The 54,714-nt window shown below is 32.8% G+C and overlaps 1 protein-coding gene across 2 annotated transcripts; it reads right to left on the bottom strand.

The window, feature by feature from the left end:
- Window positions 1-18,351: 18,351 nt before the first annotated feature.
- LOC143252063 (calcineurin subunit B type 2-like) lies at window positions 18,352-42,294 on the bottom strand. Of its 2 annotated transcripts, XM_076503657.1 has the most exons (6): window positions 42,080-42,294; window positions 39,435-39,474; window positions 29,011-29,187; window positions 28,133-28,192; window positions 22,319-22,503; window positions 18,352-21,875 (listed from the first exon to the last, which is right to left on the bottom strand). In XM_076503657.1, the coding sequence occupies exons 1-6, from the start codon at window positions 42,080-42,082 to the stop codon at window positions 21,828-21,830; spliced, it is 513 nt and encodes a 170-aa protein (XP_076359772.1). In that variant the 5' UTR covers window positions 42,083-42,294; the 3' UTR covers window positions 18,352-21,827. The 2 variants fall into 2 exon arrangements, with proteins under 2 accessions (XP_076359772.1, XP_076359783.1); XM_076503668.1 differs by lacking the exon at window positions 28,133-28,192 and having other exon boundaries at window positions 42,080-42,270.
- Between the last annotated feature and the right edge of the window lie 12,420 nt (window positions 42,295-54,714).

Below are 54,714 nucleotides of genomic sequence, written 5' to 3' on the forward strand. Positions count from 1 at the left end.
ACAAGTGTCCGATTTATTATGTTACATACGTTACAATATACTATTTCAAATAACCAAAAATCTGAATTTGAATTTAGGAGTTAATTAAGTATTAATATGTATTAAATTTATGATATTTGCTAACAAGAGTGATACACACAATTGTCTTTCTTAACACAAATATATATTTAATGTACGAACAACAATACAACTTATAATAACAATTATTACAAATAATTATCTGTATACAAAAATTTTACAAACTCACAAACAATATTCAGTCTTCTATCTCGACTGAAACTTAATATTTTATCAACGGTCCAGGTCCACGAGACATAAATTACTTTTAAGTTAATACACAGATGCATGTCATCTGACGAGTATGATAGCTAGCTCTTTTCATCACACGTGATGGCTAAACTTGAATGATTTTCCCGTAATTTTTGAAATCTATAAACTTTTATGATTAAATATCTGTAATTTTCCGATTAATAAATGTTAATCAGAATTATAGCTTCCAACACTTATAGCTAACTAACTACAGTGATCAAATAATACTGTCTCTCGGCAAGTCGATTTATATATTTTAAGTCGAGATTCTCAAAAGTTTAACAATATTTGAGATACGCTATTGTTTTCGTAAAACATTTATTGTTGATTCTTAATCTCGAGTATCATCTACAAACTAGAAGACCAGGCGGGACTTTGGCAATGCACACTCAACAACATACGTCACATGCATCAAACTGAAAGAAAAAAACACGCAGATATTAAAAAAAATGTATAAAACTAAATCCATTACAAAAGCTAGCTAGATCCCCTTTTAAGTAAATTATGGCTACATCGACTCGAAATTAACTCACTCATCGTGAACCCTCGATAAGACATCAAGGAAATTCCAAACCAGAAGAAGACTGAATACTGTTTGTAAAAGTTTTGTTTACAGATCATTATTTGTAGGAACTATTATTGTAAATTCTATTATTGTTTGTATATTAAAATGCATTTGTATTAAAAAAAAACTGAGTTCATCAATCTTACTGGCAAGTATCATAAAAGCCGAAAAAGAATATACTCGCATTGAAGCCGAAAAGAAATTACACTAAAAGATATGGAAATTTGACTCAACTTGGATTTAACAAGACAAAACGATAACTTTGAACTTAATCGAAATGTTAAAATACCACAGTTCAATAAAAGTAAAGTTCATAAATATTTCCAACACTTTGAAATTATATGGAACTTGCCCGCGAAAAAGATCGATAGTGTAGTTCTTTGCATATTGGCAGCAGTGTCGACAAACTAAGATAATTATGTCTAATTGAGGATTTTAAGCATTGTGCACGTGATGACCTTAAAACTTACTTGGATGAAAAGAAAAATGAAACGATCACATGCTCTTTACGATTATTACACCTTAACACATAACACCACTTTTCATAAAAAGAAATTCCTGCTACCTCAGCAAAAACCTATACTTGTTCAATTCACTAAAGCTGAGGATTCTTTTAAAAATCCAGTTCTTCTAGTTCGATGTCTTCAAACAGTCAAGATAAAACTTCATCAAAATCATTAAGACCTGTCTGTCATTTTTCTAAAAAAATCTGGTCATGTTGAAGCTTAATAAAAAAATAAAGGATACAACATTCAGTGCGTTTGTGTCCACATATGGATGTGGTTTTACCAGATCATTCGATATTGTTTATTTGGCCACTGATAAAAGATACTGATTTAATTAGGGAGGAATTTAGGCCTCTTATATCTTTGACAAATGACATTACTAATCTCATACCCATACATAGTTTGCGTGATATTGGGGAGGCTCAATCATTATGATTCGAGTTCTGCCCCTGGTAAGTCTGTTATTGTTCAGAGTATTGAGGATGGTTTTATTAATGTTCCTCTTCATAAAATTTACTTGACAGCAGCACTAGTTTCGGGATCGCTTATGATTCGAGTAAGACCTACTCTGCCAATTCATGGCATATCATTATTGTTGGAAAGCGATACGGTTGGGGGAAAAGCTGTTGCTGAACCCAAAATGTGAGAATAAGGAGAATCCAGAATTGTTTCTCTCGCGTACTGTGGCTCAAGCTCAGACTGAGAAATTAAGCTAAAAAGAAATGATAGATACATGTTCAGAAGAAATTATACAATTGTCACAGACATTTTTGGGTCCGACAAAGATCTTGTGCATGATCGTCCTACTGACAATTCTTTGGTGAGAGATAATGTTGGACATGAGGTATCTAGTTGAACTGGTGAAGTTCCGTTTGCTATAAATAAACTGATCTATGAGCAAGAAAAATATCTACTGATTTCTTTATTATTTAACTATGCACTCCCCAAAGATCAACTGTAAAATGTTCTATGTGGTTACATTTTCAAAAATAGTGTGCTCGTAAGAAAATGGAGACCACCAAATGTACCATCTTCAAGGAACTGGGCTATAGTTTATCAAATCCTTGATCCAAAATCGTATTGTTTTGATACATTGAAAGTGACTGATGAACTACTCATTGAAATTTGTTTAAGAGTCAACAAGATGTGTGACAAAGTTATGAGACATTTCTTTTGGCCAAAAATTATGCAAGATGTTTCTCACTTTTGTAAAACTTGTGATACATGTCAATTGGCTGGAGAACCTAATAAGAAAATTTATTTTACTCCTTTACAAACTATCCTAACCTTCGAAGAAAACCTCAGTCCTATGATTATTGATTGCGTTAAAAACACCGCATTTGTGTTTAAGCACTTTCACGTGCTATGTCATTTTATTATCATTAAATTATTTGCATAATGTTATATATTGTCATGATTATTGAAGTTGTATAATTATTTGGCAATGTATTGTATTTAATATATTATTTTATCAATGAATATATGCTTATGTGTGATTTTGTGTGTGTGTAATATTTTAGTTCAAACTATCTACTGCCAATTCTTAAAGGGGGATGTGTAAAGGATTTACCGTTATATGTTTATTTTCATACCTACGCTTGTTTCAATACAGTTTTCGTTTTTGCATAAGACGTATATTGTTGGCTATGTATTGTACAAGTCTCGCCTGTTATCGAAATTTGTAGAAGATTCTTGAGAGTAAGAATCAACAATATTTGTTTTACGAATACGCGCCAGATGTTTTCGAACATTGTTGAAATTTTGATAACCTCGCGTCATTCGTATAAAAGTAGCTTGCCGAGAGGCAGAAGAAAAATATTTATCAGCTACAGTGTTCTATAGGCCTCGTAAGCTATAATTGTGATTCAAGCCTACTAATCAGAAAAATACAGAATAGGACCAGGAACATTTGTAGATTTCGAACATCGCAAACCGCTTAACTTCAGTGAATTAACTTTGGACGTTATTATTTCTACGAGGACATTAAATAACATCATCGGTAAAACATCACCGGTGTGAGGCCAGTCAAGCTAGCTAGCTTCAGCGAGATGTGCCAATATCAACTCAGAATTAATTTGCTCATCGTGACCCTGAATTGTCGCTAAAATATTCAGTTCTATACCGGATATAAAACTCAGTATAGTTTATAAATTTGTAAAACCGTTGTATATAAACCATTATTTGTAATATCCGTTTTATAAATTCTATTGTTTTTGTTGTTTGTGTATTAAAATTAAAATATATTTGCGTTAAAAAATAAAATTGTGTGTATCAATCTTATTCGCAAATATCATAAGGTTGATACATATTCACATTTAATCAGGCCCGGCATGGCCAGGTGGGTTAAGGCGTTCGACTTGTAATCTGAGGATAGCTTTGCGCGAAATTCAAAACAAACAAATACGTAACGTACGTAACATTATAAATTGGAGACGCGTCAGAGATAAATTAAAATACGTAACATAACGCGAACAAATTAAGTTAAATACAGTTTTAACATGCTGACTTTAAGTAAACTGGGTACTTAACTTTCCTATAGGTAAACAGTAAAAGAGTCGGACGTGGACTGAAAGTTGAAAATACCGAATGGTAAACATTACATTTGTGCTATTAAGTCTATTTTATATTACTTATTCTATAGAGGGAATAGATTTTACACAATTTTCGAAGATTTCCAATAGAACAGGGTTTAAATATTTGGTGATAAATCCAGTAAAGAAAGACCATTCATCACATACATATGAAGATAGTTTGTTTTTCTATATTTTTTCTTGAACGACCTACTTAAATGAAAAGAAAATGTTTATTACTTGTGTCACGCCTTCCTTTTCTTGTTAAATTATTTTTATATGTAAATCAACGCTTTAATGACACGCTCCGAATACTCACTCGTAGTAATTTAAAATTATTGAACTTTATAGAATATTTTAACCCACGAACTTTTATGTAGAATAAGGCATATCTTTTATTACTGTTAACTGGCGCCAATCACGTTCTGGCGAATATCAAACTATATACTCTTACTTGTGTTTTAGGCAAATCATCTTATATAATAATACTTTATAGCAACGTTTCTAAAACCAGTGATCGTGACCAAAAATTCAATCATCAAGATGGGTAAGTCGTGATCATATTAGAAAATATATAATAGTTTATTTATTTTATTTCGTAAGTCCTTAGTGAGCTAATTCTTTGTTGCTTGTTGGGTTTTTTTCACTAAAAATGTTTACTAAGGTTGAGAACTGCTGTTTTATAGAAATATGTTTTTAAGGAAATCCCCATGGAGAGTCAAGAAACAAATTAGCCTTTTCTGGATTAGTTGTCTTCTTTTTCGTCCATCAACTGAAAATTAGAGATATTTGTAAGAATACCTTAACTAAATCAGAAAAGGCTAATTTGAATATCCCAAGCGTTGGAGATATTCTAATCACACAATGAGATTTGACAGCCACTCTTATAATGCATCCTTGTCCCCAAAATTAAAAGGGTGTGGTTTGGGGTTTTCTGTGCAGTAGGACGCAAGCCACAGACTCTCAGATTCACAGTACTACTATAGGCAACGATCCGGCATGGCCAGGTGGCTAGGGCGCTAGCCCTCTCAGCAATGGGGACGTTATAATGTACGGTCAATCTCACTATTCGTTGATAAAAGAGTAGCCCAACAGTTGGCGGTGGATGGGATGACTAGCTGCTTCCTCTCTAGCCTTACTTTGCTAAATTAGGGACGGTTAGTGTAGATAGTCCTCGTGTAGCTATGCGTGAAATTGAAAAAAACAACAACAAGTAAACATATAGGCCACACGAGTTGGATTATTATTAAGGAAACTAACAGCCTCATAATTTGTCGTCGTTCAACTGACTCAGTGGTGTCCCCTCCTACCCACTATAAGTGTCTGAAATTAAATAGGAAAAAAGCCTATTCTAGACTAGTTTCACGTGTTTAACCTAGTTCGCGAAATTTTAGTAATAAATTAATTCTGTTCAAATTTCAACACTTTCTGAATATTGCTTTAAAGGTAACCATATTAGTATATGTCCTGCCATCTAGTGACAACTTAAATACCTATCTAACAAACTAAATAATAATATTTCTAAAGTCAAAGTGCACGTGCAGTATAAGTAAGATAACGCTCTAGATTATTCACAGTGTTAGCTTTTATACATATTTATGTGGTTATTAAATATTAAATATGATAATATAATGATACTAAATTTAAATTTACCATTTTAGTATTACAGTTGGTTTAATAAGGTAATGTTTCCAATAATGTCTTTATTTTCATTTCCGATATCTGAGATTTGTCATACTTTCCTTCTTTTACCACTAAACATAAAACATATCAAAAACAGCTGATGCTACAAAACACTGGTCGATTCAGCGCAGTGCACAAGATTCATTCCAAAGAAAGACGGGTTATGCCACTATGAAATATCTTACTATTTAGGTCAGTCTCCAGTGGCTGAGCGGAAAGTCTCGGGATTACGGTACTAAAAAATTGAATTTAATACTTGCAATGATCAAAGCTCAACTAGCCCATTATGTAGTTTTGTACTTTAAAAAATACTTGGCTAGTCAGGGCCGAAAACAAACTTCATGGCATTGGGTCAACAAAGTGAGCGCCATCTTAGAAGTGTCACTAAACTGTTGGTTAAGTTTTTAAAAAATCACATTATCCATAGATTTTTTGTCGTATTTCGCAAAAAAAATCTCTCAAGGGCTCTCTTTGTTTACCATCCCTAACTTCTAAATAAATACGGGTCGAGTGCTCTAACCACCAGGCCATACCAGGACCGTCATTTATACTGTTCTTCAAAATTAGTGCATCACGTCTAATATTTAAATACAATGAAAAGTGGGAAAGATCAGAACGGTCATGCACACATGATCGGTAGAAATTGACTTATAATGGACAGCCTGCTGGAAGGTTTATTTGCTGGAGTGTGTTTATGTTTTCTTATAGCAAAGTCACATCGGGTTATCTGTAGAGTCTACCGAGGAAATCGAACCCCTGATTTTAGCGTTGTAAATCGTAGACTTACCGCTGTACCAGAGGGAGACTTATTTGTTGGAGATGATGTTTCGAGACACTTTCGACGTTCATTATAAATCCATTTTACCAAATAAAACACTTGCTAGCTATAACCTTCAAAGATGTGTCCATGAACAATTGTGCATGATACAAATTCTGCATTGTGAAGAAAGGATAGAAAAAGTTGCAAATACTTAACATATTTACATGGTAAAAAATACTGAAGATAAATACGCATGATAAGCATTAATTAATAATAATTACTAAATCAGTCTATATATTCTTCTGACTGTTCATCTCTCAAACTTTTGAGCTCAAGTGGTAATATAGTTAGAAAAAACAACACCTTTACACCTCTGATAATTAAAGGATAACATTAATTTCAACTAACGTTTTGTAATTTTGAGTGCAATGTTTTAACTTCTAGAAACTTTTCATGAACTTTAACAGTTTAGGGAAACATATGCTTGAAAGTTTTGTTGCTAAGAAACAGTTGATGTTTTAAAATCACTTTGGGCATCACAAACTTTTTTTTGTTCTCATTTAGAAGTAGTTAGTAATTTTACATTTTCTAAGTATGGATGATGGGGTCGGTAATGTATCTACTGAATGGTATAAGTTGATCTCCTATAAACTTCCGTCAAAACTGTGTTCATAACGTTGTATTAAGACGTCTAGAAATGACTTCTAACGCTTTAACAAAAGTTAAACAGTAAACTAAGTCGTTTACTTCCGAAATTTCATGCATTGGAGAATTTCATCAATGATGGTGTGGCCTAAGGCCGAAGGTATTATTCGCATAGGGTTTTCATGATGATGGTTTCAGTTTTGCTGATTATACAGATTATGATTCAAATTCAGACATGAATAACTTGTTGATAATAAGCGAATGAGAGAAGAAAGTTCATGACAAGACAGCTAATCTGTTCATGAAGCCAGTTCTTAAGTAAGAGCCACTGAGGCAGTGGAAAATGAGCACTATCTTGGAATCAACAGTAAGGTTGATTTACAGATTTTAGCGATGTTCCCACCAAAGTTTGTCTGATTTGTGAATTGATATTTCAGAAAACATGTTGATAACATCAAAAACGAAAATATATCTTTTGGTAGGGTAGAAATAGCTAATATCTAAGACGAAAGTCATGAAGCTAGTCTCTTAAAAACTGACGTTTCTTCTTAGAGAATAAGTAAAGGAAGAAGGAAATGGGAAAGTTAGCTGGTGACATAGTGGATCTACTGTAAAAATAACTGGTCTAAGTGAAACACCTGCCTTATTTACCTTAGATAAGCAATATAGTTGTGAAATTCTGTTTCCACTAACGTTTGGAGATCGAAGTTAATATATCTAAATGTTTTTCAGAAACCTAATAGTTTTCAAGTTTAGTACTGTGATTTTGACTTTTGTGGCATTTCTCAGGTGCAGTTTTTTCATAATAGCCATTCTGATTTAATATGACAATTTAATTGTCTTTGTCAGCTAGTACGATAATGAATTTGGGGTGTTGACACAATAATGTCACCAGTGACGTTATAATTCCACGAATTGAAGGGCGCATTCATATACGATGCAAGTCAATGTAATATTATACTAACAAATTTTTAAAACTAATAAATTAATGTAATTTAATAATTACGTACTTATAGTTTTGTTTCATAAGTGAATCATTAAATACAACTCACAAAGGCTGACAGTCTCATAAGATTGTATACAGGTCCCAACTTATGTTTTTCTTTTCATTTATATATGAATTTGTCTTACACGTGGTTTACAAAAGTGTACAACAATATTAACAATTGTATACAGATTTCGACTTCCATTGAACTGCATTTGTTCCTCAAAGATGTTTCTATACTTCCATAGCATGTCTCACCTTATTTTTGAGTTAGCCATCCTACTACTATTATTTTGAAAACTTACCATTCAGATTCAAAAATTATGTCCCCCGCTAGTATGGCGGTAAGTCTACGGATTTACAGCGCTATAATCAGGGGTTCGATTCCCCTCGGTGGACTTAGCAGATAGCCCAGCGTGGCTTTGCTATAAGAATGCACACACACACACACACACACATATTATTATTCTGGATCCATAAAATGTACACTTCTAGTCCCAAGGAAACACTTTCATCCAGTTTCACCATTGATAAAGTAATGTTAAGCTAACTTTTTCTTTATCTGTATCACCATCACCTACTGTGATGACTGGAAAGTTTTCATCAGTATCAGTGTCACCGAAGAAGTGAAAATAGCAGTCAAGTGTGGATACCACGTAATACAAATATATGATATTTATAATTTTACTGTTAAACCTAGAAACCTTTTGAAGAACTATATTGATATGTTTCTTAAATTAGAGCAATAAAGTTCTAGTTTGTTTTCTTGTTGTTAGCATCAGAAGCAAAAGAAGGTTACGTTATCTAGTATAATGAAAAGAAAGGAGTCCAACTGAACCCAGAAAACAAAGTATTTAATCCCGGATAAAGGTCAGTATATCTGAGGGCAAACAACAACTTACCCGTGTGACATCTGTTAAACAGTATCGTTTATTAATGAATAATAAAACATGTTAATAACACTGTTTAATAAAAAAGAAATAGCTCTTCGTTAGAAACATAAACATGATTATCTTACCTGGAAAGATCAAATCTTTTCAATGGTTTTTCACAACAGCATACGCTCACCTCAAATTATATCATACACTAGAGAAATTAGAATTGTCTGTTTTGTATTATGATAAAAGTAGTGTTGTTTACATTTCAGACGAATCAAATGATTTACCTCTGATTATCTTGGCAAAGTTACAGACGAGTTCAATAGACACAATATAACATTCGAGGGTCAGTGGTGGTCCACAAAAGTACGAATACTTACGCGACGACGAAAAATTATGCTATAAGATTAGATGGTTTGCCCTGAATTTTATCAACAGCGAAAAATTAAACTTTCGTTGAAATGTATGATAACAGTTATATATTTGGTCGTTTTTTGCCTTCCATAACTAATCATAAGAATATCTATACAGATTTAAAATTTAATACATAGATATTATAGAACAAGGATTTTTAAAGTTAACCACACAGCTACACAATGATCTATCTGTGCTCTGCCCACCACGGATATCGAAACCAGGTTTCTAGCGTTGGAATTCCGTAAACATACTACTGTGCCACTGGAGTCACAATAAGGAAGAAAAGAACAAATATTGTCCAGTTTACACCAAACAGCACATCCTTCCAGGCTTTAACACCCTTCAGTATGAATGTTTTTTTCCTACAAAGGAATTAACTCATGTGCAGGGCCTTAAAGGTATATCCCAAGTGCCCTCGCACATGGTCTATATAATTTGAATCTAGTTTAATTTATTTATCATTAGAGTTTGAGAGATATAAACGTGTAGAACACTCTTTTACGTGTTTTGGGTCAGGTCCGAAGTTATCTAATCTATTCCTGAATGTCCCCCTAGTAGCACAGCGGATTCACATTGCTAAAAACCGGGTTTCGATGCTTGTGATGGGCAGAGCACAGATAGCCCATTGTGTAGCGTTGTGCTTAATTCCAAACGAGCAAACCTGTTCCTGAAAATATGGCATGGTTTTATGGTGAAATTTAACCTCTGTATACGTAATAAATGTGAAATATTCCAAATATTCAATTTCTCGTAGCATTACACTTTAGGTCTGAAGAAAAGACAAAAATGTCTGAAAAACGGGCATTTTAAATCAAAATTCCGAAATCTAGAAAGTTATTACAGTTTCTTCCTAAATTTAGTTACGCTTAAGTTTGTTTTTAATATGGATGAGAGACATTTATTTTTAAAGTTTTTGAAGTGATATATTAGTTTTCATTCAAGTACTAACGTTCTAGGCTCAGTTTTTTTTAAAAAATAAACCAAGTTGGATATTGCACATTTAACTTTGCATTTAAATGCATACTTTTTTGTGTTTCAAAAATAGTTTTTATTAAAATTACCAAAGCTCTACCCTTTGTATTTTAGTAACTTTTCGGGAAAAAGTGTTTTTCATGATATTATAGAAGAAAGATGCTCTTGATGAACGCTTTTCAAAATGGAACTCTTTCCATCAAAGCTTAAGCCTAGATTTGTCATGAATATTCCGGCTGGCACAAGTTTTATTTTACGTCTGAAGAAGAAACAAATGATAAAAAAACGAAGAAAAACGTGAATTTAAATCAAAATCTCCAGATTTAGAAAGTTATTACAGCTTCTCTCTAAACTAGTCCTTCTTTAAGTTAGTTTTTTAATATGCATGAGAGACATTTCTCTTCAAAGCTTTGGAAGCAATATACTATTTTTCATTGAAGTTTTAATGTTCGAGTCTTGATCTTTCTCATAGAAATAAACCCATTCGGATATTTCACACTAAACAATGCATTAAAATATGAACTTTTTATGTACGTATAAAAAAAAAAGTATTAAAATTACCAAGACTATAATATCCTTGATATTTCATTAAAATTTAAAAAAAAGTTATTTTTCAGCGTATTCTAGGAGAAAGATAATTTGAGGTACGCTTTCAATCGTAATCCATAAATCTTGTAAGTCCATGCAAATTCCATTTAAATTTGTTTTTAATATTGCTACAAGACATTTGTTTTAAAGTTTTAGAAATAATATATTATTTTTGATAAAGTCCTAATGTTCAAGTCTTACCGTTTTTCACAGAAATAAACCAAGTCGGATACTTTAAATTTAACTTTCAATTAACATTTTCATCAAAATAACCACTTAATATTTTAGTAAATTTTCGCAAAAAAAAAATCATTTTTCATGTTAAGCTACCAGAAAGATGCTCTTGACGAACTGTTTTCAACATAGAACTCTTTTCATCAGAACTCCAAAATTTAAGCTCAGATATGGTTAAACCAGCTAACGTCGGTTTTACTTTACACATGACGAAAAGAAAAATGATAGAAAGAATAAAATAAATTAGAAATTTTAAAATGAAATCTGCAAGTCTAGAAATTCATTACAGCTTCTTTCCTAATTTAATCTGCCTTTAACTTTGATTTTAGTTTGGATGAGAGACTTTTTTTAAATTTTGAAAACAATACGCTATTCTTCATTAAAGACCTAACGTTCGTGTCTAACAGTTTTTCAGAGAAATAAACCCAGTCAGTTATTTCTCATTTAACTTTGCTTTGAAATAAGCACTTTTTGTGTGTTTCGTAAAAAGTATTTCTTTCAAAAATACAAAGGTATTTTATTAAAATGTCTTGAAAAATTGTTGTTCATGATATCATAATTAAAAAATGCTGTTGATGAACGCTTTTTATAATGGAATTCGTTTAATCAAAACTCCGAAAGTTAAGCCTGGATTTGCCACGAATATTCCGGCTAGTGTCGGCTTTATTTTATGTCTAAAGAAAAGATAAATGATACAGACGTTACGACAAAAAATAATCTTAAATCAAAATTCCCCAGTAAAGAAAGTTGTTACAGCTTCTTTCCAAATTTAGTACACTTTTGAGTTTGTTTTTAATTTTTTTGTTACGAACATCAATATATAGACAAAGATAAACTAGTGAAAGTGCATGATATTTAAATAAGTGTGTTTTGAAGGGTAATAATTGTGACAAATATTCTTAAATACAAAATCTAACACTATAATCAGTATGTTAAATCAAAATCGCATGAAACAATAAAAGTAAATATCTGGTCAATAACTTAGTTTTTTGAATAGCTTAAAGATAAACTAATCAAACAGATTGTCATAAGTTTGCATGTTAAATAAGTGTCCTTTTCAGGACGATAGTGATTTACATATTAAAAGTCAGGAGGTGTAAATGTATGTTTAAATATAGAAACTAAAAACTATAATCACTAAATAAGTCCCCCGCTGGTCTAAGGATTTACAACGCTAAAACTAGAGGTTTGATTCCCCTTGGTAGACTCAGCAGATAGCTCACTGTGGCTTTGGTAAAGGAAACCAACGCACTCATTAATAAAATATGTACTAAATCATACTAAAAAGATCAGCTGTCTTATTCAATACTTTAAAAAACATTAAATGTGTTAATAACACTATCGCCCCCCGCTAGTACAGCGATATGTCTTCGGATTTACAACGCTAAAATCAGTGGTTCGATTCCCTTCGGTGGGCTGAGCAGATAGCCCTTTGTGGCTTTGCTATACGAAAAACACACACAAACACATAATAACACTATCATATGAAAACACAAGTAAACAATGAAAAAGAGATGTGTTGACTTCTTCCTGCTGTATTACGATAGTACAGAAACGTCTTTGCTAAACGTATGCAATTAAATGTAAGTTAAAATATGCATAAAACCGTTAGTAACCTTACAAGATTTTATGAAACACATTAAATACAAATAAATATATAAATGAAAACATAAGATAGAACCTATATGCAGCCCTTGAGGACTGTCAACCTCTGTAGGTTGTATCTAATTATTTACTTATAAAGCGAAACTGTAAATATATGGTTATGAAACTAGACTAAATTAATAATTTTGAAACTTTGTTACTATAAAGTTATGTTGGTCAACATGAGTCCTCTGATGCTACTTTGGCACACTTTCTGGACAACTTCTACCTGCCGTGGTGGCCTAACAATATGCCTTTAACAATACTCTCTCTAGACAACTTCCATGTCGTGTTCGTTTGTCATGCACCATCTGGCGACACTTTGTGAAACTATGACATCATTATCTCCATCCTTTTTACCTATTGCCCGGCGATCCACCACTAAAGTGACAACTTTTGGGCACATGACAAGCCCCAAACTACTGACATATCTAATTTAGAACTGACAAAGGATAAACAGTCAGAAGCACATGCCACCTACTTAGCTCCTCTTAACCAAATAATGGGATTGGCTGTTATGACTATAATGCACCATAACTGGCACGTTGAACGTGAGCCTTGAATCTTGTGACAAAGGCAGCACACTAGTTTCCAGACTACCTCGGGCACAAATTCAATACATATCACATTTAACGTTTACTTCATGTTCCTCCTTCCTCACCTTAGAATGTGTTTGTAAAGTTTATTTAAGTATACTCCAGTTTTCTTTCAAATAACGTAGTTGTTACATGATCATATTTTACATTTTGTGCACGGTTTTCCATTTTGTTATAATGTTGTTTGCGCAACACAAATAAAACAGGTAAAGTTTTAAAAGAAACACATGCAAGCTGAATCATCACTACTAATCTATGACCTTTACCGACATGGTCAAGTGAATAGGATGTTCGACTCTCAATCTACGCGTTCGAATTACGTAATCAAACATATGTACCTTATCGAGCTTGGTGTCGTTATTACATGACGGTCTATCCAATGTTTCGTTGATGAGGTGTAAAGTACGATCTAACGGTGGGTGGGATTCTTTAACTGCTTTTCCTCTAGTCTATCACTTTTATATCGGGGACGGCTACTGCAAACAGTCATCGAGTAGATTTTTGCTAAGTCACACAAACAATTATTTAACTCAGAGCTATCCATAACTTTGAAATGATAGACAAAAAGGAAAGAAGATAGTTAACAACATCCACCCAAATTATTGGGTTACACCTGATATAATAACAGTGATATGACGTCAATTTTATAGAACGTTCACGACTTCACGTTTTTGCAGCAACGGTCGTGAACAATTATTTCATTCAGCGCTTTGGCATGCTAACCATTAGGCCATGCCTAGCTGTAAAATCAAAAGTAAGTGTTCCTTTGTTGTTCGCTTCAACTAAGTTGTTTTTGTTTTTAAGAAAAGATTACAAAGATAAAGCATCTTCCTATCCTATGATATACGAATGGCCAACCTACCAATTAATAAGAATATTATTCATTTTATTTTTAATAATTATTATAATTATAATATTAAACATACGGTCCCTATATAAAAACAGTGATAACATCGCCAAAATGCAACATTCCCGGGCCATTCTTTGGCAATAAACAAATGTTACATTTTGCATCGTTATAAACTACTAAAGTTATGTACATAAACTACACAACGTGATAAACATAACACCAAATGACTTAAATTTCCAGCTGATTTCTCAAAAAATGTGTTGTAAATATTTTTTTCAGTGCTGTTTATAACATCGTTTAGTTGTAGTGATAAGAAAGGTTTAAATGAATATGTCGGTTGCAGATTAACCACAGAAAGGTATTATAAGGATATTCCTATGCAATTTGGTAATAGTATCGAGATAGAAGACATAATCAGCGTGTTTATGACACGTTTGTGAAGGAAGTTAACTCTTTTAATGAAACGTTTGTCTATAAGCAACTCTCACAGTCTCGTGCTTGTTTTCAGATACATAATAAAAACAAATAATAATACACTTTAATATTTCATTACTTATCTGAAACTTGAAAACAGTGAACTATGGAAATATTATTTCTTCATGGCGGTGCAAAATTCCAAACTAAAACGTAACATTTATGTGTCCATTGTATTGACAAGAGTTAACACTGATATTATGCTCATTAGATTTGGTACGAATTTAGTCCTTTATGTGTCCATAGTATTGACAAGAGTTAACACTGATATTATGCTCATTAGATTTGATACGAGTTTAGTCCTTTAAAAGTAAATACACTGCCAGTAAAACTAAGCGAGCATCGTAAGATCGGATTGTTAAACTAAATGACTAATAACATTAAATAAGAAACTTGGATTTGACTGATATAGGGGCTAGACAGTTAGTCAACAGAGTATACCACCAACTTTTGTCTGAATGAATGGCGAAAAGTGACTGTCACTCTTATAGTATGGTCATGGCTGTAAGGAGCAAAGCGCGTTTTGGCTGAAACGAGTCTCGAGCCGTGAATCTTCTGATTTGAATTACTAGTTCATGTCTAAATCAGGTAGTGTAGCTAGTTAATTGGTCTTTTTAATTACAAAAATAGCAAAAAATATTTTGATAACTAACTGTTGACTCTATTATTTGCTAAGAGTATTTAATTCTCAGATATTCATTTTAATATACTAATCAGTGGAATTTTAGATTCAAAAAAACGTTTTCTTATGCTCGTAATATTATTTCAATACAATGGTTGCTACTATATATGTAAAAACGGCTGATTTTGGTTGAGAAAATTTTTATGTAAAAGAGCGAACAACGTTTCGACCTCTAAGCACGCCCTCTACATTCCTACACTCAGTTACACAACCCCCTTCAAACATTTGGTCAGTTATCGGTCAGTTACCTCTTTCTTTCTTTGTGAACCTGACAATGATCGAAGAAGGTCAAAAACATTGTTCGCTCCTCTACATAAAAATGTTCTCAATCCAAACCAGCAGTTTTCACATATATATTTTTCTCTAAAAGTGGGTTTTCTCGTCAACACTGAATGGTTACTACTTTTTTATTATTTTAGAATTAACTATAAACTTCTCGAGGAGAGGTGTACTTGTCCCATTTGGTTGGTGTATGAACATCTTGGCCTGCAATGGCCAGGTGAGTTAAGGCATGCGACTCGTAATCTGAGGGTCGCGGGTTCGCGTCCCCGTCGCACCAAACATGGGGGCGTTATAATGTGGCGGTCAATCCCGCGATTCCTTGGTAAGAGTAGCCCAAGAGTTGGCGGTGGGTGGTGATGACTAGCTGCCTTCCCTCTAGTCTTACACTGCTAAATTAGGGACGGCTAGCACAGATAGCTCTCGAGTAGCTTCGCGCGAAATTAAAAAACAAAGAAACATGAACTTCTTACATGAAATCTTAAGAATATTTCTATGTGCTGTTGAACATGGTTTAATTTACGTTAGTGTCTGGTTTTCACGATTAGTTTCAGCTTTGGATCAGAAGTTGTAGTTATCACCTAATTTAACTCTAATCATCTTAGCACTAGTTAGAAGGACTCCTGCATCGACAACTCAGAACATCGAGATAAAGCGAATTTAACTAAGTACAGGTGTATAATCTTCGAGTTGACTATCTAAGCAACCACATGCAACCATATGTTATTTCCCGCATCGTAAATTTCAGACAGATGTAATTTTCGTGACTTAGCACAGGACAGCTAGCTTTCTTCTACAGGTAGAATTTGTTGTTTCTCTTCTGGTCTTAAAACATCAATCCGATAAACAATGATGATGTCATAGGAGCTAAATTTTTTTCTATTACATATTTTGCAGAAGTTGACATACGTATTCCTCATAATATCAACACAGAAACTACAAAGAGTAATGGATAATACATTACTTTAGACTTAGTCTTGTGCAAAGAAATTTATAAATCTTAGCCATGAGATTCTCTCCTAGACGGATTATCAGCCGTGTGTTGAGGAATACCACGGTCTTTGTTATAAGGTCATTTTAAAGTAACCATGTTGTTGCCAATGCAAAAAAAACTGTAACGAATTAGTGCTGTTTAAAATAAGAAAACTATCACAGTGAAATAATGAAATATCCTGATGAAAATTTAATAATACACTATAACATTATTCTGTAACTGCATTTGTTTGCAAAAACATTGGCATCACTAACTCATTTTTTGTTTCAAGTGATGCATAAATACGTTTTCCTTTTACCGATTTTTCTCAGTTTAAAAAATATATATTGAGTTCTTGACAGTTTTGTTTAAAGCATTTGATACAGATTGTTTTGTTCTGAAGAAATTCAAAATGTGTCAATATATCAAGTTTTTACTAAGATATGTTTCCTCAAGTACTGTATATATACAAGAGCTTATGTTTCAAGCATTTTTCTTCAAACAGTAAAACTAATGTCATAGTTAGTAGCCTATACACTCATCCAATTCTATTAATTAGTTGCTTTTTTTGGCTTATTATTATTAAATAATTTGTGCAAGGCTTCTTAAATTTTGTAATTTATTATAAAACGAAAGGGGAAAATAAAAAGCAAGCAGCACTATGTTACAAACTCCAAAACCATGCCCTTAAAATGTAAAATTGATCAAAACATCAAAACAAATAACATCCAAATACTACTAACACAAAAAAATATCCTACAATCCATGGAATTGTTGTTTTAGATAACTAATATGAACCACACAAAAAAAATATATATCTTCTAAGTTCACTTACTTGATATCACAGCCACTCAACCTATCAATGAATCAACAAAAGCAAATTCAGGATAACTCTTTTGATACCATTCAAATAGGTAGTTGAATGGAGCCCTAACATGAAAGGACCCTCACAAAAGTTGATATCCCACCAGCCTCTCTCATAATATGTAAAGATCCAGGATCAAATCCTTGCCCATGCCATCACATTAATAAACCTTCTCAATACTTCCTTTGAAGTGACAGGTTAGCAGCCAAAATGTAATATATACACTAATTAGCAATTAGTATCATGAAATAAAAGAAATATACACAGTGAATAAGCTTGTGTTTTTTAACTGATAAGTTCTTTCAATTTTATACAACAGACTATTTGCTGTGTCCACTGAGGAGAATGAAACTTCTAATTCTAGCATTGTAAATCAAAAGACTTACCATCGTCCCGACGGAGGATATTATGTTATATGAATATGAGACATGGAAAGGATTAATGGAAACTAAATCTAAATTAAACAGTTTTGAAAGTGAATGTCTAAGATACTAAAGATATTATAAGAATGAAGGTGAACAGATTGCCAAGACAAGTAACTGCTGAAGGCAATTGGAAGAAGGAGCAGAGTAAAATTCATAGTTACTTAACATAGAATATTATAAGGATACACAGAATGAAAAACTGTACAGAACAGAGATAGAGGAATGGGCAGAAAACCAAATGTCTTCATAGCTTCCTTAAAAACTATTTGATATGTAGAAAGGACTGATGATGGTAACACAGTAATTAAATAAGAGACTTAGGTGACTGTATAGGAAACTAACCATGATGACTTATAACCAGTCAAATACCTAACAGTTATGGAATATTACACAAAGCCATGGGGATGTTTATTCAAATTACATGTTAATACTCAATAAAAAATATCACACTGCACATTTCTTAACTTGTTTATTGTGAAAGTTTTTCAAAAAAAAAAACACCAAAGGCAACAATCTTTGAAATGTTTGTTCAACTAACTACAATATCACAAATTAACATTCCCACTGAAACTCATCATAAGGAAATGACATAATCAGTTGTTTAACAAAAAGAGCTGTTTAATCAGATAAGAACATTAAAACAGTATTAGTTCAAAGAAGGAATGTGAAAACATGAAGCAGTGAAGGAAACAAGCAAGTTGTGGTATATAAATAAAAATGTACATGAAATCAGAATTTAAAATACACACAGAAATAATTAATCTGATAAAAATGAGCAAAATACACTAATTTGCACTAATCATAGAGAATTGTGGACTAGGAAATTGTTTCTTTGCACTTAGTTCACAATAGTTAATTTCCATATTACTTTACATACAAGTAACATGATTTAGATATAAAACACTGTTCATGATCTGTTACAAAACTCCATTCTTCAAAATTACCTATTCAACCAAAATAACTGTAGGCCAAACAAGACTAGACTACACTGATATCACAAGACATAGTGGTACAAATAGCATTTCACTCTATACTTAGCTATGGTATCAAAATATGTAAAACTAGTTTAAAAATTTGAGTTTGAATATATATGACCTACTGAATAAAAATATTAATTTTACATCTGCAGTGAAACAGCTAAAGACAATTTCAAATTTGGGAAAGTTGTGACAAAATAAATTCACTTAAAACTTACTGCTGAGATAGATCTTGTTTTTCACAAATAGTAATAATTTTTGTAAGGCCTCATTAATAAGCAGTGGTAAAGTGAATGCTCATATCATAAAATTAAGCCTACTTTTAACAAAATATAGTAAGGTCAGCTAATGTTGTGCTACTGTAGAATGGACTTCACTAGAACTGTTAAACACAATTTTAATCTACAACCAACAAAAAAGCACTGTGCAAACTGCACTTAAATGTTAATAAAATATCAAGTTTCCTTGCTGTATGTCAAAAAACAGTGATTAAATATGAGTAAACGACTGTATTGGAACTTTTCTACAAACTCTGTAAGAAAACAGAACAATTATAGTGCTGGTAATAACCACAATAATGTGTAATGGTTTCAGAATAAACAGAAGCTATATACAGGAAGAGAATAACATGGCAACTGTAAGTGCATTTATATTACTGAAATATGTGGTAAAAAATTGTACAAGCAGACCTATCAGGCCTATTAAATATATGTATGCCACATGTTAAATATCAAATCAGCACAAGCAATGAAAGCATGTAATAAGCTGGCACTTTTTTTGCTCGAAAATAAATTTATATCAAACACTTTCTACGTGTGTAATTAGTGAAATTATAAAACAAAACTAAAACTAATTATTTATATATTAACAAATCTTGCTATTCTAAAAATTTAGTTATTTTTGAAGGTATAAACTCCATTACATATACTCATATGCATGTCTTACAAAACCTCTTCCAAATCTAATAACAATCAAAAAGTGTGTGCGTATGGCCCATACAAATGCTGAGGTCATGTTTAAGAATTGCATTTCTGAGCAACGTCAGTAAAAAGAATAAATTAATAACAGCAAGAAATGAAAATAATGTTAAAACACAATCACAACATCCCAGAAATATACACATTTAATTAAGATAAGAAGTTAAAACTTTGGCATCAATTACACATTTTACTCCACTTCAAAATAACAAAATATACGTTGTGTTAAGATCAAAGTTGCAATGCTACCTACAGAAATTGTATATGAAGAAGAAATAAAGTCCCAAAGTTAGTTAAAATATTGCACTTTAAATGTATAACTTTTTCAACTTCATATTAAGATACAGTCAGGTTGTATCCAATGACTGTGTTCAGAAGATACAAACCATTACATACATGGGGTGGTCTATTTGTTTCAGCAACACATACAAAGCAAGATTTGTTTGACACACTGATTAAATTGACCAGATAAATTTCACTTCAGAGAAACTGAGCCTTACAGTAATATTTAGAATATTCTGTTTGTGCATTTGTATAAAGCAAAGTAGATGGAAAACATTTTATATGATACAAAGTAATAACAACAGCTCAAACAAAACAAAATTCCATAATAAGCAGTAGCATTATTGAATGGCTTGCATTTTTGCTAGATTTTAAATAAATATTTATCACTTATATGCAAGATAGTTTGTTATAGTTATTTCAATTGTAAATGCAAATTTTATGATCTGAAAAACAGTAGTTAGAGAATAAGTTAAGTGAAATCTGTTATAAATATTATCCAATTTTTAAAACATTCAGAACTTAAAATGACAGAATTTATAGGTATATATAGAATTAAAACTAAAAATCCATGTCACAGTACCTCACATTGTTACTTCTGATAAGTAATCTACACTGATCAGTTGCCTTTTTTTTTATCATTAATGCTCTCAATTTTCAAAAATAAAATTCTACATTTCAAGGTAATCCTCTGTTCTACAACAAAAGATTAAATCAGCGATACTAAATATATATATATATATATATACACAAAATAATTTAATGGTAAATAGCTCTGTTACTACTTACATGTTGATGAAACCTCACAACTTCTGTTTAAAATGACCAGATCTTAACATGTATTTTATGAAAAGGTACTTTTGCATAACAATATATGAATGAAATATTTCTATAAAGTGAATAGGCACAGCATTATTTTTAACAAGTGATAAAGTTGTTGCATTTCTCAACCTCTCATAAACAAGACAAACATGTAAACTGCTGACTAAAAGAAAATTAATATTTCTAAAGTGAAGAAAGGCACAATATTTATCAAACATAGATTTCAAACAGAAATTAATATATGAAAAATATGACATTATTTTAAGCTTAATCAACAATGTTCTTACAAGTGCATTTAATAACAGTCTCAAAGGAATTGTCTTTTGAAAACTTATTTCTAATTATAGCACTAGAACTCTACTGTTTTTCTATGGAAAATATAACAATATATTATATTCAAGAGTGCATAATCAGATTTTAATATACAATAAATAACTTTCACCATGAACATTTTTTAATAATTTATAAATTGTCTGTACAGTTTTTGACAGTTCTTATAGCTAACTTGTACTCTACCAGAGAAGAAATATCTGATTTATCTAGCCCTCCTCAACAACAACAAAAAAACTTCTGTTTAAATGAGGTCATGAAAACAGAATTAATAAAAATAAGTATAAAAGATATTCAACTAAAAAACTTTGTAAATAAATTACCCTTCTTTTAAGTATTGAGAATATAAAATGAAACAAAGCTAAATTTTAATATAGCTACACACCACACATCAAATCACAATCATACAATTCTTTGCAAAGCATCGAAAGCCACTTACAGAGAGTAGAATTTTCTAAAAAGTCACAGTGATGAGATGATTATAATAGAAATAAGAAAACCAAGAGAATGAAATATTAAAACAAAGGCAATCATAACTTTTAAACATCAACAACCATCTTCTTATGAACATCTGTATTTCCAACAACCTGAAAAAAAAAAATAATCAGAATTTAGAAAAAATAATTTTGCATTGAATACAGTTTGGTATAATTTTAAAATTTCTTACACATAAATTAATCCTTTATATATAACGATCTACTTGGACAAATAAAGTAATATTTTTAAGCAGTAAAAAATAAGAAGGTACACCTTATAATGTAAAGTTTATTTTAAATTACGTCCATTACACAGATGGTCACTGCTCAATTCCACACTGTTATTTCTTCACATATAAAACACTTCAGGATTATTGTAATTTCTTCACATATAAAACACTTCAGGATTATTGTAATTTCTTCACATATAAAACACTTCAGGATTATTGTAATTTCTTCACATATAAAACACTTCAGGATTATTGTAATTTCTTCACATATAAAACACTTCAGGATTATTGTAATTTCTCACTATAAAACTACTTCATACTCACACCACAAAACTCTTCAAAGGATATCATTCCATCTTCATCTTTGTCAGCAAAAAGAATAGTTTTGTCTACAATCTGCTGGAGTTGTGTCTCTTTCAAGTTGCTTCCTACCATCACCTTCAATACCTGGAAAAGCTCTCCATTGGAGATATAACCATCATTGTCTATATCGTAGATCCTGAAGGCAACTACATACAAAATAATAAATCTTTTCAATGTAATACTTAAAATACTTCTCTTCATAATCTCTATTATTTCTTTCAATATTTTAAAATGTAGACTTCAAAAGTGAATGTTTCTTATTTCCAACTTAACTATCCATGGACAGTGGTAAGATATTAAAAATAAAACAGAACAAGCTGTAATCTTTGAAAATGCTATGGATTTCATAAAATCCTTACACTATTGAAGTTATTTGAGGAAAGCTGCTTTTCCAGACAGCTTCTACCTTGGGTTTGTTGTGAAGCTTGAATCTTAAAACATTGTCATCAACTACTGAAGGCAGGATCTGTTCACAAAAGTGCATTTTCAAATACCAAACACACTGCCTAAAGCTACCTTTAACAAAAAATTAGTTAATACATTCTAAGACACAATCCTAATTCTACTCATAATGGTCACAGTACAACGATATCTTTAAATTGACATAGATTTTCAATCATGTGTTATTTTGTTACATAATCTTAAGTCATTACAGTGGAGTAAATAATAACACACAAGTGTTGTACCCTAGCATTTTTATATGTTTTTAACAAAACTACATATCTAAACACTGCATAAATATTTAATTCTATTTTGATGATTTTGCAAAATTATTATGGATATTTATATAGTAGCGTATTACATGATCATGTACAAAATTGTATGCACAAATTCATTCATTGCTTTAAGTACATAAATTAACAATATTTGATGTAACTGAAGGAAGACAGAAGATGCAATTACAAAATAGAGTATCACCACTACAGTACAATTTAATAGCAGCAAATAAAAGAAGCTGTTGGTTTGATAAAAGAAAGGTGTCTATTAATTTCCTAAGAAACACTATAAAAATTTTTAATTCAGGTTCTATAAATATAATTAATTTACATTGTCTTATCTTGATCAGGTTTTAAGCTTTGTGTTTTCATTTAAATCTTTTAAACATTAACTTAGATGTAGTTCCTGCATTTCAAGAAATCTTAAGTTTTTATAAGTATTATATTTTTATAAACATTGTAACTGTTAGTTTTGTTTGTGTCCGTTAAATGCTAGTTTATATTTACTTTCTGGTACTTCATTCCTATGTTTTGTTTTACTCTTCTTATTTTATGTTTTATTCTTATGTTGTAATTATTACAAGATTCCAGAAGGTGTTAGATTTTAAAGCATTGTTGTTGTTTGTTATTAAACACAAAGCTACACAAAAGGATAACTGTGCTGTGCCAACAACAGATATCAAAACCCAATTTAAAGCACTAGAAGTCTGTAGAATGACTGCTGTGCCACTGGGGAGGCAATTTTAAAGTGACGCTAAACATAATTTTACCTGAAAAGTCACACCGATTGTGATTTTTTCATCCATGAGATTAGTTTTGTTTTTACCAGTATTAAATGCTGTAGTCAAAGTTTTACTTTTTTTTCTATGCAAGTGTTTTCACTACTTTTAGGTTTTCTCTCTTATTATTATTTCACAATAATAATGAGGTTACAAGAAAAGAAACAAAGAATTCATTATTAAACTTTATTATATAAAATATATTAATGTGAAGCTTCAGTATGTGCAATTATTAAAATAATAGACTATATACATATAGCTTGTATGGATTCTTGCAATGAATGAAAGTAAAATAAAAATAATCTTTGCAATACCAGTAGGCCAAGCAGGTTGTTTCAGAATCTGTCTAATCTATTAACCCCTACAACATTGTACAATTATAAGCAAAAGCCATTTGGTGTGCCTAACCTAACTTTATTACTCTTTGCACTGGGAAATGAAGACTGTATTTATTTACTTTCACAGCAACAAGTGCATGCTAATGATCATGATATCAACAACAATCTTATAGTACTGCATGAACTAACTGCCTTTGGTCCCATCCAAGTCTAAACATGTGCACTGATTGGTTGAATTTAAAAATAAAAATAATAAAATGGTGCAGCATAAGTAATGTGTTGTGCAATCACAGTGCTTCATTCCTGAAGAAACAGAAAGAAGTGCTGAATATGACAGTAAAATCCTAGAAACAAAGATTGATTTTGGACTCAAATACTTCAAAAATAGTTCTAGATTCAAGTTCTATTCAGCACAACATTACACACAAACAGAATGGGAAAAAATACTATAGACCAGGATGAAGTTTTCAGTTGCCATGGTGACCTGTCACCCAGGAACTATCAATGTCTGATTTATGGTTATTCTTGTGAGGCAATTGAAGGCTTGCATGAGTCACCAGCCTCTTCACCATACCACCAACTCCATTGCATGAACTTTTCCCATGTCTGGTGGCAGAAAAATGCCATTCAGTGGACAACTGATAATCTTCAAAATAGTATCATAGATTTACAAGATTTTTAAAATTCTTGTGGCACTGTGCTTTTTGTGTCTGATTTACCTTTGTATTTATTATATTATGAATCTTAAACTCAGCCATATCTGCATAACTGTAATGCATACACAATATATTTGCATTGCCATGTGATCTAACTAGTTATGCCAATAAACTTGTTCAGAAATGAATTAATTCTTTCATGTTTCTTACAACTTAATTATTTAACATTGTGAAAGGCTGGTTAGAATATTTCAGTGAGATTCATAAAATTCTGACAGGTATTTTTCAAAATTGTATGGATATATTTGCACACAGTAACACACCTGAACTAAATATTTTTAAAAATAAAAATCGTATAGTCAGATAATACTTTAAAAAATTATAACTCAAAAAGTAAGTTGAATACCATCTTGAGTTTTTTTTTTGTAGATCCTATTCAGAGATGTGAGAATATATGGTAAAAATCTGAAAAGGCTGAATAACTGGTGACATGGTAAATCTGTAGCCTGAAGCAGGGCTATTTTTAGCTAAATCAAAAAAAGTTGTATGCAGCTAAATTTGTTTACAGATCTAACAGACTTTTAATTACAACAATTCCTGATTTATCAACTGATATGTTATAGGAAATTTGAAAAAAAAATTGTTTGATATTAAGTCTTAGAGCTATGACTTATTACATAAACCAATGTTTTTAACGACTTTGGGTTTTCAAGTGATTTTACAGGCTCACTATGAACATCCTAAGAAAGATAAACTTGGTTTAAGACTATTTTTTTTTTAATTATCTGAGATTAATTCAGTCAATGTAGCAAATTTCAGCCTTCTACCACCATTACTCTTGCAGCTTTAAGCAGCCAAAGTGGCCCAAAAATGAATTTGCTGAAAATAAAAAAAAATAATTAAATTTTACAGGGCTGTATATCAGAAACTGTTAGAAATATTGATATAATCTTTGGCAATTTTTCATTATATGGGTAGATGAGCACATGTGAATTTTTACAAGGCATTCTGAGGGGGGTCACCTGGAAAATTTTCCAAAATCTGGATGATTTGACATGGAATGACCCACAATGGGTTTAATGTAATACATGCAATGAAAAAAACCAAAAAAAAGGCTTAAAGCTTCAAAAACTTGAAACATCTTAAATGGATCACACAATATTACTACCAATAATGATCATGATATTTACACTATATTTGGTGGGTATATTTATATAATGTTTCATTTTTCATATTGACAATGTTGATGTTATAGACTGGACCATATTGCACAACTTAGACTAGAGCTTGCTTTCTCAGCAAACATTCTGGAAAAGAAAAATAAGCAACATGAGCTACATTACATGTTAGAGCAAAAATGTTCATAATGGTAAATTTTATGAGTTAATTTAGAGCTTTCACAAAATTCTTTTATGTTTCAGATGCAAGCAGGATATTTTGCTTAGACTGCAGGAATTAATGAAATGAATGAATCAACAAATAAGCTAAAATAACAATGGGATAAATTTAGTGGAAGAGATATAGAAGTGAAGAAAACTTCCTGTGCAATGGTATCTTGAATTTTATTTGAGTTAAACTGATTAGATGATTATAATGAAAAGGAAGTTAAAAATAATAAAGTGATACTCCTTTATACCAAAACAAGAATTTTTTCCATAAAGTTGTTAAAATCAGAAATTCTGATTTATGTGTTGTATGTTAAGATGCTATTGGTATAAATGATTCTTTGTTGTAGAAAGATATTTCACATCTACCCTAAATATAAAAAAGGACTAATGGCAACTTCATGTGTAAAAAATGAACTGAAAACTTAAAAAGTTAGCAACATATAAAATTTGGAGACTGAAGAATAAGAAAAGATGTCTAATCATGTTTTCTAATAAATCTTTTGAACAGAATGTTGGCAATAACATAACTATGTAAGAGGATAAGTTCCTTTACCAACAGATACAGGCTTATTAGAAAAAAGTCTTAGATGATTAGTTAAATAACTATAGTAGTTACTTTACCAAACAAACTTTGTTTGTTGTGTAAATTAATCATCCTAATGGTGTAATTTTTTTTCTGTGGTGTATTCATTTTATTGTTCACATAAAGTTAAAAACTCTTGCATGTGGATGATAGGAAACAAAATAATTTTTTTCAGGTTTCATACATATATTTAAGTAACCAAAAAATAACAAGTTACTTCATTGATACCATAGAATTCAATTATAATTTATCAAGTTTAATAACTAAGCTGTATTTGTATCTAAGAAAATATGAAATCAAAAACACACTAAAGACTCAACTTACCAGCTAAAAGGTTTGTTTTGAAAGACAGAGAGGATGCTGTTATATTGAAAATAGCTGAGAAAATCACTAATGGGACATTCAGATTAGTTATTCACATGTCATATATAGAAGTGTATATAAGGGACCATTTCCAAAAACAGAAAGAGGTGAGAAGAGGTCACTGTGTTTGATTTGCTAAATATAGCAAGAGCTAAGCAAATAGAAAAGATAAAAGGTTTTTATTTTATATTGTAGCTTTTAAATGTTAGTAATTCAAGTGTCTAATTCATACAAAACTACATACTTTGTATTTTAACATCACAAACATCTAATCTGAGCCACTACTGCATTCGATGTTTAGATGTGTTTAATATTTAATTTCAAATTAGGAAGTTAAATAATGTATAATATGAAACTTTGGATCATAATTTGCAATTTCATACAAAATTTAAAAAAATAAATTCATAAAATAGTAGTTCAATAAAATTTTGAATACATGTCAACAAGTGTGATGACCCATCAGGAAAGGGTCAAGAAATAGTGATGTAAGTAAAATAATTATCCTAATATAGTAATTTCCTGTGGCATTTTTCCTTTTTTTAAATTTTATTTCACATTCAATTAAGAATAGTAAAGTGGGAATAAAAAGCATAAAAATTATCTTAATTTTGAGTAAACTTCAACTTCAAAAAAATTTATTTCACCAATAATTAAATGTTTATATTTATATATTTAAAAAATGAAATATTCAGAACAACATGGAGACTCAAGGGTGAAGTAACAGCAAAATCTTGTATGTAAATTAAATTTGTTAGTGTATCAACTTAACACAATACAAAATTAAAGGCATTTATAGTGATATATATTTCTGCAGCTTCTACAACTAAGATTACAATAATTCGGTTACCACTAGTCACAAGATGGTATTAAAGAGATCAAGTTACAACACAAGCAATGTTGAAACAGAAAATTAAGGGTTACAAAAAAATAAAGAACCATGAGCATTACTCACACTTTAGTTTAGATTCCTTATCTCCTTTCACACTAAACTGAGACACACCTTGAATAAACTCTAAATAAAAAAAAATCATTAAACCAGTAATTACTTCTAATATTTAATTTTTCTTAGTCACATACTTAAATTACACTGTGGCCTGACAAATCATTTACATGTGAATGTTCAAGTAAGAGAAGATAAGTGTCCTTAAAACTTTATATATATTTTTTTATTAGTCATACTGTGATATAATATCACAACTATTAACGTTAAAGTCATGTGTCACCAACTTCAGGATTATAAGAAAAAATAACAGACAAAAGAAACTTCTGTTCATTCATTTATTAATTAATAATGTGAACAATTTCATGGAACTACAATATCTTAACATCTGCAAATCACCAATTAGGAAAAAAGAAATACACTAAAGATGTTTAATTTATTTGTGTTGTAAATCCAAAGATTTTCCAAACACTTTCCCAGCAGGGAACTTAATCTTTTGGAAAAATAGTCAATTATAATCACTTTGTGGATATACCACCAAGAAGTTATTATACATGTGAACCTACTTCTTTACAACCCATTTGTTCCTCCATCATAAAATGGAATAAATTGCAGACATTGTGAAGATCATCATTGTTTTTAGTGCATAAAGAACAGCTAACAGAAAAGGTTTTCACTTCTAAGAGCATTTTGCCTTTATAGCTTATTTATTAAGGTAATTTTAAAAATATAAGTTGCAATTAACTACTTGCTTATGATGAGGTAATCTAGTAAATAAATGACACTTCCTTTGCCTTTTAATCCTTTATTAACTATATGTTAATTCAACTATAATTTTCCAAAAACTTGGTGAAATATTCTGTAATCCTGTCCTGAAAAAATGAGCATACCTTTAAAATCAACTTCCCCATTACGGTCAGTGTCAAATATGTCAATTACTCTTTGCACCAATGGGTTTTGCTGAAGTTCTGGTAAAGACATAAATTCATCCACACTGAGAGAGCCAGAGTTGTCCAAATCCAATTTTCGAAATCTTTTCCCAAGTCTCTTGATTTCATCAGCATCAACTAAAATATACAAAAAAAAGAAGATCTTTAACCTATATTCTATAATAATAACAAAAAAGTATGTTACATGTTGGAGATTTAACAGGGATGGACTAGTATGCACTATCTTAAATTTCAGAAGAGCAAAAGATGTTTTTACAGGTGCTTGAAAAATCAGAACATTTTCCAACAGAGCATTTCTTAATTATTATAGCCAAACTTTGATACAATAAAGGAGCATATAATTGATGCTTTATTCAAAACATGGATAATGTTTCAGAGATTAAGAATGTGCATAGTTTTAACATGCTTTCAAATTCAATTTATAAAGCTACAAATAAGCAGCTCTTAGCTAAACACACTTAAACCCAAATGTGAAAGATGTTTAGAAATTATCTTGTGAAGTCTCAACTCTCTTTTATATCTAAATTCCATTGTTTGGCAATTGATTGACCAAAAGAAAATCTTGCATTACTGATGTGTTATATGAATGATGGAAAGAGTGCAGATTTGGTGAACTAAGATTTTCAAAAAGCTGTTTACAAGATACTACAAAGAAAATTAGCTAAAACATTATTGCACTACAGAGTATTTAACTGTATTAAAGGTGGTTGGATGAGAGAAGGCAAACATTGTTATTAATTCGAGTCTTCTCATACTGGATCTTTATTACTAATTTTGTGCCTCATAAAGATAGTGCTAAGGCCTTTCCTTTTCCTTAGACCAATAACACTGATAGGAAATAATTAATAAATAATTTAATAAATTATTAAAGTATCTTAACAACACTGAATTAAGGTTTCTAGCCCCACTGAAAATGTTTAAGTGCTACAAACATCAGGTAAAGTGTTAAAATTATTAAAATTCATAAAAAGGAATCAAGATAAATAAAAAAAATTCATTTCTGAATTAAAAACATAATCAGCATTAAATTCAATTTTTATATCTAGTTTACAGTAGTAAGAGAGAAACTACAGTAATACAAGTTATAAAAAACTTTCTGTAGCATAATTTTAATTATAATAACTCACCAGTATGACTAACAGGTAAGTTTAAACATCAGTATTAGTCACCTGAAGTTGGCCTTTCCAGTCCTGGTTTCGAGTTATTTGACATTACGACCATTTTCTAATTTCATATTGAACTAGTTGTACTTTAATTCGTAAAAAGGAATCGTATTAAAAAAAAAAGGCATAGTTAATGAATTAAAAACGTAAATGACATTAGAAAGGTCAATAGCCTTCAAAAAACTAAAAACATTTGTAAGGTGTACAGTGTCACCATCGCCAATGACACTGTCTAACATTATTAATAAACCTTGGGACAAAACGTCTAAAATGGTGCCATTGTTGAAAGTCATAATGACAGCAAGAGAGTAAAATGTGGTTTTTTTGAGACCTGAATGTCACACAGAGAACACATTAGTGCAGTCTCAGATAAAAGAAACGATGAGTTAAAAAAACTGTGATCAATGCATAGTCTAATTCAGACAACTTCCTCTTTCCAATCCTTATGGAAGCAAGATGGCCAAAGTCCAATAGAAGGTTTTATTTGAAAAAGCTTGTTTTCACATTGCTCACACCAAGTCGACTGCCAACTGTAAAGCTAGTAGAGAATTAAGCAAGTCTATGTGATCGAGGACAAGATAAATGGCATACAGTTCAGCAGTAAACAAACTGTAAAGAGAATTCTGTGTGCAACCACTGAACCACAACAAACCATGGCAGAGCCCACAGAGTCACCTGATTTAAAACCATCTGTATAAACAGGAATGAAAGGATGGTTTGAGAAATGTTCAGAAAACAACATACAATACTTCCAATTGGGAGTATTTACGTTTCTCAGATGATTTAATGAAAGGTCACATTTGAGGATTATAATAAGCCATGGTGGGATGGGCTGACCAGTGGATAGAGCTATGTTATCCAAGGACAGACCCAATTCATCCAACTGCACCTGGATACTATGGCCAAAATGAACAATAGCAGATCATCTGTTCTGAAAAAGCATCACCCACTAGGGAAGGAAAACATAACCCCAGGTGAGACACTGTGGTAAGGATCAAAGTTTAGAAGCATACAGTAAACACAGTTACAAATGGCAGAGGTATAGAAGAGGTTCATGAGACTGTGTGTAAGCTCTGAATTGATGATGAATGGGGTCCAGCATCTTCAAGGCCAAAGTCCTGGCAGAGCCATAGATCAGTATCCAATAGTCTAGTTTTGATCGAATAACAGCATAATACAGCTTTAGCACAGAACATCGACTTGTTCCCCAAGTGGTAGAAGAGAGGACACTGAGGATGTTCAATGCTTTTGTACATTTGACCTGTAGCTGCTTGATGTGTGGTATATAAGAAGAATAGCAAGAGAAGCAGGAGATAGATGGTGCAGCATCTTGTAGTGCACATCATCAGGTCCGGCCGATGTACCACCAGATCAATGAAGGGCCAGTTTGAGTTCCACCAGTGTAAAGAGGCAATTATAGTCATAGAGGCAATCAGCTCGAAAGGAAAGGTGATTGCTCTGCCTGAGGCTTGATGGCTAAGAAGGTGGAGGATGAAGCAGAAGTGCTAGATGCCCAGCAAAAGATTCCACCTAGAGTATTGGCAATGTTCCAGGCATCAGCTACTTCTTGGCCATCAGAGGGCAAGATCAAGAGGGGAACAGAATTATATTGTTCACTGACCATTCGAATCTTGTCCCATATGACTTTGGAACTGGTAGAAGATATGCTGATTGTGAACTTAATCCAAGATTCCTTTTGGCTTTTATGTCTCACTAGTGACTGACTGTATTATACAGGCAGCTGCTCAATGTCATTTCTGTACAAAGAAAACTGCCAAAAGGTGACTGTATCAGCAGATTTCAGAAATGTTTCCTGTAAGGAAAGAACTACAGAATTGTCAGAAACAATCAGTGCTTTGATGTCATCCAGTTTCATTTTATTAAAGTAGCCATTGTTTATTTTTGTATAGGCAAATTGGGTGGAGAGCACTTCTGTTTTCGACCACATCTTTTTTCTTTATTCGAGGGAGGTCTGTCGACCATCACCGATTCTGCCTTGGGTCAATTTGGCAGGTCTTTGTTGTTAGAAGAGAATTCCAGCAACTGAGGACATGAACAAATGATTGTTTTGCATCTTGGGACAGGAGAAATATATATATTTGATGAAATGCCCATATCTGAAACCAAAGGAAGTGGACTTTGGGGTTTACTGGAATATATGTTAGGAATAGAGATGGGTGTTGACATTGATTCATCAACTTTTTAAACATAGAGGTCAAAAGACTTTTCATATGGTTTAAGAATGATTCTTTTGAAGGCACAGAGAGATCTGTCTGCACTCCCACTGTAGTAGTGGAACGAAGTGCAGCAGCATATGTTCGAGATAAAGTGGTGGACAGCAACTTTCCAGCCTCAAGGTAAGTAATGTTTTGAATCATTTTCAAATGCTGCACTTCTTTTCCTTCCAACCATTTAGGGCAAGAATGAAAGTAGGATGGGTGAGAGCCATTGCTATTCACATAACGAGGGTCCATTTCACACATCAAGGAACCACAACATGATGTCTTTGAGCGACTGAACCACTGACACTGCAAACATCTGAGAGGGTTTGAAATCTGTGGCTGTACCTTACAATTAAGACAGCCTGTCATGATAGTGGTAGGTGGATACAGTGATATAAATGTTAAAATGAGAACATTGGTGGACACCATAATTCTATCTTTTGAGTGGAAATATGCCTCACTGTAGAAACTCCTTGGGTGGAGAAAACAAACAGAATCTTCAACTTACGGATGTACTTTAAATCCCTATCAACAATAACTCCTCATGACAAATTCAAAGTAGCATGGGACATAACCTCAATGGGAATATCCCCAATCACCTTTGAATGTGAGAGAAGTTCATTGTGTTTAGATGTGGATGTTTCCACCAATGTCACCAAAGCAAAACATTTTGACTGACTTTGGGAGAGCCAGCAAGTCCTTTCTGAATAAAAAGGGAGCCATTTGCCCTAAATATTTGTCTGAAAGAGAATGTAATATGAGAAAATGAGGTACAAGTGTTACAGATGTTGAAGATTGCTGCTCAGAATCTTCAATACGTGGTTGTTTACGTATGGACCATTTTCTTCACTATTTTTTTAAAGTTTTTATTTGGGATATCCATAATAAAGAGAGTTTCCATGAAAATGATCCCACCAACTTTGGAGCCCTGTGAGAGGACACACTACAATGCCAAACAAGGACACTGCAGCAACGCCAGGGTTTCGTGAGCACTATACCCAAACACCAGCATCAGATACAATGTCCATAACACTTGTTGAGAACATCCAACACTGATACTTGGATAACCCTAACCAAACAGACCAGCTGATTGACCCTAGGGGACCACCCCAAGGCCAAAGTGGTGTGTTAGGGTTGGACCCCTCAAGCACCAAGATCCTATCCTCCCCTTCACGGGTAACCACACACGACAAACACGTGGGTGGATGTTTAGATTCCAGAGAAGGTAAACTGAAAGAACGAAACCTTCCCTAGGAGGTCCCCTCACCATGTACAGGAATCCACACTGAGGGGAAGTAGAAGAGAATATTGTAATGTAAGTAAGTGAACCAAGCCAGTGAAAGATATTTTAGCTCAATCCCACAAGGAAAAAGGTGGGTAAACAAGGATGAGCCTTTGGGTGTAGAGTGGCTAGGTTGTGGCAGAAAAATACTTGGTATGTCAACTACATTCAAAACCTCCTCATGAGATACCAACTTCTCTGTGAGGGTAGGATGAGTATTACACAGTCTTCTCCTCAAACCTACGAACTGAGGATTAACAACTCTGGTTCCCAGATATCACTTAAGGATTAGCTCTGAGGTATTGATCTAGAAATTTAACATCTGGTATCAAAAACATGTCTATTGCATGGAAACAACCCCCCCAAATGCAGCATAGGCCAGGACTATACAAATAACAACCCCATAAAAAGAGAACATGGGACAGTCAAGGACAGAACTGTAACAGTCTTACATACCACAGTTGTGACCAATAAAACATACAGAGAAAATTAAAGGAGGAAGACAGATAACTGAAACCTGTGTGAGGACTTACGTTGATTGGTTCACTCTAATCCAAAACCTCTTCATGGGATACTGACATCCACATTACAGCAGGATGAAGGCTCCAAATCAAAGGGATGAACTGCATTCTGACATCTCACTCTGTTGTATTGGTTATCGTAAAGAGGAGGATATTATGCATCTTCACCCTCAGAAATCTCCACCTGTTTTACCCATATTATTTAGGTTGTGATGGGCATATTTATGAAGCAAAATATTGCAAGGTTATACTCCATCAAGTGGTCATGTGGTACACCCTGTCTCCAAGGTGAGCATATGAAACCATGAAAGATAAAATGTGAGCCAATATGGAAGGATAGTGCAGATTTAGAGTAACAGAATAGCTGGTCAGGCACAAATCTCACCTTTGAAGTCCATGGACTATGAGAAGAAGAAAATATGTTTTGAGGGAAGAAAATGGTTCAAATGGTAGTAAAGAAAGGAAATGTAGGACCACAGTAATATCTCAATCTAGAACAGCAGGACACCTACAAGGGTGACATATCTGGAAGCAATGTATTATCATGTTTACAAAAGAGGAAGTAAAATCCCTATGTTACTGGAAAAAATTAAAAATGAGATAAAGTCACCTGATATCTGGAAAGTAAGGAGACTAAAGACCCAAGTTGAAGAGCCAGCTTAGAAATTCCACCACATAAGCCATGGTAAGTTTTTCTGTGGAAAAATCCCTAGTAGTAGACCAACTATGGAATAACTTTCAATTGAATTGATACACCTCTAATAAAGATAGATGGATGAAATTACTAACAATGAAGAAACTTACTGTGTAAAATCAAATTGTCCCAACAAAGACCAGATAAAAAGACATGTGAAGATGCAGAATATGAAGAATGTAGGATAAAGTAAAAGAGGGATGTGGAGTAGAATATCAGTCACTGTAAGCTTGTAATTCAAGGCTAAGCTGACCAATAAGGAACAATCACAAAGACTCAATAAGTGGAGTGGAGAAGAGAAACCACCTGATGAAGTAGTCAGATTGGTGGGTGTGACCAATCCTGCTAGAAGACACATGCTGCCATAGCCTGTGGATAAAATGCAGGCAAATAAAAAGAGATATAACTTGGTGTTGAAGTCCAGAGCAAAGGCATCTACTTGGGGAGAGCCCCAAAGGTCCCTAAAATTAAGAGGATCTGGGATATATCTGGTTGGGGTAAAAAATACAATCTGCCACCAGACTGAAAGCACCTGGTACATGATATACAATAAAACAAATGTAATATGCTTGAGCCCAGTATATTAGATCAAACATTACAAAACATACATCTCTGTAGCAGGTGCTCTCTTGGTAGTTGATATGTGTCTCACCATTGAAGAACTGTCCAAATTAACCATCACTTGACATTGTCAGGTGAAAAGAAAGAAATGACATCATGCCTGATGTATGGCTAGAAATTTGAGAATACTGATATGCAAAGTGCATTTGTCTGCAGATTAACAGCACAAATCTTCCAGGTGATTGACTCATACCCTTTATCCCCAAGTGGATGCATCTAAGAAAATATATAGATCCAGAGGTGGTGGAGAAAGTAGCCTGCTTTGTCCAACCCATCGATCGATCATGAAGTACCCACTCAAGGAATCTCATATGGGCATGACCAAGAGGGAACATCAACATCAAGGGAGACCACATCCATGAAAGCAACAGAACCTTGCAAACAGTGACTGAGTCAAAAGCATGCAATGAACCAAACATTCCATTAAACATAGTTGTAAAGAAGATATTTGTGTCAAAAAAGAGCAGGTACAAGGAAGGACTTCTCCAATTTGATCAACCAGTCCACCTAACCCACCATATAAAGGGTCTACCCAGTATGATTGGCTGATCACTGTTAATAATGAGCCAGAAGAAGTCATCCATGTAGTAATGAAATCTCAGGCCCAGAGCAAAGACATGATGTGAAAAATTCTGAACTATTCAACAAAACATGCAAGGTGCCAAAGCAAAGCCAAACAAGAGGGCCCAAAATTTTTAAATCACCCCAAGATGAACAAACTGAAGATAAGGATCACAATGAGGTGATATTGGTATACGAGGTAAGTGTTGGAGACATCTATTTTTGTCATTCACAAACCAGAATAAAACACAAATTTCAAGGTGAGAAAATATCCTAAGATGAACTTGAGTAGTGATAAAAAGAGATTAAGGCTAGATGAATTGATTTCCAGTCACTAATACCTAGTTTTCTTGGGGATGACAAAAAGATGGGAATAAAAACTCCTAAAAGAATGAGAAACAGGTTTCATTGTCATTTCCATTTATCTTTGAAAACAATGTTTTCCTCTCTTTTTTTAAATTTTATTAGTACAGCCTTTAGGTCCCCATACTTTTATGACTTCACAGAAGGTGAGCTACCAATGAAACATAGCTTTCAGAATAGCTACAGACTTCATATAAATACCAATGGATAGAGCAGATTATAAACTATTAACTTCAATGAAGCAATGAGAAGTACTTTGTCGTTGCATGGTAAAAAACAAGATTTAACATTCACAGATAAAAACACTGAAATGAAATGGGAAAATTAGATGACTTAAAGTAGAAACAACCAAAAATCTAAAGATATATACATTTTTTGTTCCTAAAACGGTTTGTGCCAAATTATGCTTGTTTGAAAGATACTAAAAATTTAAAGAAAATATATTTTGCCAAAAATAACATTAGCAAAACTACTGTTACCTAATCTGAACTACTTCCATTTTGAAAGCTTAGGTCCTAGATGACTGATAAATTTTTCACACTTTCTGCAGTGGTTTTTAAGATTTGTAACTGGTAAAATAAAACACCCAAATAAATTTGCAAATAAATATTGAAATTGAAAGTGATCAGATATATACAACAGAAAATGTAATTTACATTGTAAAATGAAAAGAATTACATTAAATATTTTTTCCAAAACAGTGTTTCACAAAATAAAAGTGAAAAAAAATATTAAAACAAATTAAATAGCATTAGATCAATCATCCTCAAAACCAAAGATTCATGGTTTTTCATGCTATTTTACAGGATTAATGGTATGAAGGAGATACAAATTTCTGCCAAGTTTTACATCTCCAAGTCAAGTGACTTTTATATGAGGTCATCAAGAATGTGATCTGAAATGGTTCCCAGTTGAGACCATTAATGTTTTGTTTTGAATGCTGCAGTAAAAACTAAAAAATGTTGGAAAACTATGCACTACTGACTTTTCACCTCACTTTGCCTGACAATGTCAATACTCAATATAGGTAGTCAAAATCAATGTTGTACACTGAAGTCCACACTATCCTCTTAGTTGGTTCCCTAAACTAGCATAGTATCTTCATGGGACCATGAAGTATCTACTTTCTATTCTGTGTCATTGTAGTTTCATGAGTGATAAACTGACAGTTACCAACTGGAATTGTGGTATGAATAGAAAGGAAAAGAACCAAGTTAACTCATAATCAAATAACACTGGCACAACAGGTGATACACATAGTTATTATCCATATACTTGGTGAGAAGGCTAATGTGAAGAGGTATGATCACATCAATGGCAAAATTTGCCACAATAACAGTCTATACTAACCCAACTGATGACCTTCTTGAGCAATACTGGTGTCTCCTGTAATTTTTATCTAGCAACTTGTATGTTATTCCTATTATTACAGTTGGGTTGCCAACTGGAATGTTCAGTTTCATTCCACAACCAAGATGGCTGGATTCTATGGGAATCAAAGAGTATGTGCTCATCCAGCAGCAGCAAAACTTGGCTCTCACCTTGCCACTTTCTTGCAGATGGTCTTGAACTACAGTTACCCATAATTTGCCATTGTTTTCACAGGTTAAATAAGTTGCAATACATTTCCTGACAATAACCTCTCTGAGGCTGCTCACTTTCACAGTTTTTTCCCATACCTTGGACAGAGTAATCCCTCAGGGTCAATTCTAAGAAAAATTGAGCAACTAGACAGAAGAGAAAGAACTGTTGTGTTCCTGTTATCGATTTTGTAAGGTTTCTTCTCAATGGCCACCTACATCATTAAAATATACTGAAATGGAATGTGAGAAGTTTTCCTCACCTATTTAAAAAAAGGATTTTTTATGATAAAGATCAAACCATTCTGCCATTAAAGACCTGTTTTTTGCTGCCAGCTGTTTTATAGTTCCATCATAAAAAAGCATTTTCGCATGGTTTGTTGCATATAAAATTCATTCTTAAATCCTAATGATGCAATGCAAAATTTATGATTTTTTTTATTCTTATACTGTAGATAACTAAGCAGCACCATTCAAAAGTAAAACCAATGTTTCACCTCAGCATTTGTTTGCACACATACACATATATTTACAAGAATTTTCTTTACAAACAAATGAACAAATAGCAATTTTCAAATACAAGTATAATTAAATTTTATACTAGCACTCGTCATATTACAAATCATCAACAAACTGAACACTTGGTACACATCAGAAATGTCTTGTACATAATTTTACAACCAGGCTGAACAATCAACCCATCTAGTCAATCCAAGATTTATCACACCTAAAACTACAATGAGACAATTTAATGAGAAAACACTTGATCACATAAAGATACAAAGTAGAGTTTTGATACGAGGGATATTGTGAACTTCCATATCCAATTCTGAATTTATAAATTAGCATTTACATCAAAGTGAGGTCAAACAATTCAAGGTCAAAGATCTGACTGTCATATTTAGCTGGAATACAAAGTGCTTTAAAACTTATGTTTTACTGTAACATTAAAAAATACATTGGTAATTTTATGTCATTGCTTTGTTTCCCTGGGAGTCATTTATGCCAAATATTTAAATACCTCTCACATAAAGACAGTTTGACCTTGAGACACGAAACTTGGCTAAACTTTGTATTTCTATAGCAAACATTACCCTATTGACTAGTATCCACATTTGAAGAGGTCAAGTAGAAACGTTCCAAGAGTGATTGATTTGACATGAACTGATTAACCCAAGTTTTTCTAAGTTTCATGAAATTTAGTTATATATTTCCACTGTTAGAAAACAAACCAAAACCACAGGGTATTAATGAAACCCCTGCCAAAGTTAGAAAAGAGTTATAAAATATAAAATGTAATATTATATAAAGAGCAAAAGAAAATTTAGTTGAAATAACTTGAACTTAAACTACTCACAGTTGGAGCACATCTCCATTGGAAGTGATGTTTCATTTCCCTGTCAAAATAATAAATTACAATGCACATAAACTCCAATTTTAAAATATAAAAACATTGTTTTGGAAATAACTTAGGCACATCACTGCACCTGAGTACTTTATAATATACAGCTTTTCTGGAGTTTAGAAAATGTACAATGAAATTTCTTTACTGCTTGCATTCTTTTTGTCCAAAAATACATCATAAAAGACAATTGAAATTTGTGTTACTAATAAAGCTAAATTACACTGCTTCATTATGAGGTTAAACAACTATTACTTATTTTCTTCAAAGAAATTTTAGTTTCTTTTAGCAGAAACATTGTTAAGAAAAACACGAGAAAAATTTGTAAACATATTAAAAATTACAGTATTATGCTCTTACCTAATTTCTTAATTTATTTGTATAGCAGAAACATGTACGAGTTCCTTGATACTACTACATGCAACTTGAATTATAACAGGCTTAACAGGAAAAAAAAAAAATCACTTCGTACAAAATACAACTTTAAATTAAAATTACCATCCATAAAACATACATTACCAGAGATCATATGGAAAGCCCCTAACTACACTAATCTTATCTAGTACTTCCACTTCATACACATTGATGGGTGGTTAAAATGGAAGTTCAATTTTTCCAAACAAATACTTAATACATATACTTCATACATCTCATTAAGACTACTGTAATAACAAAAACAGATGAAAAAATTAAAATAGTTTACACAGTTAAGCAGATGTGTGTTAAATCACTAATCTTACACTTTCATTTCACTTTTAAAAAACCTAATAGTCAGTTGTAAAAGAAACTGTGAAAAATAAAAGAACATAACTGTCTCTCATTACATAATCAAAAACTCTTGAGAAGTGATTATATGTTTATCAATCAACATAATAAAATAAAGTTTCAATATTGCTATAAAACAATAACAATTTGAGATAATAATACAAAAATTACAATATGGTACTAATTTTAGCCTTCTATAAATAGTCTAAATACAGCATTATTTGGGTATATTCAGGCAATTTTTATAAACTTGGCTCTGTGTCCATTTCCACTTCCTGGGGAGTTAAAACCATTTAAAGGTGGTGCCACAAAAATTCTTACAAACTGATACAAATTGGCCACTTTGTATATGCTATTTGAAATAGTCAGCAATGAAGGCTGATTTGTATTATGGGATACTGTACTTGGGCCTTTTGTCTGATTTGAGAGTATGATATTGATAATTCTTTCCTCATCTGGTACAAACATTTTGAAAAGCTTCCTATTTCTAGTCTATCAGCAAATGAAGTCAAAACAGAAATGGAGAGGAATAAATAAGTTGAATAACAAATGTTATAGTCAATAAAAATCTTGATTATTTTTCACATTTGCTTTCTTTTGATTAGTTGTCCATGTCTAACTTGTTCCATTCATAACCTTTCCGGAACCTATTCTATTGTGAATACTTTAAACCTATCTGTTGGACATCTGTGTATCTGAATACCACTACTATAAAAGAATAAGATACACAGGTTGTTACATAACACTTAATATTAACATGAGACTATTCAATAATGGTAACAATAGAAGAAGGAACAGTATTGCTGTAAATAACATTATGTCCTTCAGAAATGTTCTTGCATGACCATTCTTAATTAAAAACTTTAAATGCATCCTTTCTGTTTCAGAAAATCATTAATTCTGATCTTAAAATCTCCAATAATTAATACTTGTGATGGTAACTCATTTCAGAAGTCAACATCAGTGGTCGAAAAAATAAGTCTTAACTGGATCCTAGCTTCTGATCTTCAAATCTTAAGCATATTGCCTATCAGCCTGTTGTCTTCAGGACAGAAAGCAATGAAAGCAGATCTATATCAGTTTCACTCAGATAACCTTCTATGCTATAATATCACCTCTTACCATTCTTTTTTACAAGATACAAAATTTAACTTACGTTAATGCATCCCTGTAAAGTAAATTTTTCCTCAGTCTTAACTTTACCCTCTATATATAGCAACTCTTCCATCCAAGTTATCATCCTAAACTAAATTTAATATAGAATTACCCCCTATATTTTGTTACCACTATCACTACCAGTTGGCTCACAAATTAATGTGCGTGTATATACATACACACACACAAACACATATAGCTCCTCAAATAATGACACAACTACACGAAGCCTTGCAACAAGATCTTTCACTTATAATTATATGCTTGGATTACTTTTATCATACCAAACGCTTGTTATGTGTTAATAATAAAAATTAATATAGTTACAGTATACAACTTAAGAACTTAACTTAAAGCTAATCTCCATTTGTAATTTTATGTACTCCAGTAAATTATTTAATTAATCAAAATAAGAAATGTGTATCATTTATGTTCTTACAAATTATGAATCGTATTTAATTTACAGGACTATGTGTCTATACAATGTGTATAAAACAAGTTTACTGTGAAAACAGCTATGAAAACAAAGGAAACTTAGTTTTCGCTTAGATATATATGAAAAGAAACAAATGAAGCCAAGTAGTAGTTGAGTAACTAATCGTAATATAACCCTTAGTGATAAGTAAGTGATGTAACCTTATACGTGTTAAGGTTATTTTTAAGCTTAGTGTTAGGCTTACCATTTTTTCTAGGTCGTATTTGAGAAACTCTCACGTTTAAGTTCCAAAACTTGACTTAATTATATTGAAACGTATAAACTAAAATAATAGACAATTTTATAGTTCTCGTAAACTAAACTGTTATGAGATTCAGAACAGCCAAATTAGCTGACCCACCAACAAATCATCACAAAACACTTTACACAATAGGTAGCGTTGTAGAAATATTTGTCATTAAAGAATTAGATAAAAATGCAAGCACGGTTGTTTTGTTCTTTGACTAAGTTGATAAATAGATTTTTTCTAAGTTTAATTCGTAAGTTTATTTTACATGTATATAATTCTATAAATGTGTGTGCACTGTAGCTCTTGCTAGCAAAATAACCATACGACTTGCATGTATTCTAGTATTATTTATTATTTACTGTGTGAGCTGAGAGTCCTCAATTTGTTCACACGTACTTATTAATATATAACAGCGGCCAAGAGAAAAATCATTTGTTATACAAACAGTGACTAAAAGAATTGATATCAGAATGCGGAAAAGACAATCAATATTAATAGATAATAGTTTGAAACTATTTCCTTGAAGAAGAAAAAAGTAAACTCTATACTTATTTTATAATTATTGTGTAATGATGTTTGCAATTCTAGTAATGATAGCATAAGTATAAACTACTTGTTATTTCGCTGCTTTTTTAATATCAGTATTAACATTAACATACATGTAATCGTACACCAAAGCAGTCAAGTGATAAGTAACAATATCCTGGGTGGCAACATACCTTTTCTTTGCTCCAGTTACAGTAAGGAAGTATAGTTCACCTGCTACAAAGGCATTATAATAATGACAGAATAGTATTGCTATGTCACTATTGGCAGAATAGATGATACAGAATTGTATCAAAATTATTGGGTTTGGAGTACATACAGTGTAATGCAAGAGGTTATTGTGTTAGATTCCTTGGGGCGGAAAAAATAACAGATTAACGGTTCTTGGTTATGGTAATGAAAATTGTAAGAAGAAAAAAAAATAATCTTAACATAAAAATGACCTTGCACTTAAACATTTGATTCCATGAAATCAATGACAAATCTTCAGTAAAAATAATTATTTAAAAATTTTGATTTTTGTGTAATGTTTACTAAAAGCTTCTCAGTTTGTGAACATACACATAGGGCATTCAGAGTTATGATATACTTAATTCCTGGTTCCATGTTGGTAAAAAATGTCGACTAAAATGACTAGCCCCAGATGCATAGAGTTAAAAAGAGCTATTGTTTTTTGTGATACTTTGATACTTGTTTTGAAAATTAATAGACATTTCTTATGGAAATTACCATAAATGATTAAACAATCAGGTAAGGAGAAAAGTGGAGATCAAAAGTCAGAAACGATTTTCTTTGACAGTTATTATAACCTTCTAAAGGTCACATGAAACCAGTGCCCCCTAAATGCTATCCTAATGTTACCGTTTTATTGAAAATTGATTAAACATTTGATATTTAAGCTTTCAACGTGTAAGTATTTTTTGTTTCATATTGTCTATGGAGAGTAAATACATTTAATGGATACAAAAATGATAAAACCTTCATATGCAAATCCGTACTTTTGATCCCCTCGAAAATCGCTCTGTCAGCATAAAGTGTTTATTGTTACTTATTACATACTATTCGAAAGCGTATCTGTCTAAAATATTTGGATTTTCTCTTTAAACTTTAAAAGCAGACAAAAATTGGTTTTCACTCAAATGAATCCCTGTCTAAAGCTGCCAAAAATTGAGAAAAATCTAGCGAAAAGCAAAATAGTTAAGTAATTCAAGAAGATTAGGGCAAACAGTTTCAGCTGCTGTTTTGTGTAACCAATATGGAGGAGAGTTTATAATACTCACTTTACACAAGGTAGAATTTCATTGTGAGGTACCAAAATAAAGACCGCTAAATATAACATCAAAATGTCTATTGGAGATTCAGAAACGGTAAAATGGGAAATAAGGTAAAATTTCAAATGAGAATTATCAACTGGAAAAACATCCATCAAGAAGACAAAGTGTAGTGGAAACATTTAATGAAACAGTTATGAAGATCTAGCTAACTAATAGTGGATGTAGATTGGTAGAACCTATATGATCAAAGGCAGTTAATCTTGTAAAATCTATAGCTACATTCATTACCTGAAATTCGAAAACATACTGGCAAACCAAACTAATTGTGTTGTTGAAATGTTATATATAATTAAGAATGGAGCGACATTTTCAAATCATGGCTGACCTACTGAAACAAGATAACAACACAGTTACTTTTACAGAGAGAGAAGGGAGGCGAATACGAGAATGCATAACTACATCCTTTATATGTAATCCATTGCATGGCAAGGAGAATGACAGTATGTTCAGCATAAGAAATCTTATTATTATTAGAGCGGTGGCAAGTTTTAAATATATCTTACGATCGTATATAACAGGCGTATGTAGTGTAATCAAAATACGAATTAAATTAATCATCTGTATGTATGGAAAAAGGCATCTGAGAGAGCAGTAGAAATTTGCAAATATCAGGAAAGAAAAAAATCCCTCACACATTACGTCAGTATGAGTTTAATTAAAATACACAATGCTACACAACAAAAGTAAAGGAAAGTAATAAATTATAGAAGGGTATGAATATGTGTGGTATTCTCAGGTTCAACTGATTTCCTCGAACACTTTAAAGTAGGTACACTTTATAATAGATGGATAGGCAAGATAATTGTGAAGTGAGTTTTATTTCAACTAAGATAACTGAGTTTAACCAAAGGAGTAAACAGACTGAGTTTTATATGTTATACAAAATGAAAACAATCCTTATTAATGTCAAAGACACAAAAAAAGGTGTATATGTACTTACGTTACGACACTGGACAGTTGACTCTTACTGAACCTGTGAATTGATTAATTGATGTATTTTCAAGTTTACGGATTACTTTCTGACACTCAACTCACTTGGGATCTCAGGTGGTATTGTTTAAAACCAAAGTTTCTTAGTTAAATTTAAATACAGTGACTAGTGCTACTCAAGGTACTGCTCACCCTCATTCAGCTTTGAGGAGATCATAACCTTTAGATATCATCTGCTCTACTAGTAAAACATAACGCTGTCATCAATATTCTTACGCAACATGTAGCACTGCAGCATCAACCTCTGATTGTTGAGCAGGTATTCTCGATTTTATATCTAGACAGCAATAAAGGAACAGTTGCAATTAGAAAGAAACCAACTTAATTGGTCTCTGGATCGTGTATTATGCGTAAACTGTATAGGTTTATAACAAAAAAAAACATTTTGAAACATCTACATTAAAATGAAAAGGTAGAAATGCATGGCTGACCAACTGAAAGAAAGGAATATCACAGCCTGTATTTTTCCTTTTTCTTCTATTTCAGGCTTGTCCTAAAGATCAAAATAAAGATTAGCTTTAAAACCAATTGTATTTACACTCATAACACGGTCAAGAAATATATTAACTTTCTCTCACCCTCGTAAAAGTTCGGTTGCAAGATGGACGACGCAGCCCTTAAACAAAGAAATAAAACTCACGATTCAAAATCTTTTTTAAAATGATAAAAATGAAATAGTAAGAAATATAAGATTATTTATACACCACATATATATATATATTAAAACAACTTTAGACAATAAGTTCGTTTGTTTATAAATTTCAAGCACAATTACTCAAGGGCTATCTGCGCTAGTCGTCCCTAATTTAGCAGTGTAAGACTAGAGAGAAGGCGGCTAGTCATTACCACCCACCGCCAACTCTTGGGCTACTCTTTTACCAACCAATAGTGGGAATGACCGCACATTATAACGCCCCAATGGCTGAAAGAGCGAGCAGGTTTAGTGGAACAAGGATTCGAACTCGCGAACCTCAGATTACGAGTCGAACGCCTTAACCTACCTGGCCATGCTGGGCAATAGATAATAAAATAATAAATATATAAACTAAAACGCAACATTAAAATATATTGCAAGATAAAAAAAGACATAAAGCACTGTCGGACATTTTCTATATGTTTTGGCAGTGATCTACATCACCATTATTAGAAAAAAGCAAGGCTGTATTTCCATATAAATGGATAATATATTTATAATTCATATTAATCGTAAAGAAACGTGTTTTTCTTTTTTGTGGGTGTATGTGTTTTCATACAACAAAGCCACATCGGGTTATCTGCTGAGTCCACCAAGATGAATCGAACTCCTAATTTTAGCGTTGTAAATCCGTAGACTTACCGCTGTGCTAGTAGGCTTGAGTATAAGTAAAAAAAAAATTAATGGTTCTCAAGACAAAGTAGAATAAGATGATAAATCTTGCATCAATAGGATACCCTATGATTGTGTAGACGTGTAGAACTTTCAAATTTAGAATTAATGAACATAATAATGTTGTACATAAACGTGAAGTTAATGATTCAGCTTGTTGAACATGTAGTGAGCACTACTTATTCTGATAGTTGATATTATCTTCAATGGTTGTCATTGTTTTGGAATTTCGCACAAAGCTACTCGAGGACTATCTATGCTAGTCGTCCCTAATTTAGCAGTGTAAGACTAGAGGGAAGGTAGCTAGTCATCACCACCCACCGCCAACTCTTGGGCTACTCTTTTACCAGCGAATAGTGGGATTGACCGTCACGTTATAGCGCCCTCACGGCTGGGAGGGCGAGCATGTTTGGCGCGACCGGGATGCGAACCCGCGACCCTCAGATTACGAGTCGCACGTCTTAACACGCTTGGCCATGCCGGGCCCATCTTCAATAGACAACATCACGACGATTTTGTTTCTCGTTATACAAAAATGATTTAATATTTGGTACTTAGTTATTAATAGTACGTTCAGTATAAGGTAACGTACATGAACTAGTGTGATCGTGAAAAATTGTGTCAAACTCAATGGTTTCTCTGTTTTAATTTCGCGCAAAGTTATACAAGGGCAGTCCGCGTCCCTAAACTGGCCGTCCCTAATTTAGCAGTGTAAAAGTAGAGGGAAGTCAGCTAGTCGTCACCACCAGCCGCCAATTCTTGGGCTACTCGCTTTATAACGCCCTCACTGCTGAAAGGGCGAGTATGTTTGATGTGATTGGAATTTGAACTCACGACCTACAGATTACGAGTCGAGTGCCCTAACTTCTTGCCATGCCGGGCCCAAAGTTAATGGAATTTGGAGAAAGGACCCCCAGTAGCCTAGAAGTATTCCGGCTTGCAAAGCTAAAAACTGGGATTTGTTTGCCGCAGGAGGTAAAGCACTGAGGTCCTATTGTTGAGATTTGTGCTTAATTACAAAGAAATTCCACTTCAATGAAAACCCTCATTTAATTTTTACGTTTTATAACAAGACAAAATAAAGCAAACATATAGCAAAATAATTTTATTTTCAAAATTTGAAATAAATTATTTTCGATATGTGCAATTAATATATACCATCATGTTGAACTATAAAATTACACATCTACTGCTTTCTACTTTTACATGGAATTTACGTGCATAATAGTAGGGACGCCATTTTTTCTGGTAACATTAAGTTTATAAATATATTTCAGAATTATTTCCAGTATTTCTGTTTACGTACAAAAAATACTGCACTTAAATCATTCAGTAAGTTCCCTGGTGGGTGAAATATAATTTTGTATACTCAAAACGTTTGCATCCGAGGGTCGATTCCCCTCGATGGAGGGAACACGGATAATCAATAATCTGGATTTGCGTCAAAACAAATAAACCTTCAATAAAATGTTTTTCATTAGTTGAATTTCATGTCAAGCTAATCGCGGGACATCTGCGCAAGTCATCCGTATTTTACAAGTAGTAAAATTAAGAGAATGCATTAAGTCAACATCACTCATCACCAACTATTCAGTTTCTCTGGTCGAAAAATCACTTCATAATTCTCCCGCGACTGAAAGGGTAAGTATGTTCTGTGATGAGATCCAAATTTGTGAGCTGCAGGTTGCGAGTGGAGTGCCCAAATCACTAGGTCGTCAACAAAATTTTTAAGATACTCGTTTTTAAACATGGATTAGGCAAAAGTAACAAAAATGTCTTGAAGACAGGCATGGAGAAGCGGGTATATTTACAATAAGAAAAATGTTAAACATTTGAGATTTATAAGTGAAGTTGAAGAATGAAATATGTGTTTTATGTTTCTCATTCTGATTGTTTGTTTTGAATTTCGCGAAAAATTACTCAAGGACTATCTGCGCTAGCCGTCCATAATTTAGCAGTGTAAGAGTAAAGGGAAGGCAGCTAGTCATCACCACTCACCGCTAACTCTTGGGCTACTCTTTTACCAACGAATAGTGAGATTGACCGTCACATTATAACGTCCCCACGGCTGAAAGGGCGAGCTTGTTTAGTGCGACGGGAATTCGAACCCGCGACACTCAGATTACGAACCGAACGCTTTAAACCACCTGGCCATGACAGGCCCAGGCAGTAGCATTGTTTATATTGGGGTAGATCGGAATGTTTCCTTTTATAGCAATATGTATATAATGAGTGAGCTACAAGTTCTGGGAATGTATGTAAATATCATAGCAATGTGTTTGAATTTCTTGTTATTCTATTTTTGTTTCTTTCTAATTACGTAATAACTCAAAAACCAAAACACAATTTCAAACGGAGTATATGCTTTTATAGATATTATTAACAACTCGTAGTAACTAAAACAAGTCATAATTCTTCGATAAACGATGTTATCATTACTCCTGGTCCGGCATGGCGAGGTGGGTTAAGGCGTTCGACTTGTAATCTGAGGGTCACGGGGGTCGAATCCAGGTCGCACCAAACATGCTCGCCCTTTCAGTCGTGGGGGCGTATAATGTGACGGTCAATCCCACTATTCGTTGGTAAAAGAGTAGCCCAAGAGTTGGCGGTGGGTGGTGATGACTAGCTGCCTTCCCTCTAGTCTTACACTGCTAAATTAGGGACGGCTAGCACAGATAGCCCTCGAGTAGCTTTGTGCGAAATTCCAAACAAAGCTTTGCGCGAAATTCAAAAACAAAACAAAAAAACAATCATTACCCCTTGAAGTCAGCTTTCGCACAAACATCTTGTGTTCCTTTAAGAAGCTTAAATCTAGGGTGAAACAGAAAGTACTAGACAATAATAAATAAACAATAATTATTGTAAGAGGAACTTTTAGCCAGTGCTGTAATATAGGGATGGTTCAGTTGTCATATTTACTGTCTTGTTTACATTGTTTTTGAAGGACTGATATTAGTCATCCCTACATTTACTTCCTTTTTAGAAAAGTTTTTTATGATATTTACGTATCCAAACCAAAAGAATGTTTCTGAGAAATAAAAAGGCATTGCAACAGACTTGCATTTTTATTCAAGGGCGAAACATTGAGATTGTAAATTAATTTTATGACATATTTACCGCCAACATCAAATGAAGTATGAACGAAGACACGAGCTTCCATGAATGAAATTCGGCGCATGCGCCTGGCTGACAGGCAACGAAGCATGTTTGCTTGCGATCAAAACATCCTCACACATGCACGCGCAGTAATTGTAAAACAAGATTCGTAGTGTTAACAAGTATACAACTTTAAAGTCGTGCCGTCATTCGACTGAATAAGCTCATGTTAGTATATTGCAGTTCTAGGCCCAAAGTATGCTGCGACAAGTAAGGTTTCAGATACATGATACAAACGTGGCTGATACTAAAGCCATCTACTAAACACAATCTATTGACAGGTTGATATGTTACTTCTGCGAAGGTCGGCGACTGTCTACTGCTACAGTTCAAACTCGCTCTTCATACAAGTGGAAAACTCAACCGAAACGAAGCAGGAAGCTTTTAAGTACAGATCTAATAGCTTGTCAGTGAGTAACGAACAGCGTGGTTCTATATGTTTCCGTATGCCACGATTTAACAGAGTCTTTTCTGACACTATAAGAGACGAAGTGTGATGGGACACTTGGGATTTTGTCACTTACCCTCTCTCTGGCTATTGGCGTGGCTGGCAGTAGCGCCAGGGCATGCATTGAAAGATTTGTGCTATTCTGCAGGTGGACTGGCAGGGATCGTGGCTGCAACTTTATAGCCACAGTTTTATTTTGTTTCCTAGCAGTTGTTGCAGTATGGTATTTCTGGAAACGTAGAGAAGGTAAATTTTGGTTATTTAATATCAATGAAAATATCTTAATTGGTAAAATAATAATATTTTTTAGAAATAAAAATATCGTAGTTGGTAAAACGATAATATTTTATATCAATAACTATATCTTAGTTGGTAGAAATAAAAATTATAACAATAGAAATATGTTAGTTGGTAAAACAATAATAGTTCTTCCCCGCTGATACAGCAATAAGTCTTCGGATTTACAACGCTAAAATCAGGAGTTCAATTGCCCTCGCTGGACACAGTAGATAATCCAATGTGACTTTTTTTATAAGAAAAAACACACAGTAATATTTAATATCAATAAAAATTTATTAGTTGGTAAAATAATAAATTTAAAACGTTTCTGATGACGTTCTGGAGTTTATTTATTTTGTATCGAGATATTAGCTTCCAATATACGTTACAAAATAAAAATAAAAATGCCATAACAGTTCTAGTAATAGGTAAATGGTACCACTGAGTAAAATTCATACCAGTAAATTACTGTGTAATTCAGATTTTGAGATGCATATTTTTAACAAAGTTTTGAGATATTATTAAATTATTAATTGGTTTTAAAATACGTTACTCTTCAGAGACGACCAATAATATGTTTTCTGCATTCGTCGGTTCTGATTCAATGTTCATTTTTTTTTTTTTTGGCAAATTATAACAGCTGAAAATAGTTTTACGACTGCTCACTCAATGAGCAAGACGATTACAGATTCAATGAAACTTTATCACAGTATGATTTTCACTTGTTCATATTCAGTATTAACAACATTTCTTTCACTCTTGATTTCTTTGGATAAAATGAGGTTGAAATCTGAGAGCATTTGGAAAGGTCACAATAAAAAAAAAACACAGAAAAAATCTTTTCGAAATAAATTTAATAAACAATTTAAAAACTAGGTGACAACATTTCGTCTACGAATGTTATATATAGTATCAAATGAATTGTTTGGTTTCGTAATTCAAAGCCCTTTCAGCCGTGGAGGCGTTATAATATGACGGTCAATCCCACTATTCGTTGGTAAAAGAGTAGCCCAAGAGTTGGCGGTGGGTGGTGATTACTAGCTGCCTTCCATCTAGTCTCACACTGCAAAATTAGAGACAACTAGCGCAGATAGCCCTCGTGTAGCTTTGCGCGAAATTCATAAAACAAACAAACTCACATGTTATGCTCAAAATTATGTCATGTTAATTTACAGTAATTCAGAAACTTTCAAGCGTGTCCAGAACGAGCGCAGGAATTTAAAAATGGCTGCTATTTTGGTGAAGCATGTTAAATGTAAACATATTGTATAGACACCGTATTAACACGTATATACACACACACATTACTTACAAGAAATAAAGAGATTTACACTCATTAAAATGACTAAGTCCATATGCGTAACTATTGGCCCGGCATGGCCAAGCGCGTAAGGTGTGCGACTCGTAATCCGAGGGTCGCGAGTTCGCGCCCGCGTCGTGCTAAACATGCTCGCCCTCCCAGCCGTGGGGGTGTATAATGTTACGGTCAATCCCACTATTCGTTGGTAAAGAGTAGCCCAAGAGTTGGCGGTGAGTGGTGATGACTAGTTGCCTTCCCTCTAGTCTTACACTACTAAATTAGGGACGGCTAGCACAGATAGCCCTCGAGTAGCTTTGTGCGAAATTCCAAAAACTAAAAAAACCATACGTAATTATTGGGTGGAGGGGGCCCTGAACCTGCTTCTTCCTCCCAACCCCACCCCGTGTCGCCCTTGAGTTTATTTAACATAAAGGAAATGTAATATCAAGCATGTTATAGAGATCTGTAGACTTCTGTAACAATGCTATTATAGTTACCACGTATACACAGGCTTTGGTGCAAAGTAGTTTGTTGCATCAAACCAGTTTTAAATATGCTGTCCTATTTTAACTTCAACAAATTCTTCAACAAAATCGTAGGATTTATCTATTTTTATTTATTTAAAGCCTTGGAAATGTGATGGTAAAAATTAAAAAATTATTACCATGCCAGTTCAAAATCTTAAAATTATGGAAATTTCATCAATATTTTTTCTCACATTATCTGCTTTAAATCTTAATGTTCTGTAATTTCATGTTCGATCCCAGTAGTTATAAGTCCATCTTGTTTGTAACGTGGATGATTTCATTTAACTTTCTTTTTAATTTGTGTCAAGAAAAACTCATTTCTTCACAAGTAATGGCGATAGACAAACTAAGTAGAATTCTAAAAATGACAAATATGTCAGGAAAGAACAATATTGATCTATTCTTTAATACCTTTTCCGATACACATTTCGGATTTTGGAATACTTTTATTCCCTCATTGTGATTGAATTTGGTTTGGTTTCAGTTTTGCAAAAGCTAAACGAGGACTATCTGCGCTAGCCGTCCCTAATTCAGAAGTGATAGACTAGAAAGATAACAGCTAGTTTACACCACCCACCGCCAACCCTTGAGTTACTGTTCTACAAACGAATAGTGGGAATAACTATCATTATAGTGCCCTCAAGGCTGAAAGGGCAAGAATGTTCAGTAACAGGATTTCGAATCTGTGATCGGAAGATCTCGAGTCGGATGCCTTGACCACCACGCATTGTGATAGAACCTGAAATTAACCACACAGATCTTTTGCAGGTTATTTTATTATCTTATAAGCTTATTCGAAGATTTGCACATTGTTACAGCAAGTCTATGGGGCTCATTTTCAACTTATCGTTGGCAATACAATACAAGAAACTGAAGAATGTGCCTTGTTCCTGTAGTTACTGGAATCTCTTTTCGGTGGATTCATTAACCATGTCAACATTTTTAGTAAAAAACTTACTTTGAAGTTTCGCGATGGACCTAGAATATAGGTTCGTTGCAACTTTTAAAGGAAAATTTTCTCTTTTTTTTTCGTGGTTTACAACAGCAATAGCAGTTGTAGCATTACTTCTCAACGATAAGTGGAAGCAATTATTGATTGTTTATTTGGAATTAAGCACGAAGGTGCACAAAAGGTTATTTGCGCTCTGCCCACCTCGAGTATCGAAACCCAGTTTCTAACGGTGTGAATTCAACACTGCTATGCTACTTGGGGAGTAAGTTAAAGCAGATAAGTACAAGTAAATGGTTTGACACAAGTCTAAGGAAGTCGTTGCCTTTATGCAACTTTTGAATGCATCTTTCAATGAAAGAATTGCAAAAATATTGCATTTATGGTAAAACAAATTTTGAACTTAACTCTAAATCCGTTTCTAAGGCCAATACTCTTGCCATTTATGTCGGTTTTATTCTCGTACCCGTAATATTCTAAGACAAGCGCAGTTTCCTCATGTTTTTGGTCAATATTGCTTGTAACCTTCAGCGAAATAAATCCACGAGAATTCTCATTGATATTGATCTCACCAACGTCAATTGTGGATGTTTCAATATCACTGAGAAACATGATCTATTCTGTGTAGCTTGTATCTGGACACAGTAGAGGAAAAATCGAGCTGTACTTGGAATTTTTAGCAGCAACTAACATGTTGGTCTGGATATTGTTGGACAGCAATTAAATCTGTATATTCTGTATGTTATTTTCAAGATAGTGTTATGGATCTATTGCAAAGCAGTTCTACTAATATGGTTTTTCAGGACAGGGTCAAACATGATTAGATATTTAGCCAACACCATCAGACTTTCAAGTTTGGGTGTGAAGATATTCTCATGACTTATACGAATATCTATTTTGTGTTCCATAAGATCCTTCTCGAGTTTTCCGAGTACGAATTATGTACTTCTTTAATTAGACAAACATTTTCCTCGTCGATTATTTGGTTTATTTTCAGTCGAGATTATTATTATTTTTACTGTTGCAACATTTTCAGATGACCTGCTGACTTTTTGATTTAAGACTGACCAAAACCTTAGAATCCTGGTTCCATTTTACGACAATGAAAAGTTAGTTTTGCCGGAAATTTTTTAGCAAAAACTTAACACTAAATTCTGTGTTGATCTTATTGTGTTGATACATCTTTCTTCATTGATAATAACACTTCAACAATTTCACTTTTTTGGTGGGGCAAGTCAAATGTTTGTAGCAAATACACTTCAATTAACAACTGTTGCACCTTTGAATTAAGTTTTTGAGAATTTAACTGGATCATCCAAATCAACTGCACAAGCATTATCACCTTCTGTTTACTTTTACACTTTAGTATTATCTTTCTTTTTGAAAGTTGAGATCTCTCCAATTTCTGATAAGGCGTAACCAGCAAATTATAATATACTGGTCACTAATTTCTTGACCTTTTCTAACTACCATATTTACACTTTTTTTTATGGTTTTCTTTGCAAAAACAAAAAACAAAACGAAAAACTTAGGAATGAAGTCATTTTGGTTTTCCAAATCTGCTTTCCTATTGCGATCTACATAATTAGAAAGACGTACTTTTTGTAAGCTATGTTTTTCATATGTCGAACGAACGTTTAATATTTTGGGTTATCCTTATTTTACTTGTCATATATTTTATATACTTTCACTATA

This window comes from Tachypleus tridentatus, chromosome 1 (genome assembly GCF_004210375.1).
Source record: "Tachypleus tridentatus isolate NWPU-2018 chromosome 1, ASM421037v1, whole genome shotgun sequence".
Lineage (NCBI taxonomy): Eukaryota > Metazoa > Arthropoda > Merostomata > Xiphosura > Limulidae > Tachypleus > Tachypleus tridentatus.

Bases quoted from the DNA above. Each gene is read 5' to 3' on its own strand.
- LOC143252063 (XM_076503657.1), bottom strand. The intron at 29,188-39,434 runs GTGAGTAGTTTA...TGTATATTTTAG, and splicing joins AATGGAGATGTGCTCCAACT to TTGATGCTGATGAAATCAAG. The intron at 22,504-28,132 runs GTGAGTAATGCT...TTTTGTATGTAG, and splicing joins TAAGGAATCTAAACTAAAGT to TTGCCTTCAGGATCTACGAT.